The sequence below is a fragment of the Tachysurus vachellii genome, chromosome 13 (genome assembly GCF_030014155.1).
Source record: "Tachysurus vachellii isolate PV-2020 chromosome 13, HZAU_Pvac_v1, whole genome shotgun sequence".
Taxonomy (NCBI): Eukaryota; Metazoa; Chordata; class Actinopteri; order Siluriformes; family Bagridae; genus Tachysurus; species Tachysurus vachellii.
Window position 1 is genome coordinate 14,173,297 of NC_083472.1, and position 72,089 is coordinate 14,245,385.

General features: G+C 37.3%; 3 protein-coding genes across 8 annotated transcripts in view; 2 read left to right on the forward strand and 1 right to left on the reverse strand.

Annotated features, from left to right (window-relative positions):
- Nucleotides 1-10,140: 10,140 nt before the first annotated feature.
- On the reverse strand, nt 10,141-11,318 carry adrb2a (adrenoceptor beta 2, surface a). The gene has a single exon (XM_060885453.1). It carries the CDS (start codon nt 11,316-11,318, stop codon nt 10,233-10,235), a length of 1,086 nt encoding a protein of 361 aa, XP_060741436.1. The 3' UTR covers nt 10,141-10,232.
- Nucleotides 11,319-24,741: 13,423 nt separating this feature from the next.
- il12ba (interleukin 12Ba) lies at nt 24,742-42,988 on the forward strand. 5 transcript variants are annotated; one of them, XM_060885554.1, is made up of 12 exons: nt 24,742-24,768; nt 31,129-31,199; nt 33,719-33,804; nt 34,536-34,597; nt 37,038-37,134; nt 37,330-37,599; nt 37,777-37,879; nt 38,122-38,300; nt 38,509-38,675; nt 38,866-38,975; nt 39,118-39,182; nt 40,021-41,102. In XM_060885554.1, exons 4-12 carry the CDS (start codon nt 34,589-34,591, stop codon nt 40,110-40,112), a joined length of 1,092 nt encoding a protein of 363 aa, XP_060741537.1. In that variant the 5' UTR covers nt 24,742-24,768; nt 31,129-31,199; nt 33,719-33,804; nt 34,536-34,588; the 3' UTR covers nt 40,113-41,102. The 5 variants fall into 5 exon arrangements, with proteins under 5 accessions (XP_060741537.1, XP_060741538.1, XP_060741539.1 ...); XM_060885555.1 differs by lacking the exons at nt 24,742-24,768; nt 31,129-31,199; nt 33,719-33,804; nt 34,536-34,597 and adding an exon at nt 35,713-36,382; XM_060885557.1 differs by lacking the exons at nt 24,742-24,768; nt 31,129-31,199; nt 33,719-33,804; nt 34,536-34,597; nt 40,021-41,102 and adding exons at nt 39,946-39,997; nt 42,928-42,988 and having other exon boundaries at nt 36,567-37,134.
- Nucleotides 42,989-49,380: 6,392 nt separating this feature from the next.
- The window catches only part of rnf145a (ring finger protein 145a), a 34,744-nt gene continuing 12,035 nt past the window's right edge, over nt 49,381-72,089 (forward strand). For both annotated transcript variants that reach the window (XR_009649398.1, XM_060885497.1), the window contains exons 1-8: nt 49,381-49,608; nt 59,348-59,550; nt 65,412-65,520; nt 66,782-66,873; nt 68,764-68,999; nt 70,723-70,898; nt 71,083-71,223; nt 71,922-72,089. The exon at nt 71,922-72,089 is cut by the window's right edge and continues 15 nt beyond it. Coding sequence is in view for 1 of the 2 variants with exons in the window: in XM_060885497.1 (XP_060741480.1) it covers nt 59,367-59,550; nt 65,412-65,520; nt 66,782-66,873; nt 68,764-68,999; nt 70,723-70,898; nt 71,083-71,223; nt 71,922-72,089 (1,106 nt within the window). In the remaining variant the exon portion in view is untranslated. The remainder of the gene's footprint in view (nt 49,609-59,347; nt 59,551-65,411; nt 65,521-66,781; nt 66,874-68,763; nt 69,000-70,722; nt 70,899-71,082; nt 71,224-71,921) is intronic.

Sequence of the window (72,089 nt, forward strand, 5' to 3'; positions counted from 1 at the left end):
ACATCATCATGAAGGTTTGTAGTTGCATGATTTACTGTACTTTAATAGCGTCTGGGGATCATATACATAAACACTGATGTCTCTGGTGTCCATGCACTTTGAAATGTAGCTCTAAACACGTAAATATTACTATTTTGTATCTGGAGTGCCCGCTGCAAGCTGCACCCTCATCTTGGAACTATCCTCACATATGCCTACAATAAAATCTGATTAATTTTACTTTAGGAAAATTACTCCCAGTTTAGAGCTGTCAGATCTCACATAGCACCAACTCAGAATATAGTAATTCTGCATGTTTGTTCTGCCTGACAGGTCCAGTGTTAACTGCATTGCATCATTTGAACCTTTTTTGTTTTCTTCTTGTGGGTCTGCAATAACAGCAGGATTATTGTTAGCTGGTCTACAAATAAGCCACTGGACGCATCTCAAAAAACCGTTAATGTATCCTGATATAGCGAAACCAAATGGCTTTAGGGTGTTTTCACACCTAGTTCGTTTGAGCCCTCCAAACGCTCTCGGAGCGGTTCAGTGTGTATACGTGAACAAACCATGTGATCTGAGACCCCTTAAAAGGACCCAGAAGCGAACCGTACTCAGACCACCTCCGGAGGTGGTCTGAGTACGGTTCGTTTGTGGTTCGATTTGTGTGAGACATGTGAAAGCAATGAGGTCCCGGTCCACTTTGCGTTTCGTTTCGCCAAATGTCCCTGGAGGCTTGCCATACCTGCAGCCGTGTTCCGTCACTGTGACTGCTGAAAACACAAAACTTTTCGCCATGGCAGGTCACGGAGTCATGTGGTCTTATGAAGAAAGCTGTGCACTTATTGATATTTGGAAAGAGGATGGCATTAAACGCCAACTATTCTCAACACATAAAAACATAAAAGTATTTCTTCTGTTTTCTCAAAAACTGAAGGAAAGGGGGTACAAAAGAACAGCACTACAATGTCGTGTAAAAGTGAAAAAACTACGACAGAAGTACATGAGCACCCGTGATGAAATGCGTCGAAGTGGGGAGTCTGCTGAAATCAAGGATTCCTGTCCATTGCTGCACAGAATTCTGGGTTCTGAGTTCTTATGAAGTTGAGGTGTGAACACAAAAGGGTCTGAGATCACTCCAATACTAAAGAGGACCAAAAAGAGAACTGGGTTCTCTTTTGAGTCCACTATATTATGAACACCAAACGGACTGAGGTCACATTCGGCTAGTTCCTTTTCTGGTTCACTTTAAGTGAACTGGGTTTGGTTCTTTTAAAACGAACTATATGTGAAAACACCCATAATGTTGAACGTGTTCTTTGCATTCTTGCAGCAACCGCATCACATGATGTCATCACATCTAACACACAACTTGTCGTGCGCATTTCCACACATGCACAAGAAATAAATTTAGATACACAATATCCTACTGCAAGGGGGCACGGTGGCTTAGTGGTTAGCACGTTCGCCTCACACCTCCAGGGTCGGGGTTCGATTCCCGCCTCCACCTTGTGTGTGTGGAGTTTGCATGTTCTCCCCGTGCCTCGGGGGTTTCTTCCGGGTACTCCGGTTTCCTCCCCCCGGTCCAAAGACATGCATGGTAGGTTGATTGGCATCTCTGGAAAATTGTCCCTAGTGTGTGATTGCGTGAGTGAATGAGTGTGTGTGTGTGTCCTGCGATGGGTTGGCACTCCGTCCAGGGTGTATCCTGCCTTGATGCCCGATGACGCCTGAGATAGGCACAGGCTCCCCGTGACCCGAGGTAGTTCGGATAAGCGGTAGAAGATGAATGAATGAATGAATGAATATCCTACTGCCTGTTTATTTTGAGTGACAGATGTATCTTTTAATCAGCAGTAAGGCTTCCATTTGCAAACTATACCTATCTTTTCCAGTTTGTCTGAATATTGTGTTTTCTGATTTGTTATTTTGTTTTTTTATTTGTTATTTTGTTTTGCACTTCCTGGCCACCATTTGCATTACAACATATTCAAGTCCAACTCCTTTGAAAGTTTTGGTTGCATTTATGGCAGCACTTGAATAGGACAGAACTGTAAAAATCCTTAACCGAGAAACCAATATAGTGCTATTTCACATCCATATAGGCATAGGCATATACAGGGCTTCCTGCAGCTCTGACCACAGTCAGAAGGTGTTACCGGTTTACAGATTCAGAATACTCAAAAATAACGTGTGGGGTGCGCTCCCCTAGTGGGGGAAAAAGACATGACAGCTGGGGCGCAATGAATGGCAGGATTTTATTTATTTTTTGTGCCAATCTTCATTTACTAAATATACATAAAATTAATGAAACATAAATTAAACATTATTTAATATAAAGTTCATACACTCAAAGCAACCACAAACAAACAAATGGCTCATTAATCATGTAAAGTAAAACAACATCAGTTAGGGTACCAGGAGGAAAAAGTGGAACCGTAGTTCAAGACTAATGGTTTAATGTTGGCAAAATTATTGCAGTGGAACAAGATAAACAAACATTCACATAGAGGCAGTGGTGTATGTAGTGGGCATAACATCAATTGATAAATTTGTGACATGAACCGCATTACCATTAATACCAAAAAAGTAGCATAGATGTTTAAGTGACTGTTCTCTGCATTTGCCCCAATGTCATCCCATCCCATTTTCCTTATTTTTTCAGATTTGCAGGAACTCATATCAATAAACATGGTAGTGTACCCTACCTTGACATTAACTTTGGAAATAAGATCCCAGAAAATAAACATCCGCATAGTTAAGATGCTAGACATTTCTCCCAGACATACTGTTTGATTTCAGTGTAGTACATTTAACTAAGAAAATCTGATGACCTCATGAGTACAATAAAACACAATTCTCCAAAAACTCATTAAGATTTACAAGGGGTTTCCGATGTGTTGCCGCCAAATTATAGATTAAATTTGTCCAATATAAAATAATGGAGTAGAACCTGCACAGATCAAACAAACCGAAAACCGTCCTTTCAGAAATATGAGTCATTTATTATTATAATTACAAAATAAATTTAGATGTGATTGAATAGGCCAAGGGGGGGGCACGGTGGCTTAATGGTTACCACGTTCGCCTCACACCTCCAGGGTCGGGGGTTCGATTCCCGCCTCCGCCTTGTGTGTGTGTGGAGTTTGCATGTTCTCCCCGTGCCTCGGGGGTTTCCTCCGGGTACTCCGGTTTCCTCCCCCGGTCCAAAGACATGCATGGTAGGTTGATTGGCATCTCTGGAAAATTGTCCGTAGTGTGTGATTGCATGAGTGAATGAGAGTGTGTGTGTGCCCTGCGATGGGTTGGCACTCCATCCAGGGTGTATCCTGCCTTGATGCCCGATGACGCCTGAGATAGGCACAGGCTCCCCGTGACCCGAGGTAGTTCGGATAAGCGGTAGAAAATGAATGAATGAATGAATGAATGAATAGGCCAACTTAATCTATGACAGATACATTTGTGATGGAATTAATTGGATATAACATATTGTCTACTTTTCATTCAGATGCATTTCAAGGTATTGATTTCTGGTAGAGGTTTTCAGCATTTGTAAAGCAGGATTTTATGCTTTTCCATCAGTTAAACAAATTAGTTAATATACAGCTAATGTGATCAAAGAAACAGTCCCTCTGTAACTAATTTGATATTCTCAAACAAAAGATGGGCAAAGTTAATGCAAGTCATTCATTATTAAACATGCAGATGGGGACTTTTATTGATTTTTTTAAAGGATTTCTCTAGAATCTCTCATGGCTCCTGAAATGAATGTGAGTGATTAATGCAGTGTTTCAGCTGCTTTAGAATGGTTTGAAAAGCACCTGCCACACAGCCTACTCTCTCTTCTAAAGCAAAAAATAAGACACAAAATTACTTTAATGCCAAAATCATTACCTAGGGGAGAGAAGGTTTTGCTTGTTGTTTTTTGTTTTTCTTTGTGTATTCATCAAACACTTACCTAACATTTAAGATTTATTTGTTTGTTTACTGTATGTTCCACCACATACAGTCCTGCTCACCATTATTGGCACCCATGAAATTTATGTACATATTGTGGAATATCTACTGAAGGAAATTTATCAGGTGAAACAACATATTACTACAGATAGCTTGTGTCTGATACAAAACAGCAAATGATAAAGAACATTTAAAAAGATAAACATTATGAGGAAAACATAGAAAAACATAATGCTTGCCGTGTCAGTGGTATTGGCACCCTTTGCTGCAAATCAGTATCGAAACCCAATTTGGCTCACCTGTTGCAAATCACAAATGAGGATCACCTGTGATGAATTGCCTCCATCCATGTGACATGAATTAGCCAATGAATGATCATTTTGGTGTTTTAAAAAGCCACCTGTTTTTCCTGTTATTCACCAGAAATGCTATTATTTGGAAGCACAAGACCTCCAAAGGATATAAGGCCATCTCCAAAGACCTTGGTATCCCTGTTTCAACAGTGCGTAATGTTATTAAAAAGTTTTCCAGGCATGGAACTGTCAAGAACCTCCCTGGACGTGGGGGGAAGAGAAAAATTGATGACCGAAGTCTTTGAAGGTTGGTGGGAATGGTGGAAAAAACACCACGCCAAACATCTGAAGACCAACCTGGAGCAGTCTGGTGCAATTGTTTCAACAAGTACCATACGCCGTACACTAAACAAAGCGGGACTTTATGGGTGGAGGCCAAGGAAGACCCCATTGCTGAAGAAAAGACATAAAAGGAACGATTGATCTTCACGAAAGAAAACCTGGACAAACCTCAAGCCTTCTGGGACAATTTTTTTTATGGACAGATGAAACAAAAGTGGAGCTTTTTGGTAATGCACACAAACAGTATTTTTACAGATGGTGCAATGAAGCCTTTAAGGAAAAGAACACCATACTGTACCAACAGTCAAGCATGGTGGAGGATCCATAATGCTGTGGGGTTGCTTTGCTGCATCTGGTACTAGAGGCCTTGACCGTATCACAGGCATCATGATTATTATCAAGAAGATTATCAAGCAATTCTAGAGCGAAATGTCTTGCCCAGTGTAAGGAAACTTGGTTTGAGGTGAGGATCATGGGTCCTCCAGCAAGATAAAGACCCAAAGCACACCTCCAAAAGCATGCAGGGATGGTTGAAAGGGAAAAAATGGACTGTTTTAAAATGGCCAGCAATGAGTCCTGATCTCAATCCAATTGAAAATCTTTGGGGGAGCTGAAATCTGCCACTGGAGAAAGGAACCCTGCAAATGTTCAAGAGCTTGAGCGTATTGCAAAGTAAGTGTGGGAGAAAATACCACCCAAGAAGTGCAAGAAGCTTATAGATGGATATAAGAAACTTTTGGAGGCTGTCATCGCTGCCAAAGGGTGTGCAACCAAATATTAAAGAGGGGTGCCAATATTAGTGCACATGCTGGTTTTCTGTTTTTTCCTTTTGGAATTACAATATCTATGTTGAAATAACAATTGTCTTTGTTAAATTACTTTGGACTTCCAATTAAAAGATCCTGCTGATATAAATTTGGTACATTTCCATTTATTTCTGAAGACATTCACTCAGTTATGCAAAACATGAAGGGGTGCCAATAATGGTGAGCAGGACTGTAATTTACAAATCCTATTCCTGTGCATCTTTAAATACTGCTTTTAAGTACAATGTTTTTTCATATGAGAGAGGCCACTGCAAACCAGGATAAAATGGTTTCTAAAAAAAAATGAACAAATGAAACTGTGCAGAAAACTAAACTATTTGTTACAAATAAAACAGTGTATCTAATATGGGAAGAAAACAGTCAGCTGATTCTGAATATAATTTTCTTTTGGATATTCAGGGTGGGTACAAGGCACCGCTGATGCCTTGCTGATTTAACCCTAGGGCAGGGGAATAGTTTTTACTATTTTGGCCTGAAATCGTCCCTCAGGGCCTAGCTCTGCTCACAGACATTGTGGTGCCTTGGTGAGGTTTGTCTCTCTTTTTTTTCCTTGAAGGATTGGTGGCTGATCTACTTTCAATTTTCAAAAGAACTGTATTGACATGACCACAGATAAAGTATTGTCAAGATACAGTATTTCTATTAGAATAATAAATAAATAAAAATATTTTATTCCAGGATATATATTTAAATTATTTTAATTAAGAGTTTAGAAATAATTTACATTTACATTTGTTATTAAAAATTCTAAGTGGTCTTTCTCAGCTATATTTATGTAGCAGTAAGAGAAAAGAAGGAGCTCCTAATTGAAACCATTAGGGTGGAAGCCATGAGAGCATTAGAATGGGAGGTATGGCTAAGCTGTGTTTACTTATTGACTTGGAACTGAGGACAGGTTAATGGATCAATTACACACATGTACACTAGCACACAAACACACACACTTGCCAGTTACTCATTATGTGGGTGTTACCAGTTATTATCACAATGACCAAGTCTAAATATATACTTTTAAGACCTTTTCTCAGGCTTAAAGGTATTTTGTGCTCCTTGTTTTAAGATTGTTTGCTTTAAGGATGTCAGGGCTTCTGTCAGTCTGAATGCTGGCTGTCAGGGATTATGTACCTAAAACAACATGAGCAACTGTGTTAGGATCTACAAAATATTTAGAAGAACTGTACAAACAACTGCACACTGAACCTAACACTACTGATGCATTTTAGGTGAAGTGCAAAAAGGTGCATTCTGAAATGAATTACTATAAAATCATACTTGATAGTTTTCTGTATTGTGAAAAATATTAGTAATATATGAAAGTTGTGTCTATTGTAATCACTTCACAGTGTATAATAGACACAAATTCAGCTCTCAGAGGATCTTTTGCATTATTAAATGAATACTGAAGACCAGTAATTGTCTGCTTTAAACATAAATCTACAAAATCCTGTAGAAATTCTGTTCAGGGCCTTATTGTCTTATGATGCCTACTTTTAGATGCTTTGGTGGGCCATAGTTTTGATACGGAAATAGATATGATTCAGGTAGGGCACCTATTCTTGTCTAGAAGAAATGGGCTACATGTTGACAAAGAATGTACTTTTGATACAGAAAACGAGCAACGTGTCCCTGGTATTCATAATGCCACTTAAAAATGTATAATTATTATTAGGAATTATAGTAATAGGACACTGATTTTCTAGTAAATTCTCAGTCTTTCCTTCAGACATACTGTATGGCAAATTCTCAGTATTTATTTTTTTTTTCAGAAAATCACCCAGTGAGGGTGTTTTCTTGGCACAGCCCCAACATCTGTGGCAAGAATCCAAGGCGACTCATTAAGTGATTTCCAGAAGGATATACTGAGAACTAAAAATGTTTAAAAAGCAAAAATTTGTTCTCTGTGCTGTAAAAAAAACAAGAGCATGTCTCCATTATCATAATTAGCTTCAGTAAGTTTTAATGCAATTAATTAATTACATTTATTTGATTTAAGTACATTATTTATGTCTCAATCCACACAAAAAAGGTACTCCATTACACTACACATACATTATCATTTATTGTTTATTAAAAATACCATAACATGATGTAATTCTTGTATATAAGAAATCATTTGACACTATTTTAGAACATCATAAGCTTGAAAAAATTGCAATACATCTTTTGCAAAAGTAGCTAAAAAACACTAGTAGTAGTACACATTAACCTGGCAAGGACTTACACATGCCAGAAAATGTCAAAAGATCTAAAAGTCAAACGAGCACATATGTAACCATATCTGTGTTAGGAATCTAAACTAGAAAATAGAAATCTCAGTGCAGATGACTTTCTTACTGCGCGCATGTCTTTTTATTTTCTTAAAAATTGGCTGATACATAGTGCTTTTACATACTGCCAATAGAAAAGAATATAATATATATATTCATATATCTAACAATCACCTATGGCTATTGATTTTTTAATAAAGCTGATCTTATATAATTACATACGTAATTGTCATTTAGAATATCTGTCTGATAAGAGGAAATTAAATGCTGTGATGGTCATACTGATATTTCAGTCATACTGGTATTTAAATTGTGTATTATTAGTAATCAAAACAGAAGTAGAAAATTGTATAATATTCAGGAGATGGCACAACACATACCAAGGGTGTCATGAACAATCTGCAAAGAGCAAGGATGGCAGTACATTTCAAAAACAACCAAATAATAAAGACCCTTTGTGTATGTCTTCCTAGGACACTCTGCTCTATTGGGGTGATAAAGAAAAGTAATGGGCATTAAAGGAACTGGCAATGAATGTGTTTGCTTTGCAAATTCTACAAAAACAAGTAATATCTTCAAAAAGCGAGAGAAAATTTTATTTGGTGTATGCATGTGCTATTAAAACCAATGCTAGTCCGAAACAGTCTCAGATTAAAAGGTATGGCAGTGGAATGTTTGCTTTTGCTTCAGAATGTTGTTTGAGTAGACCACCAGCTTAAATCAACCATAAGGGTGGAGTACAAGTTGTCTGATTTATTCTCTGCAGTAACCTTGCTGTGTGCATTAACTAAGTACAGTTTGAGCTGTTTATTAAGCCCGCCTCTTGTTTTCAATACATCCAATATATTTCATTAAAATATTGTGATTGCACATAATTTTAACACATTTTTTTATTCTGAATTACATATCAGTGAAGATAAGGTAGAACTTTCAAATATAAATTATCATCACACAAACAACCAAGAAAAGAGCACAAACAGATAATTATACAGTATTCAACATATTTGGAAAGAGCAACGTTCACAGTTTCAACCACTTGCTGGCTTTGCAGCAACAAATCTAGCCATGTGCACAGTTTAATTCACAAATAGCATTTTAAATGGATCTAAATATACTCATACACACCTTCTCTCTCTCGTGCGCTATTTTTCATCAATTTTTCTGTGCCCTGCATGCATTAAATCTGTGAACACCTGCAGATAAGGATTTAAGTTACTGTACAGACTGTGTTTTAGCAGTCACATTACACACAGATAAGCAGTAGCACTCTATCTATCTAGCTAGCTAGCCATTCTGACTTAACTGTTTATGTCCTTTTGTAAATGTAACATCTCTCTAGGGACTGCAGGTGGAAATTAGCATTTTTTTGCTATAAACTGGCACATGACATCTCTTCTTTCTTAGACTAATGTTCTCTGTGCATTGCCCCTGATTAAGTATAAATAAACTCATTCATTGTTTCATTCATTATGTACCTAGGATCAATACGTACAGCACTGTTTAAATGCTTTACCTTCATTTTGTAGTACATGTAATTACTGACTATGAGGTTAAGGAAAACCACATATGAATACACACTGTTTATTTATACAGAATTTTCAAATTTGAAGGTACCTAAGCTAATTAGAAAATTGGTCAATTAGTTTAAGTTCCATATCAACTTTAGCTTAATTGCTAGACAGATAAGAAAATCTAGGTACAGATATTAGACAGATTTGCATTTGGAGTCTGTTACTGCTAGAGGGCTCAGGTTTCATTTCCAATAAACTATACAGCTGTAAATTTACTGTACATTTTATCCTACATAGACATAACATTTAGCTATGTGTGTCATATTTAATTGCTGAACACAACTGAGGATATATAATACTCTTAAATGTGGCCTTATCTGAATAAAGTGAATAATTAAGTAATATTTAATTAAATCATGCTCTTTCACTTTAACCTCATAGTAATTCATTTATGTGCATGGATAGACAGGGAGAAGAAAAGACAATTTATTACTGACCACTGACAAAATGCTTTGTGTATTTCGTAACCAAGATGGTATGATAGTATAGTATGAGCAATAACATTTTCACAGCTTTCAGTATGATAAGAGAATTAAGTGTAATGGTCAAAACCAAGATAAATAAATCAAGATGATAACCGGTTCCATTTTTTTTTTTTTTTAATCCTTAAATAAACCTCTTTACTTATTTTTTTTATTTTTGCTCACATTGGGTATTGGACAATATATTTTTCCATTTTCTTTTATAAAAGTACAGTTACAGTTATTTTATAGCTTTTTGTAAAGAAGGACTTATTATAGAGTTAGGAAAAGACAAAAAATGTAGGTAGAAAAATGAGGTAGAAAAGACAAAAAATGTCTTAAGATATATATAAAAATATGAAAAATATGTATACTGTACCCTGAAAGCTGTCTCCATCCCTGGCCACGTGAGATACCATGTGGTACAACAGTTTGTGCTCCATTTCTCTGCCATTACAATGACACTTGAATGTGTTTGGACATTATGGAAATGAATAATGTGAGATTTCTTATTACAAATCAATTAGAGTGGTTCTTATCTGCATTCTTCCTTCTCAGAGCCACCTTCAACTGGGTCACTGTCCTCTGAGCTACACTTGCTCCTTCCTTGGTGCTCACTCTGCCAGCTCTGTCCACTATATTTGTTTCCATTGCATGGTTGCAGGTTGGGATAATGAGACCTCTTCATGCACAGGATCTGCCTAAATGCATATCGAAACTCTGGACTCCTGCAGTAGATCAGGGGGTTGAAGGCTGAGTTTGCATAACCGATCCAGTTTAATATTCTAAATAGTATCTTGATGTTGTCCAATTCATGGACACTTACCACCACATTAAGAACAAAGAAAGGAAGCCAACACAATGTAAATATTCCCATAATAATACCTAGGGTTTTTAGAGCCTTGTGTTCCTTCAAGCATAACCTAGGCTTTTTGATGGCCCTAATTTCTCTTCCAAATTCTGTGTCACTGAATTCCTGCTGACATCCACTTTGGTGGAAACGGCCTTCACTCTTGACTATTTTTTTTCTCTGTTTCCTAGCCTCTTGAAAGACACGACTGTAGACAAACACCATGATCACAAGAGGGATATAGAAGGAGATAACAGAAGAGATAATAGCATAGCTTCGGTTGGTATGAAACTCGCAGCAAAGGGTGTTGTTTATGCACCGTGTTGCCTCTTCAGTGCTGGAAATCCACCACTTCAAATGGATGGGCAGATACGAGATAAGGCCTCCAATGATCCACACTATCAGTACCACAATGCAAGCCTTGCACTTGGTCAGCATGGAATGGTAGCGAAAAGGGGAGGTGATGGCAAGGTAGCGATCCAGGGCAATGACACAGAGTGTCTCAATGCTAGCTGTTACACAAAGCACATCAGTGGCTGTCCAGAACTCACACCAGAATCTTCCAAAATGCCACGTGTTGAGGATGATGTAAATGGCACCAAAGGGTACCACCACAAGTCCCATGACCAAGTCAGCACAGGCTAGTGACATGATAAAGCAATTAGTAACATTCTGGAGCCTCTGGAAACGGGCAATGGCTGTGATCACTAACATGTTGCCAAGAACAATAGCCAAGACCAGCAGAGACATGGCTAAGCCAAGCAACACCATTTGCAGCTCAGTATTAATAGTGGACACAGTGTTATTGTTCAGTGTGGCAGAATAATTCAGTGATGCAGGAGGCTGTTGGCTTCCCATGATCTAAGAGAAAGAAAGAAAGAAAGAAAGAAAGAAAGAAAGAAAGAAAGAAAGAAAGAAAGAAAGAAGGGGAGCATATTACAAAAAAAACAAATAAAAATAAGGATCATCAAGATTAAATATAAAAGTTAAAATTTCACAGACCTTTTTTAAATAGATGTTCTAGTCTGTCTCCTTCCATAAAAAAATAGTCCTAAGTCCAAAGTCCTAAGATTCCTGCTCATTTGATATTTCTTCTATGTGCACTCGCTTTCACTCATACAAAAGCAAGTTGGTCCTGCTTAATCTTTTCCCACCCTCTCACAAACACTCTGGGGGCTGTACTCTGCTGAATATGGCTCCTAGGCTATTTGCACAGCACCCTTGTAATGCTCTGTGATGACATCATAGTTGTATGAAGCCAATGAGATGCCATTTAGCACATTTTGCTTATTATGCAAAACTTCCCTTTTAAATTCATCTTTGACTTTCTGCTGGGCAATTTTATATAGACTTTTCAGATTAGTTTTGTTTTTGTATCACTTTTTGTATCACTTTTGTATCACATTTTAAATTAATGGCTTCCAATAATTTGAATAATCATCTGAAATACCAATAAATGCCACGGTCCATAAAAAGAGTAAATCAATCAATCATCCAGGCAATCAATAAATCAATCAATTATTCTTTTATACATTCTAATTATATACGTTCTTTTATACATTCTAATTATATATTCTATATTCTAATAAAATATTTTCTCCACTATACCCCAATTTTATGTAAGAAGTATGAAGATTAATGGTAATTAAGATGAATATTACTGTCACGTAGTATGGGAATAAAACAGACCCAAACGCAGGACAGCTAAACAAAAACAGGATTTATTAACTAAAAGAACACTAAACAGGAGAAAGACAAAATCAGACAAAGACAACAGTAGATTCCACGCTGCACAAGGCAACGCGGCTCAACTAAATACTAATAATAATCATGACACATGAGGGACAGGTGTGCAGAGGCGGGGAGGAAAAGACAAGGGCAGGGCAGGCACGTGAACAAAGAACGTAAACACTAAACACATGGCCAAAGTCCGGGCTGAGTCCTGACAACTACAGAGGCCCTCCTTTACATTCATTTTCAGTACATTTATTTAAAAACAGTTGGATTATTTGAAATGTTTGTAAAATATAATATGTAGTATACAATGGTACGCTACTAGAAAATTTCAGTATTTTGGAGGAAAACAAATTAGAATAGACAATTAACCCTGTTTTAACTTTCATAAACTATAAGTTTATTGACATCATCAGTCAAAGCCACTAGCTACTTTGCTGAGCTAGCTGCTGGCCATGTGCCTAAACTTATCACAATTCTTCATATAGGTACACTGAATTTTTTAATTTGATGGACAGTCATTACTAACATTTTGCATTAAATGTGTCATTACTTTGACAAATAATGAGTACATCATTAGCTTTTTTAATTTAGGAGTTAACAGTTAAATTTTTCCATTATCATTTACATTTCTGAATATCAGATTCAATCACTGTGATCTGTGAGTTTCAGGGCAGACTTTTCCATTAAGATTTTTCATTTTTCATATTATGCTTTAAACTATGCTAAGATACGCATTAGACTAAACACAAGCATCCCCTGGGAAGCATTCAAGGAAAACCCTTGAAGTTTTCAAGGAAAAAGTATATTTCATGGAGCTCAGGTAGTATAAGGGGCCTCTTCTCAACTCAACAAGCTCCAACAAATATCATTCAAAGTAGTATAGAGATAAAAGTTAATCGAAGTGGTAAGTTTTTGGTAATTGATGAGGCCTCCGTTCTTTTGGTTTCAAAGACTGATTAAACTTAAGCAAAGATTTTCTTGCAGCTGCATGCATGTTGTCTGTGCATGCAGCTGTGCATGCTGGCTGTGCATCATACCAGCGCCATGCTTGCTTTAACCACTGAAGCATATGTGTTAGAGTTATTGTACGCCTCATTACTGCCTTTTGTATGTGGATGGGACCATTAGAAAAGTGTGTTTATTAGCTCCTTATCTCTGTTCCAGACTAAAATCCATTTTCACACTTGGTCAGGTTGTCTAAAGACAGCAGACTCAACATGGAAAAATAGAAGACAGAAGACAAATAGACAGGGTCAATAGTCAGTGACAGAGAGACAGATGACATATTTTGTGTTAGTATTTTGTTTAGTAGCAGAATTTGCATTGTCTTATTATTAAAGCTTGCTTTGCTGTAAAATTTCTAGGTAATTTGATTGTGGATGTAAAATAAAATAACAGGACTTGGAAAACAGTGAGCAAGAGCACCTCTATTCTTGGACTCTCTCTTACCTTGTCATTCTCACTCTGACATGTACATTTATCCCAGATAAATGCATAACATATCAGCAGACAGACTGGATGACTTCCAGAGCACAGGCTGTGTTCTATTGTTTATTATTTATCACTATTTGCCTTACTTGCTAGTTCAGCCATTTATCCATTCATTCATCTTCAGTAACTATTATTTAGTGATAAGTGTCCTGGGGTACCTAGAATCTATAATGGAAACAGTAGACAAAAGGCAGGCAAGAATACACCCTAGATCTTGGACACTGGTCCAGTGCAAGGCAAAAAGCACAAATTTACACAATCCACCCACATGGACACAAGTCCCTGGAGCATGTGCCACCAATTAATGGTATTCAAAATGAATCGAAATCTAATTTCTACTATAACAAATTACATGTCTCCTGTGCTTGAATTCACATTCACATTTCCTGTACTGACAAATATTTATGCGATAGCTTATGATGGGTGGACTGGCATCCAATAAATGTTTTATTCCCCTAAATGCACACAGTGTTTCTGAGATAGGTAAAGAATCCCTGATTAGTATAAAGTGGTTAAAGGAACAAACATTATTATATATGGCTAATGGACGTCTATGGCAACTTATGCAGTCTTTTATATGCTGTTCATGTAATTAATCTGAGTAATTCATCAAGGTTAAAAGGTCCTTTCTAGCATTTTACTGCTAGCCTAATTATTATTAAGCTAAAGCAGGATAATTCAGTTGATCTTTACACTTATAGCACCTGATGATAACCTGACTTGATTCCCCTTACAAGGATGGAGAGCTGCATAGATAAGGTAGCATCTGCCAGATATGTAAGCAAGCTTGCCTTGTTTGAGGGTGTAACATCTCAGTCCACACATCCCTCCACCAGAGGGAGCCATCAAATGAGTTCTGAGTTCACTTCCAATTTGTAAGACATTTAAGCCATGTTCACATTAACCACGTTTGTGAAGTATTGTCAGTTCTTCTGAATATCGAGTCTTTGTCAGTTCATCAAAGAATATATATATATATATATAGTTGTGATCAAAATTTGCATGTCATGGGAGAATCTGCAAGATGCATACCATTTTTTAATATCCCAGTCTTCTTGGCAAAATACCTCCAGTTCATTTACATTTTTTTGGTTGTCTTGCACAAACACGTCTGAGATCTCCCCAAAGTAACTCAATGATACTGAGGTCAGAAGACTGTGATGACAACTCCAGAACCTTCACCTTTTTCTGCTGTAGCCATTGGAGGGTCAACCTTGCCTTGTGCTTTGGATCATTTTCATGTTGGAATGTCCAAAAGCATCCCATGCACAGCTTTTGTGCTGTATAATGCAAATTGTCTGCCAGTATTTTCTGATAAAATGCTGCATTCATTTTACCATCAATTTGTACTACCTGCCCTGCTCCACTGGCGCTGACAGCCCCAAAACATAATAGATTTACTATTATGCTTTACAGTGGGGATGGTGAACTTTTTATTGAAGGCCTTTTTTATACTTCTCCACTTCAACATTTTGAATATAAAGTTCAGTTTTGGTCTCTTCACTCATAAATGACGCTGTGAGTCTTGTCTAGGTGCTGTCTAGCGTACTGAAGACGGGCCTTTTTGTGGCATGGGCATGTCATTTGTGTTCAAGTACCTCCTTATTGTGCTCCTTGAAAAATCAACACCACTTTTTTTCCAGAACAGCCTGTATTTATCTCTAAGCTGTTTGTGGGTTTTTCTTTGTGTCCCAAACAATTCTTCTGGCAGTAGTGGGTAAAATCTTTCTTGGACTACCTGACTGTGGCTTAGTATCAACAGAACCTCTTATTTTCCACCTCATTATTAGAGTTTGAACAGTACTGACTGGCATTTTGGTGTTGATATATCTTTTTACATCCTTTTCCTGCTTATAAAGTTCAACTACCTTGTTATGCAAGTCCATTGGCAGTTCTTTTGTCTTCCCCATGGTGCAGTATCCTTATGCAGTATTCTTTCAGGGTATGCAAATTTTCTTCCCAATATTAAATGAATTGAGACATGGTAGAGAGTCTAGAGTTTCCCTCAAGGATTTACATTTTATGCACTAAATTGGATGGCTAAATAGTAGTAAGTAGTAACACCAAAGCTGTACTACAATGCTATTTACTAGCATATGGATCTGATTTTGAAGGCATAATTATCTGCAGTTAATCTGCTTGTACTTGAATCCATTTTCTTCTAATAGTATAATATTATTAATATAAGTATAATATATTATTAACCATCTTTTCTGTTTAATTTGCTTTCACTCTGATGCATATCCCCTCTCTTTTCTGATTGGATGCTGACTTGATTAACAGAAATATTGTGTTGACTGTTAAGGACTTTTTTACAATAGTCCCTACATATTCACAGGCTCAAAAGCAATTGGACAAGAAACTGAATTTGCATTTGGTAGCTGTTCATGAATGTTCAATATGCAGTCCAAAGATATGTCAGTGCTAATGAAAAAGCCCATCATTACGCTGCAACAAAAGGCTTTTCAGAAAAATAGAAAAATACTATTTAGCCAATTAACAATAAATCTTAAAAAGAATAAATGTACTGGGCTGGAACAATTTTCATAGTAAGTCTGTATACCAAGACTACAGATCTATTTAGAACAAGCCTATATGATATTAATAAATGGATGATTAATCCTTAATTAATGTTTGAGATCAGGAAGGGTGTATTTTTCAGGTTTTATACCGCTGGGTTTTGAAGCAAAGTCTAGCCAGTCCGCCTCCTGTTATGTGTGTTGGGATTTAGGAGGAAATGGTATATAGTGTGTGTATGTTGTAAGTGGCATTGGTTTTCATTTGTTTGAACCGTTGTTCATGTGCAGGGTTGTGTGTGTAGGCGGAACCTTTGTTCGGGACGAGATTGATCGGAGGAATTTATTTATGTTGCGCATGTTCACTGCATGTACCCCTTTTTGGGTTAGCTGTTGGTTTGTCTCTGCATGTGTTCTGAGCAATAGCGTGGATTACATATTTTTTTTGTAAGTTTTTATTTTGAACACCGGTACTGGATTGTCAGAGTTTAGCAGAGTTGATAATGTTTTGCACCCTTGGTAAAGCGGAGCGAGGTATGTTTTCTTTTTGTTATAATGTGAATCTGGCTATGATGGCTTAAAGTTTATCACTTTGAAGTTTATGATTTTAATGGGTGTATGTCATTTGTTTATGTTTTGAATATATGTGTACTTTTCTTTCTTTAATTTAAGTTTCACGGTGTTGAGCGGTGGTGAACGGTGGATGCTTCATGTTAAAGAGTACGACTCGTAAACTGAAGACGTGTCCCAATAAATGATCTACACCCGTATAGAGACTCTCTGTTCATTTATCGATGCCAAGGGCTGCTACAGTGAAACTCGTCGCTACGCGTGGCTAAAGTAAAGGTCGTCGCTACACGTCGTGCCAGTTCAGTGAAAGCCATCCACTACGCTGTACTAGTGCCATTCAGCAAGGAGGATACAACCTGTTGTCCACCACACTATTGTTTTGGTCACTCAGCTGCAGAGACTTCGGAGGGCAAATGTTAATGTTGATAGGAGCTGCAAAGTGGAGTATACAAAAGGTTACTGTTAGTCAAGGTCATTGTCAGCTCATGAGGTTTAAAAACCCAATTTAGCAAATTGTCTGATTTTACATCATTTCTGTGTTGATTTCTGACATTTTCTGTTGTTCCTACTTGCTTACTTCTGCGTTTTCCTGATGTGTAAATGTCTGATGTGAGTGGTAATATATAGTTGTAAGGATACGTTAAGGTCACCACTTCTTAATTAGAGTTCCAACATAGACACTTTATGTTTCATAATATAAGCAAGTACAGAGCAACAAGATGTTGTGTGTTGACCAATCAGACAGTTCTTCCGAAGGGAAACAACTCAGATCCAGTTCTCGCGAACGAAATTTAACTGAGAAGGGCCAAGAGATGCATGAACAGCACGCAGCCAAAAATGAAAGGGCATTCCACAAAGCCTATGATCTTTCGAAGCAGACAGCAAAGGACATTAGAACGAGATTAGAACGAAAGCTCTCTGCTCAGCTGAAGAACTTGAAGGAGGCCAAAGGGACATAGGATCTAAACAAGCCATGGTGAAACAACATTACGAAGATTCAACGCAACCATAGTACTACGTCAAACATTGTTAAGAAAATGGATGCATGTGTCACTTTGACTGCGGATATTTGTGATCTTGTCAGTAGAAGATTAGAGAACATAGAAGAAGTTTTCAATGATCAACTTGAAAAGGAGAGAGTGAGAATGGTACTTAATAAGGATGAGTACGAGTCTGTCTTTGGGAAAACAGATACTGAAACGGTAATCTCAGAGTTAAGATCAGACCACTCAAATGCCACCTCCTGGTCTTCCAACAAACATGCAGATGCTGAAGCAGACCTGGCTGCCAAACAAGAACAAGCAAGGGTTATGCAGTTGCTACATGCACAACAAGCAAGAGTTGATCAACTGGAGAGTGAATGGAAACTCAAAGAAACACGAATGCTAGCAGAGATCAAGAAAGGTGAAGCTGAAACAAAATCAAAACTTGAGCAGGAAAAAACTAAGTTACAGCAGCTACAAGCAGACGTTGAAGTAAAGGTAGCAGCAGCTTGTGTAAGAGCATACAATAATTTTGGTGGCATTAAAGGGGGAGAAACTAATCTTAAGTTCCTGTCTGATTACCAAACCTATCAACCTCCATCTTCGTTAGACCCACAAGCTATACCATTCCTGCCACGTCCTACATCACCATCTATGTCAGCAACTCAGGAAGAGGTCAATCTGGCCCAAGGCAATTGCAAGCTCATTCACTCTGAGCAGATTACCAGTCCCAGAGCCAACAGAATTCACTGGCGATCCTTTAGAGTTTATGGATTGGAAGATATCCTTTAATGCCCTCATTGGCCATAAGGCACTCCCCGCTAATGAAAAATTGCTCTATCTTAAGAGTTATCTTGCAGGTGAAGCACGCAAAGCAGTAGAGGGATTCTTCTACCAAAACTCGGAAGAAGCATATAGGAGTGCCTGGACAGTTCTTGAAGATCGGTATGGAAGTTCATTTATAGTACAAAGAGCTTTCAGAGACAAACTTCTGAAGTGGCCAAAGATAGCAGCAAATGACCCGATTGCACTGAGAGAGTTTGCTGATTTCCTTCAGGGATGTGCTGCAGCTGTACCCTATGTTAAAGGATTGGCGATTTTGAATGATTGTGAAGAAAATCACAAGCTTCTTAAGAAATTGCCTGAATGGGTGGTGCGCAGGTGGAGTCGTATAGTCGTGGATAAATTAGATAGTTTTGGTGAATATCCAAGTTTTGCCGACTTCACAAGATTCCTGGAAAAGGAAGCTCGAGTAGTATGTAATTCAGTAGCTTCTCCTTTCCTAGTTAACACCAAACCCACATATGAGAGGGTGCCAAAGAGAGCCAAAGCACTTAACACAAGCACTTGCGTAAGAAATCCTACTCCAGTGTCACCTGAAAAGCTAAAGCCACCTTGCTTAAGTTGTAAAGATGAAACACATGGCGTTGCAAGATGTCCAACCTTTGCAGCAAAGACTGCAGATGAGAAAAGGGGCTTCATTTATGAGCAACATCTTTGTTTTGGATGCCTAAGAAAAGGGCACATAACCAAAGAGTGTAAAAGGCGCCACACCTGCAGCACATGTGGTAAACGTCATCCAACCTGTCTACACATAGAGAGAAACATAAAACCTGAGCATACTGCAAGTAAAAATCCCACAGCTTCAGGACATGGTGCAAGTGAAGAAACTCACAAGGTTATCATTGCAAGATTGCGATGTAGGATTGTTAATTGGCTACGACTGTCCATCAGCACTAGTTCCCTTGGAGGTCATCATAGGTCGTGAAACCGAGCCATTCGCTCAAAGAACTGCACTCCATCGGCAGGTTCCTGGACCTTGCAGGCAACTGCATCGTCTCTTCTTTAAACCTGCCTGTTCTGATTGCTAACATCCTCAACCTTTTCCCTCTGTTCCCAGACTTAATCTTCTACTTCTTCTTCTCCATGACCTTCTCCACTTTTTCCCTCTTTTGTTGGACCATCCCAAGCTTCTTCTTCTTAATGACCTTTTCAACTTTCTCCATCTTTACTTGGACCTTCTGCTCCTCCTGCTTCTATGCAAGAGGATGGATAGGCACATCTGGCATGTTAAAGAAATGCCAGGTCTCAAACGTGATACTGACTTGGAACCCACTGTCCAACAGTGCATGATATAGCTTACCACTGATCTTCAACAGTCAAGGCAGGGCCCACTAATCTTTTGCATAGACCACTTTGCTTGTGCTGGCATTGCTGTTTTTAGAAAAACACGTTGAATCTCCATAATGACTGTTTGTTGGATCATTGGACCTGGAGAATGCTGTGGTGGTAAATGGTAATGAAGTTGTTGGGCAGAGCTCACTGTGCTGTTGTGACCTACACTTATGATGACTAGCTGGTGTAAATATTGTACTTATTTCTTAAATTTGTCTTATTTCTTAAATCTAAGCTTCGTCTTGGATTCTAGCATTACTGTGTAAGCAGACAGCGTGGGTCTTTCCTACCTTATCAAACACACAAACACAAACACTTTCAGACAATTTCAAAGCTACATATGTGTAAACATCACCCTTTGATCCAAATTCACGGTTTAAAAACAAGCAACAAGATTGCGGCTTGGGTGTCTAGGGGCCTTGAAACGCTAACTGGTCTCTTCACTCAGCTGAGCAAATTGTGAAAATGTGCAAAACATACCTGAATATCAGAAGTTGGCACTCACAATCCTTTGGAGCACTGCAGTGTATCCATCCACAAAATGCCATCCGCATAGCCAGAGGAGCGCTAAACCTCATGGTGACTAAGCAAGCTATCTGGTGGCCGATCTGCTCTCACCAAAGCTTCCATTTCAGGTGTCAGAGCTTGCCTCTTCTCATGTCTCTCAAATAGCAGTGAATGTCAATATCCAATCACATACTTAATGTCTGTAAAAGCCTCAGTGCCTCTCATTCAGTTGAAAGTATATTCAAACTGACATCTAAACACTCAATGGTGACTCCACTATGACAAATAAAAATGCACATATATGTGGCTATTAAACTATTGTAACTCACGGTTAGCAGTTATTAGTCTGGGCAAACTTCTTAGCATGGGCAAACTTCTCCTGTGCTCTTTTCTGCTCTGTTCAAGCAAAGACGCTTTTCACTCTTTCTTTACTCAATCATAATACCTCACCTATATGATAGGTGGGTCACATTAACTAAACTACCACATTTTGCCCAATTCAACATGTAACAAACTTTAATGTTTGTAGCATCACTTAAAGGGCCATACAACACATATAATTTACTTACATATATTCTAATTACAAACTCTTCTAGTAAAGAAAATAAATAACATGCAGAAAATAATCCTTAGATCATTCCCTTTACTTAATGTTCCCATGCCATAAAAAAAGGAAATAGGAAACAAGAAAAAGCTGGGAAAATATTATAAATCCAATCCATAATAAATTTACTTTCCAATTGTAACACACAGGGCACTGAGGGAGAGATCAGAAAATATAGCTCTTTTTTGTGTGCACCACCATTAATTCTGAGCCCCTGCCAAGCAGCTTTCATGCTCAGTGTTTGTAGCCATGAGAAAGAACCACAAGCAAGCACCTCTCCTTTCTAGGTGGCGTAGTTCTTCTCAGCGGGGGTCAGCTTTCGGGTAATGCTTTCGGCACCAAGTCTGGTTTGCTCTTCTTCATTAAATCTGACAGGGACAGCCTATAGAGGAGAAGTTGGTCAGAAAACATTGGTAGTAACCCACCGGACACAAAATGCATGTAATAGCTTCTTCGTCGTTGGGTGATGGGGCCACAGAACACTGTCAATTTTAAGATGAGCAAAATGTTTAGGAACTGTCAAATAGAAATCCATGATTTTTTCCTAAGCTTTTATCTTCAGCATATTCTAGGTCATGCTAGAGCTCATGTCTTCTAATAAAAATGTGTCAATGCATGCAGATGAATGGTGCTTTGATAGTCCAATGAAATGAAAATTGAGTATTTTGTTAACAAATACAAATGGTGTTTTAAGCTAACTAGGATAACTATTAGGGTTGTAAAACAAAAAAGAGATCTGCAGTGAAGGACTCACCAGGTTTTTGAGTGATGGCACTTCCTGACATATCTACAAATACATGACTTTAAAGACTTGATTGAATAACATACAACACTGTACATTATACATACTTTACAATACATTTATTTGCATAGAACATCACAGCTGCAAGGAAAATAAATGAAAATTGAAATTAGGGCTATTTGTGTCACCTTTATGTCACACACGTGTAACACTGAACCCACTGAACACCTTAAATATATGTAGAAGGGAAACGTGTGGTTTAACATTTTGTAACAGCCTCACTGGTGGGTCTACACAGACCCTGGAACAGACAAACACATGAAAGAGAGAGAGATGACAAATAAGTATACCTGACTGTAAAGAATTGTAGCATAGTATGCCATTTTTAGATTAAAGTTTAGCCTAATCTAGAATCATCATCACTGGGGAAAATCTAAACTGCAGCATAAGGCTCACAATAAATACAGGTTGGACAGACATAAACTATATAAATCTATATTTGCTCATAATAATTTTTAATCTTCCTGCGTTTATATGTCTAAGTTGACATTTAGAAGACTAGGAAGCTTAAAATGTGATAACCTTAATAAGTTATGAATAAGTCGTTTTGAGAGCATACCTACTCTAAGTAAATAGGCATTAGTGAACAGCTTAGTATTGTATTTAATGAAATTGTGTTGGCAAAATGTATTGACATTGAATGATGCAATCTTAATAATCATGAGATCTCTTGAAGACCCAGCTCTTCTGAGACTGTCTTTGCTATAATATTCTAACAGACTAATCAAATAACATATTTAGTCTCAACCTGTCAGCACTATTCCCACACTTCCGGGTTGGCCGCCATCAGATATTTTACTTCTGGGGCCATGGCCACTTTAGGTATCAGGCACTATATAAGGCTTCCACATGGTTCCTTGCCAGATGATCTCCTTAGTTTGCCTAATGCACCTGTGATTCATCACACCTTGTTTCTGCTCAGCCTGGTTTGTTCTGGTTTCGGTTTTTGCTTGTTCCGCATTGTTCTGACTATCTGTGTACTGGATTATTGGACTGTTTTTTCACTCTGTGTTTTTGCCGGCCTTGTATTACCCTGCCTACCTGTTACTGGATCATGGACTGTTGTTTACTCTGTGCTTTTGCCTGCCCTGCTTAACCCTGCCTTCTTTTGTATCAGATTAGAGACAGTCCATTACTCTGTTTTGGCCTGGCCTGCATTGATCTGCCTGCCTGTGTTAGGATCACTGTCTGCCCCGTTCATTATAGACTTTTATTGTTACATTGGCATCCTGCATTTGAGTCCTCCTTCCGTCCTAGCCTGACACCAACCCTCTCCAAGTACCATGTCATGCCTTCAATTTTTTTGAATTGTTGGTGTCCAAAGGTGGGCAGAAGAAGTCAGGACCAGGAAGAGATAAAAGAGTGCGATAAGCTACAGAGGAAGGAGAGATGAAGCAGAGGTTATGATGGGTAAGGGAGAGATATGGTTAATTGGTCATAGGTAAGATATTGAGAGTGATTGTGAAGGATACCAGGTGATGAACATTGATGTAAAGTGGAGAAGCAGTCATGTCTGTAGCTGGGGTAAGATGGGTAAAAAAAAAAACCTGATCCAGGACTTTTCCTCCCTTGTGTGTGAAGAACGAATCCAGAAGTTTCAGGAGACAAGAAGACTGATGCTTGTCAGAGGAAAAGTTGAAATTGCCAAGCACTGATAGATGGGTGCTGTCTAAAGGGAAAGCAATGAGCAGTGTGTCCATTTCTTTCAGGAGGTTTTCTAGGTGACCAGGAGGGCGGTAAATGACAATGTTGACGAGGTAACTGAAACTGCATAAAAATTTAAAAGAAGAGATGGTTAAATGAAACAAGGGGAGAGGTGTGAAATAATGTCTCCTTAACATCACCGCTGTCTGTTTCTCATGGTGAGTGAGAGAAAGCATAAGGCAGAGGATAGAACAGCCATTTTTGAGTAGGTTTGTGCAACAACTTTGTAAGATTTTGAAGTTAAATTATTATTTAATGTTTGGGCTATATTAATGGGCTTTGTTCAGCACGTTTTACTGCACACAGAGGCACCAGACAGGACTGTCCCTTATCACCCCTCTTTGCAATAGCCATGGAATCTCTGTCTGAAGCTAGTACAACTGAGTCTGTAAAATAAGCTTTCTATATTACAAAATCCATAACTCCTCTCATTAATATCATTAATGTATATACTTCTTTTTCTGGATATAAAATCTATCTAAAGAAATAGGCTAGCAGAGGTCATGCCTCTGGGTCATCTCAGATCATAAGAGGATCTTCACTGCTTAATTACTGCCAGAGATGATGGATGCCAGCTTCAGGTTTTGGTGTGAGGGGGCATAGTCAGGCTTAAACTGGTAATAGGAAAGGTACTTCAATATCCCTGTGAACATACATCAGCTTCATCATGCCTTTCACAATTACTTGCCTTGAAATAGACTTTGGTGAATTGAAGTGTAGTTCCATCCTTAATCCATCAAAATTCATGGTATGTACCCCCTTGAAAACCCATCTTCAACATTTCCCTGATTAGCGTCATCATTCCAACATGTTTCAAGATCACTACGTTCATCCCCAGGCAAATAAGTCTTTAGTGTCCTGCCTCAATGACTATTGTCTCATTACACTCACACCTATGTCATGAGGTGCTTCAATACCCTGCTGCAACCCTTACTGGACCCCATGTACTTTGTGTTTTGTTTACAGATGATGCCATTGAGACCATTCTCCATGTGTACTCACCTGGACAAAAAGGACACATATCTACAAATTGCTGCTTATAGAATTAAATTCAGCATTCAGCACATTCATTCCTTAGCTGGGTCTTAACACCTCCCTCTGCAACTGGATGACTTACATGGATTATATCCTGGTATTTATAAACACCTTTAATAATTGAGGAACCTGCTTTAAAAAGAGGAGCAAAGTTTAAAACTCATAGCAGAAATGTTTTAGACAGTTTTAGACAGACAGAATTGTATCAGCATGTGGAACGTTGCATGGATCTAGTTGACAGCAATGACAGTCCTAAAAGAGAAGAAATCAGCTACACTTGGTGAAATAAGAAGAATATTGAGCCTTCTGAGTTATCAGTAGTTCATTAATGATTCCTTTTTTAACCCCACCCATTTTATGACCTTTTGAAATTTAGATCAACCGCAAAAATCAGAATCAAGGATACAAAGAATGGAACAGGAACATCAATAATAAGGGTATGCTCGCTAACAAGTTGATTAATAGAGCTGCTGAGTAAGTAGTAGTAGTGCTTCTCAGGAGAATTATCATCAGCACAGTGGGAAGGTAATTAGAAAACATATTAGCTATTATGGCCCTTTTTAGGACGCACAACTAGACATTACAGTGCACACATAGGTATATTATGTATGTCATGTAAAAAGGAATGTACACCCTCATTTAATTCGATGGTTTTATTTATCATTGCCTATATAACAAAGTGTGGTCTTCACTAATAAATCAGTAACATGTATATACACGTTTAGCAAAAGTATTTTTAGATTCATTGATGTCCAAAGTTATTTGTTCATGCACAGATCCAACCATAGCATCACAATGGGGTTGAGGTCTCAACTTTCTTCTTTAGTCATTAAAAGGTTGATTTTCTGGTGTGCTTGAAATCATGGCCCTGTTGCATGACTCAATTTCAGCCTAGCTTAAGCTGCTTGTCAGATGGCCTTACATTTGTCCCATATTCTGGTACAAAGTGGAGTTCATCAGTGTCTTCATGAAAACTTCCCATAGTCTTGTGACTGCAAAAGTAGTCAGCCATCCATCACCATGCTTTACAGTTTGTATAACATGTTTGTGTTGATTTGCTATTATTTTCACCAAACATGATGCTGTGCCTTGGTCTCATCAGTCTAAAGATTACACTCTATAAAGAAAGCTCATGAATTTACTTAGTTCAAATGCATACACCAGGTCCAAATGAACAAAGTAACATTCACACAATGAGCATGTGTTTTCAAAGCAATGAATAAAATCCAACATGCACCTTAAGTGAGACTTAAGTTCACAAATGTACTTGTTTTGTAACATATATTACTGCTGTCCATTGGAACCACATTGTATCTGGGTCATGTCAATGCTACGTGAATTGATCATGCTCACAGTTCATATTTTATTAAATTAATTAGAAACTGGTTTAGATTTAGTATAAGAAATTAAATCCTGTTTTGTTGAAAAACATTTTTTAACTTATTTAAGTAATATATTAATTGTAATTGTCTACAAGGAGGTAAATGCAGGTAAGGCATCTTAAAAGTTCCAAAACCATCAGGATTTGCTCATCACTTTGAGTAAACAAACACAAAGTGATTACCAAACAGTGTAAGAAGGGTTAGAAAAAACACAAAGATTAAGGGACAAGGTAAAATCAGAAAAAACATTGTTGCCATTCTCAAAATGGAGCTGAGCATATAACTTCCATAATTGAGGTAAAAAGGAGTTGTGACTGTATGTACATGGCGATTGAAAACAAGTGTGTGATTAGAATGAAGGTGACTGTGAATGTGGTAGTGCATAAATTCTGCATGTGTCCTGGATGACTGATTGTGGAAGTGGGAGGTGTGTATTTATTTACTTGCACCTGGTTTCTGAATTCTGAACAAATACTCCATCTTTTTCAGGATTATCCATTACCCACAAAATAAAGAGGAATCCTGTTGGTTAGTTGTTCTGAGATATTCCAGTACAGAGTGTACAGACACTGTTTCAGAAAGAGGAGCATTCTTGAACTCATAAGTCAAATTTACATTGAGAACATTCACCCCAGGAAAGAAATGAAATTGAAAAGAGCATTTTACATGTGTAAACAATGTTCTAGGGAACACTTAGCAATGACATGGAATGTCTTAAGTCCTATTTGGACGGGATTAGTTTTACGCGGGGACGTGGAGTAATGCAATTTTACCTCAGGACGTCTGTAATATTAATTGGCCAATTCACACGGGACAAGACATCTCAGTAAAACTAGCAGAAGTGGGAGGGGTAACTCGCTTTATGCACCACAGTAACCTCCTTGTCGTCATGTGCGTATGACGTTGCTTCCTGTTATCACGTGCGCAAACAGACAACATGGCGCCTCCATGCTTGCAAAACGCGCCAAAAACTACTTTTAAACAGGAAATGACGGAATTTTACCGTACATATTTACAGCGGATCTATTCAGACGGGATTAGTATTACCTGAGGTAATTTTTCCGGACCTTTTTACAGAAGGTAAAAGTCGCCGTAATCTTTACTGACATTGTCTGTAATGATTACCGAGATGGCACATTCGGATGGGACTAAAATCACCGAGAAGCTCTGGTAATAATTACTTTACCCCCACGTCCCCACGTAAAACTAATCCCGTCCGAATAGGGCTTTAGTCTTGATTGCAACCAGCCTGTTACATTGCAGGATGCACTTATATTAGCACTTACAAGGCATATACTGTAGGGGTAAAATCGATCTAATCCAACTGTTGGTGATCATGAGAGGGATGACATTAATAACTATCATACAAAAAATGAAAGTGAAAACATTCCTGAACCCAACTGAACATTAAAGTACATACAGGGGTACACTGTTATGCCTTGTAACTTGAAGCCAGTAATATTAGCTTTATGCCAGTATCATCCGTATCATCCCCATGTCAGGATCTTGCAATCTCCCTGGACAATTGCTGATCTCTCCTTGGTCACTGAAAACAACCTTGGGGTAACCACAAACAATCAACTGACCTTTTTCTTTCTCATTGCATCTAGCTATTTAAGAGACAACATACAACCTGGCCAACTGCTCATAGAACACCAAACTTCTAAGATCAAATTATTGTTTATTATAATGTAAAATATACCTTAGATTTTCTTATTATTTTGCTGGCAAATGAATAAACCTACCACTGGAACTGTCTGGCCATTCCATGTGTTAGTTTCACAAATGATGATAGGGCACAATTGGGGGCACAGGACACAATCACGATTCACTACTAGAAAAAGAATAAAGATGAAGGATAAAGGTTTTTAAATAAGTCTCTAGCAGAGAGATGCACATCAAGACCATCAAAACCACTTTTCTTGCAGAGGTCAACTCCAGATGCAGATCGATGATTCAGTCTGTGTCAGTAGACTGGCAGGAGATCAGAGTGCAGCTATCAGGCTGTTTATAATTAAACTCCCAGTTGACCGGAACAACACTTAAGCCTTCAGTACATTCTGAAGTCTAATCTCATGGTCTTTGCAGGCAGTAAGTCCCCAAACAGTCCCCTATGGCATACTTCCTATATCTATAATAACACAGAATGCTAAAACAATTTGTTCATAATGTTCAGAGATTTGAAGATCTTTCTTTTTTTAGATGAATCTGAAATATCAGTCTGGTTCACAGCAAAATACAAACTGGGTGATAACTACACTGTAAATTCTGGTAAAATTATAGTAAAAACTGGCAGCTGTGGTTGCCAGAACTAAAAAGAATATGGCAACATTTATTAGACAATTTGTAAAACTGGTAAGTGTAAAAATACTATAAATTATCACACACCTCTATATGTTGCAGTAAATGGAATGTTGTTTATTTTCAGATGATTTTTTTTTTTTTTTTTTACCATTTTTTCATTACCATTCATTGGTTTCTCTTAATTAAGGAAGAATAAATACAGCACTGCACTCCATCCAGGGTGTATCCTGCCTTGATGCCCGATGACGCCTGAGATAGGCACAGGCTCCCCGTGACCCGAGGTAGTTCGGATAAGCGGTAGAAAATGAATGAATGAATAAATACAGCACTCTACATTCTAATAAACAAATGCATTCTACCTTTAAAATGAAGAACAGAAATGTGTCCCTGGTGTGGAAAGGAGAGACAATAATGACAATAATAACAAAACTAAAATTTGATCACCTGGTTCAAACTGGCATTATTTGGCCTCATCTTTTTTCTGCAGTCCAGACTTTGGACACAAGTTCATTTTGCATACATGAACATTTACTACTAAAGCCACTAGACCAGTTGATTAAAAATACACAATGACATCAGAATATTTATGTCCTATATTATTAATTGGACATTTTACTTTCCAGTGAAATTTGTTCTGACATAAATGAAAAAATCTATATGGAGAAAAAGATTGACCGTGTCTTATGCATTATTCTGTCTTAATCGGTGGCATATCTGTATGATATTTTTTTTGCTGATACAAAATAGATTTGGCACACATTAAACTGTAAACAGTATTGTTAAAGTGTCTAATTCTACAGTACAAAAGCAGTAAGGGCCATCTTGTCATGCTGTACCTGCATGCACCATAAGAGGGTGATCATTCACCAGCAGAGTCATCAGTAAAGACCCTAACATATCTCACCAAGGGTATACTACATTAGTTATAAGAAAATAATAGGAAAATTGACAATTCTGGATCTCCTCACTCTGAACAACTTACAAAAAAAATAAATAAAATTCATGATGCATCAAAATTTGCACAATGTACTAAAAGGTGACTGGTTCACCATTGTCCTACATGGATATCCTAAAGATTGTGTGTGATTGCATGTCATCACACATACCCTGAGGATGATCTCACTATAAGCAGTTTATGCCCACATTTCTATCATCCTTCAATTAATTATTACAGATTTGAGGCAAAAAAAAACCCTGAAAGCAAAAAACCTTGTTGCTTGAACCCTTAGTATTCATGACTTTATAGCATATAATTAAAGAAGCGCTACGACTCTTAATCACAGTATTCTGTGTCACAGAATAAAAGATGATGGGTTTCCTTTTGAGTCTGGTTTCTTTCTCGTGTCTTCTCAGGGAGTTTTTCCTTGCAACCCATGTTTCTGATTTGCTCATTATGAATCTGAATCTACAGAAGATCTGTATTTCATTTTGACAATTTGAGGTATGACGTTCAAATATCTGATTCTTCCTCACAGGGCATCTGAAGTGACAAGACATCTCTGTGAATGCATCCAAAAGTTGTAGGAATCTCTAAATTCAATATCCTTTATATTTGGACATGAAGGAAGGCTGTAAAGTTGAGTTTTGTGCACAATTAGTACTTATTTGCTCAGTTTTGGTCACTTGCACATGAGGCTGATTCAATAGTGTGTGCCCGACCTCTGAGTAGATCATGTTATATCCATCAACCCATGCATGCTAGAGACAGTTAGCCTTTTTAATGCAGAGGATTCTGATGATTGCCATTTCCAGGAGGGCAGACAAATAAAATGCATCTTTCTGTTGTTAGCGAAGCCATTCACAAGTGCAGGGCAGTAGTATCAAACCTCTGGTCAACCCATATACAGTAAATTATTTGGCCATCTTAGTCATTTTGGCCCAATTCTCAATATGTAGTTAGTTGGGATTCGTTGTTTGTTTTCTACACCATGCCAGGCCCCCCATTTGAACCCCTCTTGAGTGAAGTGGCTACATAGAGTAGATATAATTTTGTCTCACCTGAGACCAAACTGGTAAATGCTCACATCTCTCAATAATATTACATTAATCAACACTGCCTAATTGTATGACAATGTAGCATTTGTTTTTAACTTTCTTCATTTACTTTTGCTTTTAACAGTAAGTGAAATAGCTGCTTTCAACTTTTAACTCTGAATCCACAGATGGATAACACTGCAAATTTTATGTTTTCATGAAGACAAACTCCAAAGCGCTGCACTGCGGCGATTCATTTATGGCATAACGAGCAACTGAGTCATTTATAGCTGCAAAATGTTTAGCACACATTTACATGCTATTCTAGAGTTTTCATCTATACAGAAAAAGAATTACTAAATTGTTATTGTATAGAGGTTAATCTTTCAAGGCATTCAAATTATATTTGTCATAGAGCTTCACATTTCATGTGCAATTAGAATCAATTAGGGTATCTATTTCCATAAGAGGAAATTTTACAATAAGAGACATTTACTTTGAACTTTTATTCATTGATATATAGTGGGACAAAATTTACTATACACTTCAAATGCTTGGGATAACATTCAACACTCTTCTCAAAATACTTTGCTGGATTTTCTCCCCATTCCTTCTGACAGAAATGGTATAACTCAGTCAGGGTTGTGGGCCTTATTCAGTTCTTGCTCAGGACATGCTTTCTCAGTTCAATATATTTCCTAGGATTCAGGTCAGGTTCTGTGACGGGCACTCAAATATATTCATTTTGTTGTCTTTAAGCCATTTTACCATGTTACCATATTTTATCCATATTACAGCTTTGGAGGTCAACGTTGGATCATTTTCCTCCTGGAAGACCCAGTTGTAACGTTCCATCTCATGTCTTTCGGTGATCCTTCAGTATTTATATATAATTCTCACACCTAATGATGTCACCTGATCTATCTTTTGAAGTGTACCAGTCCATTTTTCAACAAATCACCGACATGCTGCCACCCCAAGCCTCACAATATTTTCTCTATGCTAAGTGTTAACCATTTTGGCAAAACAGTAAAATTTTTGTTTAATCTTGCCAAAAACCCTCCCCTACAAGTTTAGGTTTATGTCCTGGTTTGTCACCTGCAAACAGTCTAGCTTTTGTTATGCTTGGATTTAGGTAGTGGCTTCTTCATTGTGTGTAAACCTTGCAGGATAGGGGAACATAGGATGTATGTACCTTAGTACCTGATGCAAGCTGTTGGGAAATTGCCCCGAAAGAGGAACCAGGCTTGAGTAGGTCAACAGTTTTTTGTTGTTGTTAACTGGATTTTCCCATTGTATGCTCCTAAATATGCCAATCAGAAGCTTCTAGCAGTAATTACATTTTTACATTTAAAATCTTTGGCTCTTTATAGAGACAGGCAGGATACACAAGAAGAAAAGCAAGAAACAAAAGATATTTAAAATCACACAACTGAATATCTTTAGCCCAGGTATATACACTTTTGATGTCAATTGTTCATCGGAATTTTTACTATTTTAAAATGCCTAGGATATAGTTGAGGTCATGGTACATGATCCAGTGAAGGGAAATCTTACTGCTACACCATACAAACAGAGTTGTCCACAAACTTTATATATGTTTGGCCACATAATGTATCTATCAAAAATGCGTAACTGCCAACACAATACTGCATCAGATTTTCTTCCCCTTGCCCTTTGAAAAGTATTCCAAATAAAAATCCCACAACAAATCCCCTGACTCACTGACATATAGTTTTCAGAAATGAAATTAGTGAGTGGACAGCTGTAAAATAACAGACATCCCCTTAGGCTGCCATAGAGTTCCACTCTCAGCAAAAGGCTAAATTAGTTTAGATAAAGGTAGACAAAATAGATACAATTATTTTATAGATATACCACATGTGGCCCTTTAATATCAGTATGTGCCTTTACACATTTAATTATTATGGCAGTACTGTCAAACTTTAAGAGATTTGCTTGGTAAGTTTGTGACTAAGACAGCCCTCTGGTCAGACGTGAGTGAGACTGTGAGAAAACCTTCTTTATCTTAGGTAGGGGTAATTACCTGAGAGGTAATTCTGAGAGTATATCTCCCATCATTGCATTGCCCTTTCACTTTGTCACGTTGTCAACCATTTCATATTACAGTTTCATTCATGAAAACCACAAATAAACACAACTGTGACCATCCTCTCATAATTCCATGGTGTTCATGTAAAAGACAAGAAACTGTTTAAAAGCATGGAAGACCTATGAATACCATATAGCAATCTTTTTGTTTCAGTTGGATGACTGAATTTGAGTCAAGTCTCCAATGACAGCAGGGGTCAGCATACGCAGACTGGTGCACATCTACACTCCTCATACACTCCTCACTCCTGCAAATGCCTCATATGCAGCAAGCTGTGATGAACAGTCATCTAGTCATCACAGTCAGTCGGCCCTGAGTCACTTACAACCTTAGACTTGCCCATTATTCCTGGTTCTTACACATCAACTACACAAACTGCCTATTCACATGCTTCCTAATATATCCTACCCCACATACCATGGTAACAAGATAATAAATATAATTAATTTTACTTCATTGGTTTTAAATTTATTGCTGATCTTTGTATACTGTATTTGCAGAGGCACTTGTTTGTTATATTGTAGATCATTTAGAAGTTCAATTATTCCCATCAGTTATGTTTTTTTTTCTCTGTAACCTCACCTCACTGTCATTAGGGTAAGACATAGGGTTAACCCTGGGTTATGGCTTTTTTGTTTAATCAAAAATCAAAAGTCCTTGGTATGATTATTGACTCCAGTCCTTAATTTAAATGTCATGTACATAATATTATTAAGATTCCTTTCTTTCATCTAAGAAATATTGCTAAGATAAGAAATATGTCACTTCACAATACAGAAAACAAATAGTTCATGTTTTTGTACTGGCTGCATGTTCCAAGTCCAGAATGCAGTAGCTAGAGTCCTCATTTTAACCAGAAAATATGACATGATCCCTGTCCTATCCACACTACACTGGGTCCCAGTAAAATTTGTCAATGATCATAAAATATCACTTCTCACCTAAAAAGCATTGAATGGTGGTGTGCTGTAGTCTCTGGGAAAACTTTAGTTTTTCCTGCTCTACCATGCCTGTTTGGAAAAATAAAAAGTAGGTTCTTTCTTGGTGCCTCAAACTGTGAGGGAAGCACAGTACAACACATAATGAACTGCCTAATCAAGTGTTCACAATAAACATAAATTTGATTTATAAAATAAAAAATATACTAAGAATAGATTTTCAATAATAAAATTCCAGTCCAGAAAAATCCAGGTTCTAAGTATTATCTTGGTTTAGAGACTGAAAGATCTGCAGGAAGAAACTCCTTCTCATCCTTCCTTTGTTTACCACAACAGGGAGAAGAGACTATTGTTCAGATGGCACTTTCACTATCTTCCTGGACTTGGCCCAACACTGCTCGCTGTATACTGTATAGATTGAGGTCAGGGCACTCAGTGAAAATGGTGTATGCTTCCTATCAGGATTGGCTCAATGATCCAGATGTTGTGATATGAACACCCGGGAATCTGAAACTGTCCACTCTTTCCACTGAAAACCTTCTTAATCAGATTGTAGCTGTCCTGCTTTGTGCTGAGGTCCTCTATAAACTCCCTTTTCTTTTTTGATATTCACGAGGAGGTTGTTCTCCTGGCACTAGTTCTCCAGGCTTTTATTCTCTTCCAAGTCACCCTTCTGATTTTTGTTAGTCCCCACCATAACAGCGTCATCAGCAAGCTTGACAATGGTGGTACAGTGGGAGTGGCCACATAGGCCACAAAATTGTTGGTATCCCTCTATTAAAAAAGAAAAACCCTTAATGAAAAATGATGATACCCTTAACTTAATATTTTGTTGTAAAAACTTTTGAGGCAATCACTGCAATCAAGCAAGTTTTGTACCTCTAAATGACATTTAGAGGTACAAATTTGTACTTCTGCACCTGTCCACAGGCCCACTCCTTGTGAGCAAACTGCTACAGCTGTCTCAGGTTTGAAGGGTTCCTTTACCAGACTGCATGTTTCAGCTCTTTCCATAGATGTTCCATAGGATCTAGATCAGAGCTCACAGAAGTCCACTTCAGAATAGTCTAATGTTTTGTTCTTTTTAGTTTTTAGCTGTGTAGCATTGACCATTGTGGGTTTTTCAAAAATTATTTCCACGTGTGTACTGTAGGTGTCTGCTGAGTAAAGCAAAGGGCTCAGGACACAACTTTGGGAGGACTAAAAATGTTGAAGGTAAGGGAAATTTAGAAATGTCTGCCACATACTGTATTCTTATACATTTATACCTTCCATAGCTTTATTTATTGATTCTACATATATTAACATATTTATCTGCACTTGTTATTTTGCACATTTTTCTATTTGCACTTCTGGTAAATGCTTTAGTGTTCGGGACTCAGACACAGTCTCAGCTTTTTATGAATAACTTTTCTTAGGTAAAGGAGTAGATCTGGAGGGTTCATGGGCATAGAGTGTTTGGTGAACTGGGATGTTTGGATGCTGTCGGCTTACCACCCTCACAAGTCGCTCAGGTTTGCAGACTGTGGAGTGGTGGGACGATTTACATCCCAGGAAACCGTCATGTGTTACACCTTCTGGCTCTAGCCTTTTAGTCATGCTGTCATAGCTAGTCTTGCGGAAGTCCCTGTCTGCACTTTGTACATAATTTACATTGTCCATAACCTGAACACAGTTATACCTAACAATCTTTCACTCTCTCTGTTGAGCTATATATGCCAATCCCAGTGTTCCTAGTTCCTAGCCCGATCGTCACTTCTTATGGAGCGATTTCATCAATCCTAATGTTCTACCACTGGCTAGAGTCTCGTCGCCTGTTTGTCACCTTGCCAGCGATTGATCTGCATAGTCAGCCAGTGTCTCATGGGATTGTTGTGAATGAAGCTGCCCAGAGACTGTCATGCCTTCTTTTGAACCAATGCTGTGTCAGTCAGCTATATGATCTAGTATTTATCAGTAATCAGGTCTGCGCTGAACTCAGATTTCACGATGACCCATTAGTTCCTCAGGAGCTTTCGGTTGCACTATTATAAACTATTGTAGAAAGGGCATTATTTACATTTACACTATTTACTGTAGGGTGTCACCCAAATGAGGATGGGTTCCCTTCTGAGCCTGGTTCCCCTCAAGGTTTCTTCCTTCATGTCATCTCAGGGAGTTTTTCCTTGCTGCTGTCGCCTCTGGCTTGCTCATTATGGATAGGGATAGATATATAATATTTTAAATTTTAAGTTAATCTTTTTTAAATTAATTTTAAACTTTAATTGTATATATTCACTTATTTATTTTATTCGTATTTTTCTTCTTTTTTATTGTTATATATTTATTTCTATTTCTGTCTCCTCTGTTTCTATACTCCTTTAAAGCTGCTTTGAGACAATGGGAAATTGTTAAAAGCTCTATACAAATAAATTGAATTGAATTGAATTAACAGCATTTTGTTGCTATGTATTTGTAATATGCAATGTCAAATATCGATTGATAAATCAATCTAACAATCAATCCCTCATCTATCTATCTATCTATCTATCTATCTATCTATCTATCTATCTATCTATCTATCAAAAAACTTACCTCAGTAGGTAAAACCAAAGTTTTTTATTTTGTATGGGAGGAATGCATTATCAAATTAGTTCTGGATTTATTTGACTTTGGGAGATCCAGAGAAATCAAGATCTGTCATTGTATTATTTTTTTTTTCATGAAAATGCACTTTTGCTCAATTTAAACACATGAGAGTGTGAGAGAAGGGGGTGGCCCGAGAAGCAAGGGAAGGCTTGCTCTCTATTGTTGAAGTGGAAGTGAGACCAAATGATCTTGACAGAAGCAGTCCTTCTGTTTGAACAACCTTGGAGTCTCATTAGTTCCCCTAGGACTTTTCTTGGTGGGGAAATTCTGTATTTGTGACATTTGTTTAACTATAAAAGTTTTGGCCTGCACTTAACTATAAAGAAAAGTAGTATTTTGCCTGGCTCTGGTCTATTGTAGCTTTGAGAGGAGGTGAGTAGAGACATGCTTATCTAAGACCAGTCTCTAGAATTAATGTAATATTCTATGGTCAAAATATACTACCAAGAAGTTTTTTTTTCATTACATTATATTTGATATAATGAAAGATTTTAGAATTCTTCACAAATAATAAATAAATAAATAAATAAATAAATAAATAAATAAATAAATAAAAGCAGAGATGTTACTAAGCTGTCTCATACATACATATAGCTATATTTTAGCTATGTCTTTAGCAATTATTTAAGCTATAACTATGTATCTATTATGTTTGTCTTCATTCTATCATGTCTACCATGATGTTATGAGCCATGTATTTGTGTTGCTTATAATTTATCCACCAAGTGATGTTTAGGGTGTGATAGTGAAAATTGGAATGAAGATGGACAGTGGACAATCTTGGATATGTACTTTTGTATTTCATGTGAATACATCTTAATCAAGCAAAAAAATTTACTTAACTAGATTTTTAAAATACATTTACATAAAAAACACAATTTTTTTTATTATTGTTTGAATAGTCAAGTTGATTATTGTTGTTGATTATAAATGTGTTCCACAAAACCTGACTGGAGTTATAACTACGAAACATCAAGAAAAATCATTTATTACTTATTGCACAATGGCTCATGTTTTGTTCACAAAGATGAATTTTCTTGTGCTTGGAGTCCTGGTAGTTCTTCCCCATGCTGCTGTAAGATCCATCAAAGTGGCAGAAAGTTATTGGACTCTTAAAGCAAATGGTTTGTATGCAGTTAAATATACTTCTGTATAAATAATAATATCTAATTGTGTTCTATATTTTTTTCATTTTAATTTGTTTAGTGTTTCATTGTGTTAATCCATTAACCAAGTGTTGAAATATGGAGAATATTTCATTAGGAGAATCCACTTTCTATTTCTTATCATGTTCCTCCTGCCACCACATTCTATACTAGAATTGGTGGTGGATGAAGATATGGATAAATATGGAACTACAGTGCTGGTTCCAATAGTGTGTGGTGAGGCTTTTGAGGGACAGAAGATCATATGGAAGCGAGAGAACAGAGAGGAGCTCCCACTCCAGGGAAACAGAGTTTTTGTGGTGGTGGAGGAACGACAGGGAGGAACATACACCTGTTACAGCACAGAAGGCAAATACCTGAACCACACACTTGTATTAGTGCAGTGGAGGTACAGGAAGATAATTAAAGGCACACCTGAGAGAGGTACAGTAGACAAACAATAGAATCATTAGAATTATTGTACGGGAGCAGTGTAATTACTGTAAAGTTTTGATTGATTAAGATGCTCAGAGATTCCAAGAAGCTTTTCCAAGAAACATTAAGATTAAAATAAGATTACCTTTAACTATATTGTTTCTTTTTTTTTTTTTTGATGGCAAGGTTATATCCACTGCTCAACAAACAACTACAGTGGATTTTTTCAGTGCTTCTGGACCTGGGATGAATCAAGAGCTGGAAAAGTTGCATTTATTAAAATAATACGGCAAGTATTTTTGGCACAAATGTTATATACTGTTATAGTCAGTGCGATATTAATGTTCTTACATCCTGATCTCAATTTAGCATTGACCTCAGTCAACTCATTTGGTTTTGTAGCAAACAGTAGTTCGTTGCTTCAGAGTAGAGAAACGTCTTCCCAGTTGGGATTATGCCTTTGTGACAAATATGGGTGTATACTGTTAACAAAGATCAACAATGTGTTCCATTCATTTATTTCTATTACAGCTCTCACACTGCAGGAAACATTAGCTGCAGTCTGGACTCTAATGTAGGCAGCATCACATGCCAAGATCATGCATACTGTCCCTATGCTGAGGAGATAGATCACATCAACTTGACTGTTTATTTCCGAAGCAACTACGTCATTGAGACCTATTATCTGCAGTTTCGAATCTCAGATATAGGTAATGATTTAAAAAGTTGTGAGTCAAGTGGTATGTCAATTGTCCTGTTTAAGCCAAACACTTCACTAACAACTAAATTTTGTCATCATTATACAAATGCATAGAGTATGTATACAATACGGTTAACTGATTTTGCCAGTGCATGGTCATGCATTTTTCTGGTGAAAGAGAGTATTTTGGTCATATTTACGTGTGTCTTTGTCTGTAGTGAGGCCAGACATGGTTCGTTTCAATATGAAGAGAAATATTCTGGAGCTTCAGTACCCAGAGAGCTGGAGCACACCGTTCTCCTACTTTCCCCTTACATTTCAGGTGAAAGAGATTCGCTGCCACAGGAAAAGGATTTGTGACTGTTCTTACCAAAGATCATCAAATGTATGGCCACCTATTTCCATACTACATCAGGAAAATTGAGTATCTATTTCAAGTGTACAGTATTTTCAGGCAGCAGTTGTAATTAGTCCGTTGTCAGCAGGGGCACAACTTTCTAGTTTATATATGTATACATAAATATATAATTATTTGTATTTTTTTTTAATAAGTGATAAATTATGTTTGTGCTCAGGTTGACCTGACACAAGAGCAGCTATGGCCATTAAAAAAGGGAGTGACAGTGTGTGTAAGAGCACAGGATAGCCTGACTAACTCCTCTTGGGGAAAATGGAACCAGTTCAAGTGAGTAATTTTCTCAAGTAAATTATTGTTTTTTTTTTTTGTTTTTTTTTTTATACAATCCTTCATTTAATACATTGTAATAGTTTGTTGTGCTATTATTGTGTGGATTTTGTAATGGAACTCTTATCTTTTTTATATGCAGAAAAGAGAAACACAAGAGAAAAGAGAAAGGATGGCATGAAAAAAGCATGAAAAGTAAAGTGAATGGTATGTTAGGAATATACATGAAATAATAATTAATTAAACATTCAATGTGTCCTATAAATTCCCCCCATATACACTATTTATTGTTCTAACTGTACAGTACTTTTATAATAATAAATAGATAGGTCTTAATAATCTCTTAGATAGCCATAAGTAAAATTACAATCACAAAACTAAAAAATAAGTAATATACTTATTGAATTTAGTGTATAATCAGTGTATTATGCTTTTATTCATGCATTCAGCTTCTATAACCATTTAACCTGGACTAGACTGTGGTAGACCTGCAATCTATTCTAGGGACACCATGTTGGACATCAGTCCATCACATAAGTCACTACACATATACACATCTGCACACTCAATGACACCAAAGGCAATGTGTATTTGGCTGTTTACCTAGTGATATGTTTTTGTGAATTAAGAGGAACTCTACATGAGAAAAACACGTGACAATTGCACATATATAATCCGAGCTTAGGGTTAAATGTTAATATATTAAAATAATGTTGAATGTTTATATATGATAGATAGATGGATAGATGGATAAATGGATGAATGGATAGATGGATAGATGGATGAATAGATAGATAGATAGATAGATAGATAGATAGATAGATAGATAGATAGATAGATAGATAGATAGATAGATAGATAGATAGATAGATACATACATACATACATACATACATACATACATATATACATACATACATAAAAATGCTTTTTCTTTAATGATCTTATTAGGTTATTCTTTGTTTTTAAGGCCTAAATATGTAAGCAGTGACTTTGCAGTGAGACTCCAAAATGAGACTCAAGTAAGTCTTTTATTGTACTGCAGATGGTACAAGACAGCTCAAGACACACAGGGTTACTGCCACAGATCTTGGTGTAGCATGGAGAAATGGATGGGGTCATGAAACAGAACTCTAAACTCTGACATAAAGAAACATATCTATTAATAAATATCACTTGTTTAGGGTTATGGAGAAAAATAAATATCAGCAGCTCCAATGTATGAAGCAATTACTAAGGCAATATTCATTATTTGATGTTCAATATTCATATATTTCATTCAACATGTCATTGTATGACCCCTATCTCACAACTGTGAACTGTAACTAATATGGATACTAAGGAAGTCTATACATTAGTGTATAGTGGTTGTAGAGATGGAAGATTATTGTTGGTAATGGTTTTGTTGATTAAATTTAATGAGTTGTGCAGCTAAATATTAAAGGCCACAACTCCGGAAACCTCTATTAGAAAACCTGTTGTGTTCTTAGCACAATATTTTTACAGGTTTTTCACCTATTAAATATTATTGTAATTTTTTTTAACCTGTGTAAATAGAATGAATTCTTAACAATAGAATAGCATATCCCTCCAGCATAATAGAAGTTAGCAAAAAGAAACCAACATTAATATATTATGGTAATGGCACATTAAATAAGCGTTCTTGTTCTGTCATGCTTATAGTGCTTTGTATCAGTTTTCTTGGCTGTATTTCTAGTTTTTTCATTTGCCTGTCATATTCTGTTTATGTATCACCTCACCTACTTCCTGTCCTGGACCATGTTAAGCCAAATGTTCTGTTGGATTTGTTTGTTGTATTACAACTTTAATAAAAGCACTATCCATAATGGCAGCTGCCTTTGCCCATGCCAGACAGCATACTTTGCCTGTAGCATGGAGGCATTGAGAATGTTTGATTGGCAACAAGTGCTATTTAATCTGCCTATGGCTTCACAATGTCTTGACACCTGTTTCCACTGAGATCCATGACTCCTCCAGCCAGGGAAGTTGTGGCCTAATGGTTAGAGAGTCTGACTTCTAACCCTAAGGTTGTGCGTTCGAGTCTCGGGCTGGCCACGACTGAGGTGCCCTTGAGCAAGGCACCGAACCCAACCCAACCCCCCTCACCCCCCCACCCCACCCCACCCCAGCCCACCCCAACTGCTCCCCGGGCCCACAGCATAAATGGCTGCCCACTGCTCTGGGCGTGTGTGTTCACAGTGTGTTCACTGCTGTATGTGTGCACTTTGGATGGGTTAAATGCAGAGAACAAATTCTGAGTATGGGTCACCATACTTAGCTGTATGTCACGTCACTTTCACTTTCATATGAATAAAGAATGCCTTGAATTTAACCAAAAGCCAAAGGCTGTACTTCCATAATTATCATCCCTATGATTGTGCTAAGACACCATTGTGCCGTGATATCTTACTTTTTTAAACTAAAATTTGGTATCACATATTGATAACATCTTGATTTATTCAACATCCTGGAAACTCCATGCAAACCATATAAAACAAGTATTAATCTCAACCCCTCTAGATCACTGTAGATCAAGGATATAATATTCCTTTTGAGAAAAGGGTACACAAGGTCCATCCTTAAAAGCCGTAACCAAGTTAAACACTTTGTTGTGGTAGGTGCCTACAAAACTGGAGCGAGTGTCATGCTTTCACAGATGTCCATAGAAACCCAAGCTGTACCCAGTGACATTGTTAGAAAAAAAAACTCACTCCTACTGATAAGGGCATCTGTCAAATATAAATGTCTAACAGGTTTCATATAGGCAGTGTCATAAGGCATCACTAGATTGGTATGTATTTGTCTGCATTCATTTCTTGGGCAGAGTGCATCTGAACTACATCTTTGTCTAGTGAAACCACCAGTGACTTTTTCTAATGTGGATTCTGCAAGAGGTGTCTACTAAGCAAGCAGTGTGGTCCCAAAAATGTGATTGTTTTTGTAACCCTGAAGCAATTTGTTGCTCGAATGCCAGAGGAGATGCTGGAGTGAGTTCAGTGCCACCGTCCCACATCATTGGACAAGGCACTTTAGTTGGCGCTAAATGCCACTTGATAGACGCAGTCAATTCACTCGAGAGTGGTTTCCCAAACCCGGGTCCCCCTCGTTTTTTATCTCCTCGACTTGAAGATTACCATACCATAAGTCACCCCAGATTGAGCTGGGACGTACTGCTTACCGGTGAATGACCAAGAGGGTACATACTGTGCTTTGGTGAGGTGTATGCAGAGGGATTTTATAAATACCCCATAGTGGCCACCACTAAAACACTAATTTCAGGGGTTAAAAACATAGTATCAAGGTTGCAGTCAGTCCCCACCCCACCCAGCCACTGATTTTGAGACAAACTGTCCAGCATTTTTAATATGAAAGTGTGTGGGATGTGCACAGTGTTGGCTGGTAAGTTGTTGGCATCAGGAGGACATCGGCGGGCAAGAGCATTTATGAGAGAAAACTCTCTTGGACACGTTCAACCAAGTAAAAGTAATTGATAGTCAGCAAATACAGCCAAATGGTGCAATCGCCTTACTTTATTTTTTGATTATTAAAAACAGCTTATATCAAGTGACACAGGACATTCAGATTAAAGATAAGATGACACAGTTGTTGGGCCAAAGAGCTGTTGAGAATTTTTAGTCCAGGCAGCTCGTCGTAATCCAATGGTTGAGCACTTAGGACAGGATAAAACACTAAACGGTCTTATGGCCCATTTCTACTGGCTAGGCAATCACAGTGATGTTCGCAGGTGGTGTGCAGCATGATGGGAATGCCACTTTTCCATGTTATCTCCTGCTTTGAATCTCAAAAGTCAGCGGTGGGGACATGATTGAGAGACGTTTTGTGAATGGAGAGACGAGCTGAGGGACAAAAATGAGTGGTAAGGATCACACTCCTGTGCTTGATTATAGTAATGATTTGTTCTCTGTTACAGTGAGTGATGCAGAGATGTTGCAGAGATAAAAGTGGGAGGATAAGAGCCAGAGAGTGGGAGCAGAACACACAGTGTGGTACCACATGTGTGTGTGGTTTAAAAGTTGAAAATTGAACGTTAAAATAAAGCATATTCGAGTTCATATTGAGTTGAATATTAAAAATATGAGCAACTCCTACATTATATATTCAGGATTCCATTTCTTATTTACTTGTACATCTAACAGAAGAGATCTCTCAACACTATCATTATTGATTCCATAACCCTTAAATCAAGAGAGTAAGGATTATTCCCTTCCCAAAGATAAAATCTCTTTCCCTCAGACATAGACACTATCAGTATCACTTCTTTCTCTCTTTTTTCTTTTGTAAAATCTTCAAGGCACTGTCTACAATCAACTGTCTCACTTTTACAGAACAATCTGCAATATCCTAAGTACTCTGGCTTCAAAGCAGCAAATTTCAGAGAAACTGCCCTTGAGGCTATCACTAAGAAGTTCTATGCAACTAAATTAGCCAAGCTGTTATCAGTCCTAAATCTTTAACTAGTCCTAAATCTCTAAATCAGTCAACCACAAGACTTGTTCATCTTAATAGTCTTGGAAGTTGTAGCAAAACATGCCAATGCCAATAGCTTACTTCCTACCTGGAGGGTTGGTCGTAAAATGTACCATATGGGGAAACCACATCTACTCCATGATGATTATCCACTGTTGTCCCACAAGGCTCAGTACTGGGACCTCTCCTGTTATCCCTTTTATCACTTCCTCAACCTCTTAGAGATGTCATGCCCTTACATGGGCTTTCATATGTGTATGACATTTGAATATAACTCTCATTTATCCCTAGGGCTTCTAGTTTCTGCTCAGATTTTAGTATGTCTTGACAATATCTGCCACTAAATATGCTACAGTATGTTCAAAGCTTTTGTACATCTAGATGTTTCAAGGAATTAAAGCTAAATTTCTTTTGTCACATATTTGTCTTTTGATAAATCTCTTTTTGATAAATGTCTTCAGTGTAAAGCACAAAAAATGTACTTGCTATTCCAGTACTTTCAGTGGGGACTGTAGATGTATAGATATGCACAGTGTTTCAGAATACTAACAGTTCTTATCCACAGGTTTGGTAGTTGGCTAGGTGGTGAGAGAATTTGGAAAATCGAGCAGGAATGTGAAAAATTATAAATTCATTATTTGGACTGAAAAAATATTTTCCTAAAGTAATGCAAACACAGATATGAACAATAAGTGTAGTTTTTTCTTTGAATACTTGCCAGCGAAGAAGGAAGAAACAAAAATGTTTAACTTTATTGTGGAATTTAAAAAGAAATAGTGTAAATTTCACATTGTTCTTAAATGATCATTGGTATGTATAAAAAAAAAAAACAATTACATTTGATAGAATATTGAAAGGGTTTTGTTTAAGTGTTGATAACCAGGCTTCCCTTTCAAGGGAACCTGACCCTGCATCATGGCTTAACGCTATGTACAGTAAACATCCGAAACACCCTCAAGATCCCTTTACCTAAGAAAAGCTATTCATAGAAATCTAGACTAAACAAATGTGTTTTCAGCCTGGACTCGTGTGTCTGAGTCCAGAACACTAATTGGAAGGCTGTTCTATAAATGTATATCTGTGGGGCTCTGTAAGAAAAAGTTCTGCCCCCTGCTGCACTCTTTACTACTTGAAGTACTACCAAATAGCCCGCACCTTTTGATCGAAGTAGTTGTGACGGATCATAAAAAAACAAAGGATCTCTCAGGTACTGTGGCACATGACCATTAAGTGCCTTATAGGTTAGTAATAGTATTTTATAATCAATGTGAATTTTGACTGGGAACCAATGCAATGTGGATAAGATAGGGGTGATGTGTTCATATCTTCTGGTTCTAGTTAGGACTCAAGCTGCTGTGTTCTGGACTAACTGGAGCTTAAATGCATAAATTAGTGTTTCTGCATCATGTAATAACATCATATTTCTTATCTTAGCAATACTTCTATGATGAAAGAAGATTACCCTTGTGATATTTTTTATGTGAGCTTCAAATGAGAGACCAGTGTCAATAATCACACCAAGGTCTTTTACTGCTGCACATGATGAAATAGAAAGACCATCCAGAGTTACTCTGTGATCAGAAAGCTTACTTTTGGATACCTGTGGTCCAAGTAAAAGCACTACTGTCTTGCCAGAGTTAAGCAGAAGGAAGTTAGTAAGCATCCACTGTATGCTGTCCTTCACACAATCTTAAGTCTTATTAAGCTGGTGTCTTACATTTAACTGAAACATATAGCTGTGTGTTATCAGTATAACAGTGGAAGCTAATACCATGTTTACAAATAATTGCACCAAGGGGTAGCATATATAGCTAACACAGAACCTTGCGGAATACTGAACATTACCGTAATATGTTTTGAGTAATCACCATTTGGATCTACAAAATTATAGCAATCAGTCAAATAAGACTTGAGCAAGGAGAGGGCTGTCCCTTTAACACCAACAAAGTGTTCTAGCCTATCAAGTAAAATAGCATGGTCAATGGTATCAAAGGCTGCACTGAGATCAGTGCAACACCAGCAGAGACACAACCCTGATCAGAGGCCAGTATCTTTAACCAGTGCTGTCTCTGTGCTATGCAACTGCTGTGCTGTGCTATTTTGGAGATATAGGGGATGTTTGATATTGGCCTATAGTTAGACAGCTGGCCTGGATCAAGGTCAGGTTATTTAATTAGAGGTTTGATAAGAGCTAGCTTAAAAGATTTCAGCACATAGCCAGTGCTAAGGGAAGAATTTATTATTTTAAAGAAACACATGGAAAATGGATAATGGGTGACCCGAGGTAGTTCAGATAAGCGGTAGAAGATGAATGAATGAATAATACTTGATACTGCTTAATTATTAATAGTGGTAGCAGGAGAAAAATCTCCTTCTGAATGTGAGCAAGACAAAGGAGTTGATAGTGACCAGTACTGTATGAAGCAGGAGAAAAACTACCAGCCACTCATAATCAATGGTAGGCCACTGCTGCATCTTTGGTTTCATGGAGACGTTACTCAGCGACAGAGTTCCGGATGCCGCCATTCAGCTAGGCGGGCTCACCTGATTTTGTGCTGACAGAAATGTAGCTCTGTGTGGTAAGGTTTGCGGTGGTGTTTTTAACACGGAATGGTGTAAGAACTGTGGGCTTATTTCTAGTTACTGCTCATCACTAGTTGATTTTGGGACTGTTAGATGCAGGCCATTTTATTTACCAAGGGAATTCACCATGGTTTTCAATGTCAGAGTGAACATTTTTCCCCAGCGCTAATGGTAAAGAGGCTCTATTATTGCCCCTTTTCCACCAAGGCAGTTTGAGTGCTGGTTCGGAGCCAGAGCCTAATTTGAAACCAGTTCTTTGTTTTTCGACACCCAAAGCACCGACTCTGAACCAGGAAAAGTGGGTCTTATGTAGCACCAAAACATTGCTGGTCTAGACTTAAGAACCGCTTATGTCAGGGACTGGGGTGGGGTTACTGTTAGTGCCTTTGATAATGTACAAAAATTATACAAATTACATATAGCTGCACGTACATGTTGGATTTGCTGCGTTTGGATGCCAATGTAGCTTCGCAAAGCCATGAGCATTAACAGTAAAGCAACATCCGCCATTGTTGATGTTGTGTTTGTGTTTGCCGCTGCTGCGCTAACATTGCTGGGAAAGATGAGACGTATACAGTTACGTAACACTTGTCTCTGTGATGGCTCTCCATGGAAAGGCAAACCGGTTCTTAGAAGGCTTGCCAGTGGTACCAGATATGAACGAGCACCAGCACTAGCTCAGAACCAGCACCCGGTTCTTTCTGGTGGAAAAGGGGCATAAGAGCACACAGTCACACATTCAACTGTGTAGACTACACTGAACTGCACCAAATAAGCACACTCACCCAATTTACATCCATGTCTACAGCACCACCTATATCAAACTGTTTCATGCTGATTTGCACACTGTTTTTGCTATCATTACACTCATTACAATACCTCATATAACTGTTGCTATTCTATTAAGTGTTCATTCCTGTATTTTTCACATGTACTGTAGAATATACAGTGCATATACTAGTGTTTTGTAGTGTTTTGTATTGTTTGTTTGCATAGACCCATAGGTTGCACAGATCCACTTTATTTGACTAAGACTACAGTAACTTACTATAAGTCTTTAGCTTTGTGTTGCTCAATGTAGCTCTATTTTTGTTCTCTATAACTCTATATAAAATTAAAACTATATCCAGTTTGTAAATAAAATGAAGAACATTAAAGAAGACTCTTCTTTTTGTCAGTAATCACAGAAGTTGAAATCACCAACCCAGCCGATCTCCACAAGTCCCAGGACAAGGCATTACTACCTGCTGCATTACTACCCCCACATCACTGCCTGTGCCTGTCACCACAATACCACCACACCCTCTATGATTAAAAATCCTGACATCAGCAGGTTATTTTCAATATTAAATATAGATTTTTGCCAAATTAAATCATAGATACATACTAAAGACAATACTGTCCACAAACAAAAACCAGCTTCTTTTTCAAAGTTTTCTTTTTGGTCAAAATAAAATTACAAATTCTAAAGGGAAACTAGGGGGATTGGATGACTCTAGGGGAATTCATGAGGTACAGACTGAAGGAGAGTGTGAGGACTGCATACTGATAGTGTGAATGGCACCACCTGACTTCCCACAATCAGGCATCAGGAAAATAGATAGCATCATGAGGAACGAGGGTTATCTGAAAATATGAAGCAAAACCTCCAGACAACAGCCAGAATGTGGCTTGCAGTTGGACAATGATCCTAAGCATATGTCCAAAGATCTGCTAAAATGGCCAGTAAATAGAAAGGAAACAGTAGCAAGCAGTACCTAAGTGCGGTAACAAAACAGTAGTCTGTCCACCTTTGTACAGCAATTCATATGAACCTACATATCGTCGCTGTCAGGCGTAATCCTCGTATCTCCAAAACTGTCATTTTTCAGGAAATTAAAAAAACGCCCTACCTTATCTGCAGTGCACAGGGTTTATTCCGCGTTGCAGTGGATTGTCTTGCACTAAATTCCTGTCCTCAGACAAGCACCAAAACTAGCGGGGGTCAAGAATTTTTTTTCTTTGAGCCCAGTGTTTTGAAGACATTTACCTCAGAAGATGTGTTGATTCGTTTCGACTCTTCTTGAGGAGAAATATGCCGTGAAGCTCTCCCGCGGAGTGAGGAAGAGGTGGACAGTTGAAGTGTCCAATGGAGTTGTGAGATTTGTGCTCAAGCTATTTTCAAGACATTAGATTGGTTAATAACTTGTAAAAATAACAGACCCACGTGGGGACTGACCAATAGCTTCGATATGTGAAAAAATATGAAATTGACCAAATTTGGACATACAAGGTTTCCGCCCGACAGCAACGATATGGAGAGTAGTCATTATTTGTGAATGTTGACAACACTGAATTGTATTGGATGGATTTGTGTGTTCAGGTTCAAAAAAATTGTACGGTCGTGGCGTACAGTAAGAACAACAGGGTTACAACACGTTTTACACCTGATTTAAAAGCAATTAGGAGGTTTGGTTTTCCCACACTCATATTTTAAGCTTATTATTTGACCAAACAGTGCTATGGAAATTCCTGTGGCAATGTAGAGTACATGTTTTAGTTTGTGTGGTGGTGTTTACTGTGGACTTTCTCAGAGCACACGACTAATTTGGGGTTCTTACTAAAAAAAATCTAATAAATTCATAGATAAATTTCACAATTTAGATTTTCCTTAGAAATCTTGCTATAGGGTCTGAGCACATTATTTTTACGATTGAAATATGCACGAGATATAAACTTTCCTATGTTTAAATACAGTGGTACCCCGCTTATCGACCGGGTCGGACAACGACCTTTTCGCTTAGTGAACAGTTTTTCGACCGAAATTTGCACCCGCTGAACGACCAAATCACCACTTATCGACCTCGACCCACGTGGCGTGAGGGGAAGGATCTTCCCAGTCTCGCCTCAGCCTTGTGGAGAGAGCATCTATCGTAAATTAAACTTCACTTTGTGAACAATATTAGTGTTATTTAGCGGTCAATATAACAATTTTGTGCCTGTATATTGTATATACAATACTTTGTTTAAAGTGTACAATATTATTTATGTACCTGTATTATTTTATGTATTATTTACTATTAATACTGCTAAAAACGGGGCAAAAATTATTAATTATTGGGTATCGGTGTAGGTCGGGAACGGATTAATTGGGTATCCATTATTTCTTATGGGATAATTACATTCGCTCTTCGACCTTTTCGCATTTCGACCGGATTTAAGGAACGGATTAAGATCGATAAGCGGGGTACCATTGTATTAACTTACATGGACACGTCCCGTATTTCCTCTCTCTGTCGCTCGCTCTCCAGCGCCCCCTACCACCGTGTAATCCGCGTTCGCAGGAGTGCGCATGCTCAGTTGCGTCGCCAATTCCTCTACTCCTCTCTATAATGGCTGCGGGATGAAGCGAGCAGAGTCGAGGTCTTCATGTCTCTTCTAGCTATGGATGTCGCTTTCTTGAGCCCGCTACACGATATATTGCCCTTCAAGCATGCCTGACATTCGACCGGAGAAACCTCGCGAATCTTAGTCTAAAGGAGTTGCGGTGGTTATTAGTTCTGTAAGTGGATTATTTTTTTCGGTTCTGCAAAAACGGTTGATTCAGCAGGGACTAGCAGTGCTCCCATGTTTGGCTTTGTTATACGACTAGGTTACTAGAGTTCATATGAGCATCTACACACAAGACGCGTTAGAACGTTAACACCGGTGTTGGTCTGAACGTTATTAGCGCATTGTTTAGCAGTTTTACTCGCACTTAAACAGGATTTTGGTGATACTAAGGTCGTACTTTGTATTAGACGTTTTTTTTTTTAGCATCTCTCGCTAGGTCTAAGCTGTAAATGTCACTACAGAGAGTTTGTCTTTCTGACCGTGTAGAAAGCTACAGAATGCTTTTAGCCCATTGTACTATGGTTTGTTTTTATTTATGCCAGGATTGCAGGCTGTTTATTTAAAAATACTGCAACAGGCGTATTCTGCTTCAGATTTCTATAGAATTGGACGGTTGAATTTTTAATGAGTACGAGGTTACTAGAGTTCATTGGCATTTTCTGATTATGTAGCCCAAAGGCAACAGGTAAAGAACAATAATACTTCGGCGAAATCGCTAGCAATAAAGCACAATACAGTGTGGAATGAACACTAGCCACGTTGATTTGTGTTTATATGAACATGGCTGGACACACTGAAGGTGGTACCAGTTGCACTGTTAATCAAGACTCATCACACATGTAGCATTGTTTACATTATAGCTACAGTGTTTGTGTAAGACTGGTCAACTATAAAGGCCACTGCTGGGTAGGTTAAGGTTTCACATCCCAGCAAAGGTGCTTGACCATTTTTTATGATGTCTGTAATGTACACATGAAATGTAAGTGACTAAAAAACAAAGGAATGAAACTTTCATTGACTAATTTACTTGGCGGTGTCAGGAAAGCAGTCCATGCCTTGTTGGTGTGATATGGCCATGCACGCACGGAGCAGAGAAGCATCTCTGTTCAAATTGTGAAACCAATAATGATTTTATGCACAGTGACATTAAACACACTCTTTTTCATTATAAACTTGCTCCTGCCATCATGAGCCCCATCTAAAATTCCAACAACTCCATACATTCAAAATTGATTGCTAATCTAAAAAAAAACATTTTAGAAGATTTCACAAAACACCTTTCAGAAGGTTTAATTGCTACGGGACAGGTTCTTAAAATTCAATCACTGTAACAAGTATAATATGGAAAAAAGTGTTAGTACTCTCATATGATCTCGGGTAGTACATAAGTATAAGATTTGGGATGAAACAAGGTATTTATTTTGTTAGTGGAGGTAGTTGGATTGGGAAATTTGTACTTTTATTTTATTTTATTTCTGAGCTACGGTAGTGCTTGTTTGTCTGAATGTGAATGTAAAATTACTAACACAAAATCATTTGTCATTATTCTAATATTAAATTGTAAAAATAAATAAATAAAACAAAAAGGGGGAGATATTGAGTTTCTTTCTCAATCCTATTTGTAAGTCAAGCAAAATGCATGTTTTTCTACCACTGACTTGGGGATCCATGTTACACTTACATCTTTAAAGTATGTGCCAGCTTAGCATTGGTTGATCATTATCCACGATACTGTCGGATACTCTCAGCCCTTTATCAGCAAGGGTGCCACTGTAAAGTCGATAAGCACAGAAACATGACATGTTAACATACATACCAAATACGATCTTGTTAGTCTAAATGGACTATTTTTATTCAATGATAGGTTGCTATTATATTGTGCTACCACACATGCACTTTCATAGGTTTAGTTAGGTAGGACTACCCTTTGGGGATACAGGGTTTTTTTGTTATTCAATTTCAGATGGTGATCATGATCACTTATTTTTGGTGTCAGTATCGCATCCTGGCAGCCCTTTGGTAATATATTACACATATTGATAATGGATATACTAGTAGGCTTACTGTACAATGTTTAACTCCTAATTTGTTATTTACAGAATAAAAACTGTCAAATTTATGAATTAGGCAATGCATATGCAAGTATTCTAATATAATGGTAATATAATATAAATTCTAATATAATGGTCTGTTGGCTAACTTTCTAACAAATCTGGCTACTTGTTTGCACAATATAATAAGTCTAAGGGTGGCTAACTTTGATGTGCCCCTTTTCAGCCTAAGATCACATTTATGGCAATTTTTTTTATATATCACTAAATCATATTAGGCCCATTTCCTGTCTTATATTTTGATCTGTTTTCACAACCGTATGATTCATAGGCGAATTGTGTTGGAAGTACTATTTGTTTTCATTTTACATTTTATCATTGTTTATTCATACTTTGAGCCTATTCACTGCTTTGTTTTTTCACCACGGTGAATCATTTGTATTACAAATGATGTAAAAGAAAATATGAAAATGAAAATATGGTATGAAAAGCATTATATTTTTTATTGGGATAATCCCCTATTATAAGGAAAAGCTGGAAACCTTACATACAGCTTTATTCTGCAGGTGCCTGTTAGATCATCGTCATATAGGGTAATGTTTGCAAAAGTCTACTTTAGCCGACTGCTGTTTAGGAGATGCTTCACTCCTTGATGGCTTTCTAACACTTTTACACTCCATTCATATTTAAGTGTGTGGTATTTTTTAATTGGATTAATTTTTTTATCAGAGGGACCTATGACATTTGACTGGCATATTTTGGTAGAGATTATCCACTAAAGAAAGAATGAAAGTTGGGCATTTGGAAAATCAAATCCTAAGGGTATCTTTTAGGGACCATCTGCAGAACCAAAAAGTGAGCAGCAAACAGAAGTCCAAGAGGAATTAGGCAGGTCCAAATGGCAAGAGACAGCATAATAGAACTGGGTCAGGATCAGGTACTGACATCATATCAGATTGCAGTTGTGAATACATAGTTCAACAGGTGTCCTGAAGGCAGGCGGACAGACGCATCACAAGGTTTTTATTAAGAGATTTGGCCAAAACCAAATTAAGCGGGTTACACATCCGAGTCAGGTTACTGGCAAGTGGATATAAACTAGATAATGTAAATAAGAGAATGATAAACAGTCATGGGCCATGAGAGTCATGAGAGTTAGTTAGTGGGTGGAAGTGGGCTCATTGCACAAGCAATTCTGCATTCTTTTTAGCAATTCTCCTGAATTTCTGGGTCGTGTTTTACACCTGGGTTGGTAATATTTTAATGTTGTTGTTATGTGACTTTTACCAGATAATAAATAAATATATATATATATATATATATATATAAGAGATAGATAGATAGATAGATAGATAGATAGATAGATATAGATATATTATATATATATATTTTATAGATAGATAGATATATTATATATATATATATATATATATATATATATATATATATATATGGAATTTATTTGCTTATTTGTCTTCTATATGTGTTGCTTTGCAGAAACCTATAACTGTGTGTAATTAGCATAACAGTGCAAGATAGTATCGTATAAAAGATGTAAATAGCTGCAAAGGTCAAGCAAAACAAATAAGTATAGACAACCCTCATTGAAGGAGAGTAGCAGGTCATTAACCACCACCGTCCCCATGCTGGGATGAGGCTTATACAGCCTCACATATTATTTCTGATAGATTTTATGAGTGTTATTTTTGTGTAGATATAGGTAGTACTCAGGCACGATCATATTAATTGTAATAGAGGTTTTAGTTGCTTCAGATCTTTGAACATATGTGTGGCTAATGGATCTGGTAAACAAGTTAATGATATTGATGCACAAATTAGCTTGGTCTCTTAAAGGGGCATTTGAAACTGATAGGGATATATTTTCATCTACATGGTCATTTATCAGAATGTCAAATTAATAGACACTACTTTAGCATTTTGATGGGGTTCATGGTTGTCTTATTCATAGTTAACTCTGATACAGTAGAAGAATCTTAGATTATTTTTATACTATTAGGTTGGAGAACTATGTTGATCTAGCAGCACTAAAATTGTAGCACAACCTTGATAATAATGATCGTCACCTAAGCATTCATTTTGAGGTGACGGACTGGCATCCTAGTTTAATTTAGTTAACGCTGTGATTTATATACATTTTGTGTTATTTAATCCAAATGTTAAATCAGCAGTGTGAACACTGTCATAGGTGAGTCCTATGACATTCTATTCAACCCTTGCTGAGTGTGTAATGGACTGTTCTCAGATGGTCTTGTGGTGGATTATCAAAATAAATATACAACAGTCTCCAACAGTTAATGGTTTGTCTACCGAAACAACCAGATTTGCAATGCAATCTGGATATTCATAAAGAAATTGTATATAATAGGTAGTGGGATTGTCTGGGTAAGGTTGTTTACGTTATGTAATGTTAGAATAAAGAATTATAATGCATCAAATTCATGTCCATGTTTTCATGCCCGATGTATATAACTGTCTGGATGGACTAGATTAGATTAATGCTAAATACTTATTTGGTTTAATCCACATATTAATTAAACACAGTACCTTTTAAAGTCCTAGTAATTATTATTTTAATTTACCATAAGTGCTTTAGATGTAAGAGATCTAATATTCGACAGTCCTTGATTCAGTTCAAAGCTGGTGGTATTGCAATTGATATTTTTGAGTCAAGGAGATTTTATTGTCATTTCAACCGTATATAGCTGTTGCACTACACTGTGAAATGAGACATTATTCCAGGACCAGGGTGCTACATAAAACAAAGACAGAGCTAAGGACTTAAATAAGTCAGTCCTAGATACATAAAGTGCATCTGTGCAACCTGGTGCAAACAGAGCAGGACAAAAGACAAGAAGACAAGTGCAGGACAAAATACAGTGCAAACAAACAACACAAGACAATAAAAGACAATACATGAAGGTGGTGCCAAACAGTCTACATACTGTATATTCTGTAGTGCATATGCAGAAATACTGGAATGAACACTTAGTAGCAGCAGTTATATGAGGTATTGTAATGTATTGTGCAAAACAGCAATCGACTGACAGCATGTGCAAAGAGGAAAAACAGTGTGCAGAACCGCATGTAAAATGTTTGATATGGGTGGTGCTGTATACATGGATGTATATTGGAAAAGTGTGTGTTTAGTGTAGGTCAGTGCAGTCCATACAGTTGTGTGTGTGTTGTGCTAGGTACAGTTCAGTTCAGTTTTTGAGTATTCTGGCTTGTGGAAAGAAACTGTTATACAGTCTTGTCATGAGAGCCTGAATGATTCGGCACCTTTTTCCATATGGCAGTAGGGTGGTGTGTGCATGAGGGGTGTGTGGGGTCATCCACAATGCTGTTTGCTTTGCTGATGCAGCGTGTGGTGTAAATGTCTGTGATATGGGGAGGAGAGACTCCAGTGATCTTCTCAGCTGTCCGCACTATCTGCGATCCAAGATGGTGCAGTTCCTAAACCAGACAGATTTTATCTATATTATTATTATTATTATTATTATTATTATTATTATTATTATTAGAAAATCAAAGATTAAAAATCAGTTGCTTCCAATCAGAGTTTAAACCAAAGAAGTTTTTATGATGTATAATTTGAAGTATGAGAATTAGGGCTGGGCGATATGGCCGAAAACTGTATCACGATCTCAGTGTTTCATATTGGTCGATTTCGATAATTGTTGAACTTTTTTATGACCCATTTAAACATTTTTTTTAAGCTAAACCTTCCTCTCATCCTAATCCTTTCAGTTATTAAGACAGAAATGTCAACAACCAGGAAAACTCAAATAATTAAAATGTAAACATAAGTTTAAAGTCACAATGAACACTTAACAATTATCTCTTAACTTTTAAGGTGCAAAATGAAAGAAAATGTAAGAAATGCTTAATAAAGTGTAGTAAAATAGTGCAAAGTGTTAAATATAAACATAAAGAAACCTGAGAATTTAGTGCAAGTTTAGTGCTAGGAAGTTCACTAGCTGTTCACTGTCTGGTGAATAAAGTGTTTTAAAATATGTGCAGTGTTTTGTAAACACAAAACTGAGGTAGAGTGAGATACATCTGTAATATAAAAAACAAACAGCTATCGAATATTTTAGTAATCGAGTATTCAACAAAAAAATTTCATCTGAGTAATCTGATGAAATGTATTTTTGCTTAATTAAAGAGCAATATTAAATATACAAGAGAAAATAAGACGGGTCTCTTAAAATGAATAACTAATTGGTTTCCTTTTTTAGAAAAATGAACTTTTATTTTTTAAATGCATAGTATGCAATGCATACAACAATATTTTCTATCAAAAATAAACATTTAGATACCCATTGTTTCTCTGTCTGTACTTTTACTGTGAACAATGACAAAGTTGACTGAGAAGAATTAAGTTCATTTAAGTGTCATACATTCTGGGTTTTAAATGAACCCTTTTCTGAGATTCAAAAACAAAAAAATAAATTATTTTCAGATTACTTTTTTAAAGTATCAATACTAAGGCATACATTAAAATAAATAATAATAATAATAATACAAAAATACTGCCTTTAAGTCATGCAACTTAACTTTCAGAACTAAAAGATTCAAAATCTACAGCTCAGGCATAACATACGCCTTTAATTTGGAATGCTTTGTGGTCGGCAAAAATACGGTGGCCGAGAAGTGCAAAACAAATTAACAAATCCGAAAACACATTAACAAATGTGAAAACAAATTAACAAATCCGAAAACACATTAACAAATGTGAAAACACATTAACAAATCTGAAAACACATTAACAAATCCGACAACCCGGAAGAGGTTGGTATAGTTTGTGAATGGAAACTTACCGATCATCGGACAAGACACCTTTCATTCACCTGTATATCTTGAATGACAGGTGTCTTGTCCAATGATTGGTAAGTTTCCATTCACAAATTATACCTACCTCTTCCGGGTTGTCTGAATCGGTGCAAATCAGAATATAAAAGTCAACGTGTGTGCTTTAAAAGTCTTTAAAGGAGCATGTGATTGCAACAAAAAAGGTATCAACATGCTTAGAATTGAGGCTTGCTCTGCGCTTTGAAGAAATGTTTCCAGCTGCTGAAAACAGACGCTCTGATAGTGTCCCAAAACTTGGACATTTTCTGTCGTTTTCTCTTGTTTGTTTCTTTTCTTTGCTCATTTACGTTGTTATCGCGCCCTTACATTTTGCAGCCCGCACGAGCCCTCAAATCAAAAGACCGCTAACTCCTCACGTCTCCTTCCGCTTTTACGTAAGCGCGTTGTCACACACACACACACACAAAATAATTGCACAAGAACGTGACGTGAGCTTTAAAATGAATTAAAAGAGGCTTTGAGGCAGAGGAATTTGCCTCGGATTATTTTTGTAATCGAGTTACTCGAGGAATCGTTTCAGCCCTAGTTATAATATCCAAAAAACTGCCATACTGGCGCGCTGACTTTTCCTCTTTTAGTTACAATTTTCTCGCTCGCTGCGGCTCATTTTCTGCTTATCAGTCGCCGGTTACTGAAGAGGAATCTAGCAGACCAGCATGAGACAACGATATGGCGCAACCAAACATGATACTGTTACATTATTGGCTGTTTGAGTGTCACTCCCCAAGTTGCTAAGTTACCAGAGAGTGAGTGCCTTTGTTAATGCAACCAAACTTGCTTCGCAACCTCTGTTTTCTTCCGACGAAGAATAAAAAGTATCAAACGTCTTATCAAGCACATTTTTTTTCTATCGCGATGCATATCGTTATCGTTTTTATCACCCAGCCCAAATGAGAATTGGAGCAGGCAGATACAGTACAATTCACAAAAATACAGTTTACAAAATCAAATTCAAGAATATGTACAAACTAGTCTTACCTTTATAGGGCAGTAGTTGTTGAACAAGTAAAAAGTTTTGTTTACCTCCTAATTTCCAATGTAACACTTGATTGTCTGTATGGATGGACAGTATGTCCTATACTATAGTGCCTGAAGCACTAATATCGTTTTTTGAACATGTAGCTATAATTCCTTGAAAGACAGAAACAAAATGGAACAAATTGTATGGGATAATATGTATTTGCAAGTTTAGCTGACGCCACAGCTATTTACCTCTGTAAGGCAGGTGAGAAATAGTGATTTAGGGTGTCGGACTGTGTGGGAAGCCTGGTGTTCTTTCGTTACTTGATAGCCTAATGTTCCCTATCAGTCTTTCAAGTTGTGTTACACGGAGTTAAAGACATACATTCATACTAAGTACAGATGTAACCAAAGAGAGTATAATGTTCTTGTGTGCCCTTAGGTAATGTGACAACATCCATATAAATAATGGACAATGTGATACTACTTATGCTCCCTATTACTACATCCAAAAGCAAGGCATTTAAAAAAAAAAAAAACTCACACTAAATTTTGCCAGATATACTGAACTAGCAAGAGAGCATAAAGATCCACAAATGACAGTTTTGAAGCTGTTGGGATTCACAGAGAATCCCAGTGTCTGATTGTATGACAATGCAGTGTGTATTTTTGCATGCATCAGAGAAATCTTGAAGTCATTTATTTAAAATGTAAATGCCATGACTCCTGATCTACCTTGGCAAATCTTTCCACAGTACAAGGGACTAAGGAGTGTATGTGTTTACAATACTGGTATGGCTAAAGGTCCTTTATTTAAAACCCACCATAAACAATCCAAAACTACTGTTTGGTTGACACAGGGATTGTACTGTCTCCTGAACTCTCCTGTTGTGTACTTTGCTCCAAACCAGCAGCTATGACGTGAGCTACAGGGTTATACAGTATGCACTGATATGTAGTTTTGGTTTCACTTCTTGCCTATGCAAGAATGCCTATGCTCTATATGGTTATTTTAATTTTCTTTTAGGGTGGAGAAATACACTACTGAACAAAATTTTAAGACATTGGAGGGAAACATTTAAAAGTATGGGCATTTCGCACTGGTGCATTGTAACCAGGTTGTAAGTACTGCTTTAAAATGCCAAAAGAAGAAACAGGAACAAGAGACAAAAAATAGACAATTTATTAAAAAACTGCATTTAAACTCAAACAGGCTGTTCATCAGCTCATCCAAAGTTTAAGACCATAGCCCAAAAAACCAACAACAGAACTAAAAGTGTCTAAAAAGGTCTTAGTAGTAAGTAGCTCCAGTACTTTGTTGATCACTTCAAATACTCATTCCGGCATGCTTCATGTGACCGTTTCCAGGATGCTGGTGGAAATGTTGCTCCATGTGGTGAAGATGGCTTCACGAAGGGCATCTATGGTCTGGAACTGATCCATTTTTGTAAACTTCCCTTGCCATCCATTCCCAAACATTTTCACTGGGGATTTAGATCAGGGGAATAGACAGGAATAGACAGAAAGAAAAGAGCGCCATTATTCTCCTGGAAGAAGTCTTTCATCAGCTGGGCTTTGTAATCTGCAGCGTTGTCCTGTTGAAATACCCAGTCATTACCAAACAGACAAAGGAACTCAACCTGTTTGAGTTTAAATGCAGTTTTTAATAAATTGCTTAATCTCTATTTATTATTTATTTGTTTAGGAGTGTATATTGGTCTAGCAACAATTAAATTGTTTCTATAGCTGAGAAGGCTCCACTTCTATGCTGTTTGGAATAATACCAATTTAGTCTGAGGAAATTTATGCTAAAATGTTAGTAGTCTGTTTTAAACATGTGATAATTGTGCCTGGTAGCTAGGAATGCTGTGCTTATTCTTACCTGTTTTCTGAATGTTGGATTAATTTTTGGGAATAAAGGACTACATATTAAAATCTGTTGGACACTTTTGTTGTTACATGTGGTTGTTTGGTTAAAAAAATATATATATTTTTTGTGTTTAGTGGGAAAGCAAGCTGTACAATGGCAGTGAAGGAACGTGTAGAGGCTGTGCTGAATGTGGGCCTGCGGGTTCCCAGCATCATGCTTCTGGAGGTGCTATACCGTTGGGATGTGAGCTCCTTCTTCCAGAAGATCCAAAGGAGCAGTATGAGCAACAACCCCCTCTTCCAGTATAAGTACCTAGCCCTCTACCTCCACTATGTTGGTGAGTCCAGTTTCGTAAATTTATAATACCTTATTTGAAATTATTTTTATATAAACTATAGCATTGTCAATAAATCAAATGCTGCTAAAATACTTTAAATAAATACTTTAAACAGTATTTAAACAGACAGAAAGAGAGACACTATGACAAACAACTATCTAGAATTGCTTGGCACCAGACAGATGTGAAGCTTATAGAATAGAGCATTCTCCAAAAGTCTCCAATATTGTCCATTATTTGGCAGAATCAAACAAACAACAATAAAAAACAGTGTTTTAAATGGCTAAAATGAACAGGCTCATAAGGAAATCAGACTCCTATTACCACTCTATCTAATGAATGTGGCTGATTTTGCCCAAGGTCTGTGGATAATGGAGGTGAGATGAAGACAGTGATGACAGAACAGAGGGGGGAAACTTAAATAGAATGGTGGGGTTCAAACTTTATATAAGGGGGTAATGCTTCAAATCAGGTCATGATATTATTTTTGGTGTGATGTGATCTGTTTTTGGCCTTCCATCCTCCTTTTCTCTCCATGCTTGTATGTATCTCTCATCCCTTGTCTCTCTTCCTGTGTTATTCCTTCTTTCTCTGTATGTCTATCTCTCTTGTAGTTAGTGTTTTCAGCCTCATGTCCTGAAATTTAAAAATGTCCGCATTGACATGTTATCAACTACCAAACACATACATAGTTCACTTTAACAGACACTGGACTCATTTATCAATCACACTTGTATATGTGTGTCACTTATTTACATTTAGAGACACCAATAAAAGTAATTTAAAAAATGCCACAGAAAGCTCAAAAACAATGTCTAAACAATAAAACAGAGTTTTCTAATTTTGTGGTATTCTTGATCACATCAGCAATAGGCACAGAATATCTCTTAATATTATAAGGATGCCATTCTTTTTGTTTCAATTGAATGAGTAGATTTATTTTTTGAATCTTCAATCTTTTTTTTGGTTTTAGATTGATTTCCTTGAAGTCATTAAAGCAAGGGCATCCAATCTTATCCACAGAGGGCCGGTGTGGGTGCAGGTTTTTATACCAATCAAGCAGAAGCCACACCTGATTCCATCTGTTTAATCAGTTGTTCTTGGTTTTTAGTAGACTCTGGCATGGCTTCTGCTTGGTTGGAATGAAAACATGCACCATACCGGCCCTTTCCGGATAAGATTGGACACGGCTGTATTAAAGTGTAACAAATGAATTCCCAAAGCTCTTCAAATTAGTATTTGAAATAAATGTGTATTTGAAATAAATAAATTGTTCAATCAACATCATAATGCATTTATAAAATAGCAATAACAAATACCAATTACAGTATAAAGTGAGTTTCAACTTTTAGTCGCAAGTGTAAACTTGTACAAATTCATGAGCTCTTGTGGGAAACACAAATGTTTTGCTGAACAAACCGGATTTTTGTGAATACCGCATTTCTTGTGAAAATACACATTCACAGAAACATTTATTTGTATCCAGCTTGATTAATGAGGCTCTATGTGTACTGTATGTGCATAAATTACTGTGCGTGGCACTAAAGAGAATTTTCCCCTTAATTGTATGAATCTCCTTGCCTTTCTGAATTGCCCGTTATGGTGTTATTTATTTATTATCTTTGTTTACACTACATTTTGTTTTCTTCACATTTGCAAGCTCACATTTGATCTCACAGAGTAAACCAGATGAATTCATTCAGTGTAATATAGTGCATTATTTGCCTTTCAGTTATGAAAGCAGACCAATAGGATATTTCACGTAACCTTCTACTAATTTTAATAAAAGTAGTGAAAGTGGTCCTTTCACAAGCCATGAGCTGAAAACATTGATATAAAAGTGGATTATAAAGTTTATAGACTATAAGAAAGGACTGATAGTGATGGAATTGCATTTAAGGCTTGTACTATCAGTTCACCTTTGGCCAAAACCAAGGGTACACTGATATTTAGACAAACCAGCTGTGTTACTTTGAAAGTCCTCTAATTATGCACTTAGATTTGGTGATTATCACATTTGATGGTAGCAGAATGAAATTACAGGCATAGAGGACAAATATAGAAACATTATAGAACATCTTTTGTGAGCGAAACCACTGGCAGTCCCTGCTTCCTCTGCTTGTGTTTTAATATTAATGATCTCTTGTGCAGGCAGGTTGCTCATATTTCATGGTTCTGCTTTTGTACATTCAGTTTTCTTAAAGCTTTATTTTGTGCATTTTTTTTTTGTTTTGTTTTGTTTTGCAGCAAAGTTTCTTTGTATTTTATTTTTATCTAGGGAATAAAAATAAAATGTAGGGAATGAAATGATCCAGAAAAATTTGATGACAAATTATCAATAATTAACATTTTAATGATCATTTTGTCTAAATCTAGCAGGTTTCTTAGTCTGTTACATCCATTTTTTCCCCTAATACATTATGGTTTAATTAGAGCATTTTGTCCGGTGTCCATTCTCTTACTGACAACATAAGTATATGTCTATGAGCTTGTGTATGTGCGCACAAGTGTGCATGATTAAGTATTAAATACTTAAGTATTTGGAGTGTAGAAATATGGATCCTGTGAAAATGGAGTTATAATTTATAAATGGCTTTAATTATTAAACCTTTTTGCATTTTTTTTTTTGTTAAATCCCTTGAATTATAGCTGACATTTTACACTTCAATCACATCTTTAATTGCGTGATTGCGTTATGGTGGTGTATAGAAACAAAATACTATAATTCTGACTTAAGAGTCAGCTTTATTGCCAGGTACCGTGTTTAAATGCATATACGGAATTTGACTTGGTGTACTGGTGCATAATACCTAAGCATAAAAATAAGAGTTTATAAAAGAAAAAATATGAATTTATTTAGGTAAGTGCTTATTTAGAGCCTGCTTAGGTCAAACTACATTTGCAAATAGGTTTTAATAAATTGTATTTACCTCTACTGATGTCTTCATTATTTAAACTGGAAAGGTGATTGACAGGCAGTATGTTTAAATACTGAATTTTAATTTATCTTCATAAAACAAACTTTTATTTTTTTTTTTTTTACTTTACAAAGCATTCACACATCAAAAATATGTTACTTGAGTCAAGAATAATGTATTTTTGAAGTCTCCTGAACTAAACGTCTCATGGCCTTAGGGATGTTTTTTCAGCATATAATTGTTGTCTCATAAGGAAATTTTACTTCTTCTTCTTCGTCGTCTTCTCCTTTTTTTTTAAATTTTTTTTTAAATAATATATATATATATATTTATATATATATATATATATATGTGTGTATATATATATATATATATATTATATATATATATATATATATATATATATATATATATATATATATATATATATATATTTATAGCCTTGTTTTTGGGTGTATTTCTGTTACACTCACACCTGCACATGGACTTTAACATACAGCTCATGTTGCTTCCTTGATAGTTAAAATGCTCATCATTTCTTGATCTGCTAAATTTTGCCATATTGCAAATAGCTGTTTGTGTTTTGTCCATTTGTGTAAAAAAAACAAAACAAAAAAACAAGCAGAGACAGTGATTGGATAGCAAAATCTTCAAAGTTTTCACTGAGACCAACAGGGAGTATTTATACTGCAGAAAGGTGTAGTATGCTGTGTTATCTATTGATAAACAAAAGACGTCAGCTGAAACAGATGTGGTGGTTGACTGGCAGTATGGCGAGTTTATTATGCAAAGGCTTCTCTAAATTAGGAACTAAGAAGCTGGAGTTCTGTGTTCTGAACATGTTTATCAAAACAGAACAAAAATAATGTACATTTTAAAAAAGATTTAATATTTAAAGGGGTGGTAAAACACGTTTTTTCGAAGGCTTGATTGTGTTTGTTGGGTGCACTCTAACATGTGTTCATGCTTCGTTTTTTAAAAAAATGCATTATTTTTCATATATTTTACCTTTATTCTACACTGCTCTGTCCCTCCTTGTAAAACGGTCTGATGGCTTCCGGTTTCTATGAAGCCAGTCCCTCAAAAATAGCAATGGGCTTAGATTGGTTAGCTGGCCCAGTGTGTTGTGATTTGCTAACCGCCTAGTGCACGTTTTTCAGAAACGTCACGCCCCTCCACGAAGCTTTCCTCCGTAAAATGTGCAGCACAGAGAGGGAGATTTGGGTAATAATTATGAGGGACCGAGTTAAAAATAAATTTTAACCATTGATCCCTAACTTCCCCGTCCCTAGGAAGGCTAAACAAAGTGGACCTGCAATCCGGATGAAAATAACAGCGTTTCGTCGGCATCGCGGCAACGACACTCCAGCCTACTGACTATACCACAACAACTCTTCTCCACAGCCCCCCCCCCCCCCATTTAATATTCACGGAGGAGGGGTTTATGTTAATATCGGGGTTAGTGACGTCAGCAACCCTGGAGGAATGTCGTGTAGTCCTTACCGGCCGTTTGCTGTAGTCCTTAGAAATGGATTTCTTTAAAAGCAAATATCTCCCTTTGCTTAAAACTTTGAACGTTGTAACTTTGCAGATGTTGTTTATGCTCAAACAGGAACATTACACACTAGCTAAAGTTAGAAAAGTGAAATCGTGTTTTACCACCCCTTTAAATTCTTTCTAAATTGGTACCCCTATGAGAATGGGAAAAGTATTAGTGATCAATGGTTCATGAACGTAAAAGAAAATTTGCTTGTCTTACTATAGTCTTGTATAGTTGATTGGAGAATTTGCTTCCTTCATCTAGTTGGTAGTATTTTCAAACTAACTGGCTGCATTTCCTTTAAGTCTGACTCACAGTTTTTCTTTACTGACTTCTACTAGTTGGCAGCTTCATGCAGCAGTGACTAGTGAGTGCATTAGCTGTCTTATCTATGCAACCTTTATACAGTCATGTGACAATTGTGTTGCGCTTACCAAATTTAAATATATAGTCATTTTCCCTCCAAAAACTAGACATTTAAAAAAATGTGGGGAAAAATAAGTATACACAAGATTAGTTAATTATCATATTAGAGTGACTACCTATATAAAAGCAGACCCTTTGGCTGGATGGAGTTCTGGAGCCACACATATATATCTACATCGTGCCAAGAAGAAAGGACATCTGCCATGATCTCAGGGAATCAACTGTTGCTGCTCATTAGTCTGGGAAGTGTTATAAGGCCATCTCCCACAATTTGAAATTCATCATTCAACAGGGACAAGATTTGTTTACAAATGGATTGTCCCTTCTCTCCAAAAGGAATATGGTAGCATGACTTAGGTTTGCAGAATAAAGTCATGTTTGTGGTTCTGGAACTTCTGGAACTATCACTTTTGAGGTGATAATTTGGGTTTGTTTTGCATCCACAAAACCTGGGAAAATTGTAGACAAAAAATGTGACAATGATGAAGTGTTCAGTAGCATTGGTTTTTACTCCCTGATAAATGAGAACTTGAATCGAAAAACTGTACTTTTCTTTTACTTATGATCCTATATACATAGAAACTGTTAGTATCTCAAAAATATTTGTAAATGGGATACTGTGTGCCGTTAAAATTCATAAACACTAGATTAGACAGTTTGTGAATAATTTTACACTTTTGCTTGCTTATTTGCCATGTGTATGCATTTGCACTGATCTTTGTTCATCTGGATTTGATCATTATCTTTGTTTCCTTTTCCATTTCCTGCTCTGCTTATGACCTTTCTTCTGTCTTGACATCTGTAATGTGCTAGTCTGCTTCCACAGTCATTTTGGATAAATTGCTTTCGTCTTCCAGTATTCTGCCAACTCTCCACTGGGTGGGGAAAAAGCTCATTTGTGAGCTTGTATATAGGGATTGTATGCTTACATTTGACTAATTTGACATTTGACATTTTCTAACATAGCTCTTTTTCAGGTTATATTCTTAGTCTGGTTTTGCTGACCCTGCCTCGTCAGCGTCTTGTTCAGCTCTACCTGTATGTCCTCACTGCACTATTGCTTTTCGCTGGACACCAGATTTCAAGGTAGGCTTCCGGAACATGCATTTTATACAATATATGTATGATAATTGTATATGATGACAATTCCAGGACAGCCATGATGAGGGTTAACAGGTTTCTACTAAGACGTTTGAAATCAGCTGTGTTATCTTTATAAACTGCAGCTCATGTACTACTGGATGAATGGAAATTAACCAGCTTGGCACAACTGGCTTGCATCACTGTGGTCAACAAGTTAGAGATGCGTACCGTCTAACCACAATAAGGGCTAATTATGCTCCCTTGACTCTTTGCCTCACATAGCTGTGGCATCATTGAGGTTTGAACTGAACAATAGACTGATTGCTTATTATAGCCCATAGTAAACAATAGTCCTTAATACAAGCTTGTATACCCTTATAGTCTAATTGCTTTCCACATGGTTGTGACCATGAAAACGTGAATTTGCAAAACGTGAAGTGGTCACATTTTGTGCAGCCTGAACTTAAATGGACTTCCATAGTATTTGTCGTAAATCTGTATAAAATAGACCATAATGTATGTGTGTGATGGGGCACCAATTTAATTGTAAAATGAATGCAATGCTATTTACATATACAAGGCAAACGCTGTACAAGAAATTACTGTGAATTTCAAAGATCAAGTCTAACCTTGAGCACAATGTACTGGAACAGAACCTGCCCTGAAAAAAGTGCCTACTGAATATTAACGAATGAATTATGGATAAAACTCACTGATCTGAGCATAAAGCTTATCAATACATCATAAAGCGGGATCAACAAAGCCTGTTCTGAATACCAGGAAATTCTAGTTAATAGAAAGACTGATTTATAGAGCATGTTGAAGGCTAATGATGTGAGTATTGTAGTGATCACAGACTTTTGTTTGTTTATTTTCATTTTTGAAATGTTTATGCTAAACCAATTGTGACACAGCAATTACAGGCAAATTGTAACTAATCCCTCTGCCTCTGTTTAGTGAATTCCCAGAGCTAAACATAGCTTGGTGTAAATTTGTCTAAGACTGGAACGATGTTACTGTCTGTCAGAGAATCTGACTAAAAGCTTTAAGTAAGCTTTAGCTGACACTTTTATAAGAGAAGCTTGTGTAGTCTGAGAAATGTACTCAGCAAAAATGTCCTTGGTTTAGTCATATGATTAAAGAAGTGATGCTTGGTGGTGTTTTTGCTTATGAAGTGCATGTTTTCAGTTCCCGGAATAGCTGTCCAGAGACGTATGTTTTCTGTTTCAAGTCTGTGTCCTATGGTTTTTTTTCTTTATTTCAGGGACTATGTACGCGGTGAGCTGGAGTCTGGGTATGAGGGCCCACTCTACTTGGAGCCTCTGTCTATGAACCGGTTCACCACAGCCCTTATCTGTAAGTTGCTTTAAAAATCTTTTTGTTCTCTTCACATTGAGGTCTTCCTCACACATCCTGAATCTAAGGGTGTTTTCACACCTAGTTCGTTTGAGCCCTCCAAACGCTCTCGGAGCGGTTCAGTGTGTATATGTGAACAAACCATGTGATCTGAGACCCCTTAAAAGGACCCAGAAGCGAACCGGAGGAGGTGGTCTGAGTACGGTTCGTTTGTGGGTTCATTTGTGGTTTGATTTGTGTGTGACATGTGAAAGCAATGAGGTCCCGGTCCGCTTTGCCTTTCGTTTCGCCAAATGTCCCTGGAGGCTTGCCATACCTGCAGCCGTGTTCCGTCACTGTGACTGCTGAAAACACAAAACTTTTCGTCATGGCAGGTCGCGGAGTCGTGTGGTCTTATGAAGAAAGCTGTGCACTTATTGATATTTGGAAAGAGGATGGCATTAAACGGCAACTATTCTCAACACATAAAAACATAAAAGTATTTCTTCTGTTTTCTCAAAAACTGAAGGAAAGGGGGTACAAAAGAACAGCACTACAATGTCGCGTAAAAGTGAAAAAACTACGACAGAAGTACATGAGCACCCGTTTTTTGAATACCCAAAATCCATTGCTGCACAGAATTCTGGGTTCTGAGTTCTTATGAAGTTGAGGTGTGAACACAAAAGGGTCTGAGATCACTTCAGTACTAAAGAGGACCAAAAAGAGAACTGGTGCCCCTTTTCCACCAAAAAGAACCAGGTGCTGGTTCAGAGCTAGTGCTGGTGCTGGTTCAAAGTTGGTTCCACTGGCGAACCTTCTAAGAACCGGTTTGCCTTTCCACTGGCGTCACTGTATACGTGTCACGTGTCTCAGCAACTTTAGCGCAGCAGCGGCAAACACAAACACATCAGCAATGGCGGATGTTGCTTTACTGTTAATGCTCATGGCTTTTTGAACCTAAATTAGCATCCAAATGCGGCGAATCCAAAGTGTACGTGCAGCTCCATGTAATCTGTATAAACGGAGGTTGTTATCGAGAAAGTACATAACGTTATTTTATCATTAACACAGAGAAAAGTTAGCCTTAGCATGTAGCTACCTACTATCATGTGTGCTGATAATGTATCATATCGCGGTAAAGTAAAAGTGTATTAAACATTAGTATACTTAAGATACATTATCAAATGCGCTAACATTAGCCCCGCCCACAGCCCCTGACACAAGCGGTTTTTAAGTCTAGACCAGCAACGTTTTGGTGCTACTTAAGAACCACTTTTCCTGGTTCAGACCCGGTGCTTTGGCTGTCAAAACAGAAAGAACTGGTTCTAAATTAGGCTCTGGCTCCGAACCAGCACTCGAACTGCCTCGGTGGAAAAGGGGCATGGGTTCTCTTTTGAGTCCACTATATTGTGAACACCAAACGGACTGGGGTCACATTCGGCTAGTTCCTTTTCTGGTTCACTTTAAGTGAACTGGGTTTGGTTCTTTTAAAACGAACTATATGTGAAAACACCCTTAGTGTGCATTCCATGATGAGCTCACTGTTTCAAACCACATGGGGTTTTTTTTAAGCAATGTTCAGCTGAAGATTTAACTGGCATCAGCTGAGCTCATTCTCTGTTCTCACTCTTGTACCCAAAACCTCCCAGTTCTATGTTTTTAATTGGTATTTCTAGCTTTCAACACTTGACTTGACCTTTCTGTCTCTCTCTCCATTGTGCCATCAGTAGTCATCTTAAGGTTTTTGATGCCTAATTTTCTAATTCCACTTAATTAATCTCTATATAGTGAGGCTACATATTATACATCTCAATAGACCAACAACCATATGATCATTGTTATTGGTGTATTTAATGACAGTTTGGTGATTTCATCATTCCTTTGCTTTTTCTGAATGTTGCATTTGTGCAGGCCAGCTGGTGGTGTGTACCCTGTGCTCATGCGTCATGCAGACCAAGCGGATCTGGCTCTTTTCAGCCCATCTACTCCCCCTGGTGGCCAGATTGTGTCTCGTACCTCTGGAGACCATTGTGTTTGTTAACCGCTTCGCCATGATTTTCACTGGACTTGAGGTCATCTACTTCCTAGCCTCTAACCTGCTAGTGCCCTTCAATCTTGCCAAGACTGCATACAGGGAACTGGCTCAGGTCAGTGAGCACATATACACTCATAACCTAACAGGACATCAGAAAAGCTCCAGTCACTGCACAATAAGTCTCAAGTATAAAATTTAGTCAAAAAACCATTTCGTCTCATTAAACCATTTCAATCAGACCTGCATTTCTTGCCAACCATAACACTGAAGATATGCACATGTACAGTGAGGGAAAAATTATTTGATCCCTTGCTTGATTTTGTAAGTTTTCCCACTGACACAAAAACTATTAGTCTATCATTTTAATGGTAGGTTAATGTTAACAGTGAGAGACATAATAACAAAAAAATCCAGAAAAATGCATTTCAAAAAAGTTATAAATCGATTTGCATTTTGCATGAGTGAAATAAGTATTTATTTCAATCAACTAGATTTCTGGCTCCTAGCTTGTTACCATGGCCAAGACCACAGACCACATCTGTCCACAGATGTCAGGGACAGGACTGTAGACCTGCACAAGGCTGGAATGGGCTACAAGACCATCATCAAACAGCTTAGTGAGAAGGTGACAACAGGAAGAAACACAAAATAACACACCAGACCCCTCGGTCTGGGGCTCCATGCAAGATCTCACCTCGTGGAGTTTTAATGATCATGAGAACGGTAAGGAATCAGCCCAGAACTACATCTTGCCAGTGATTTCACACCAGCTGGGACTATAGTTACCAAGAAAACTATTGGTAACACATTACTGAAAGGACTGAAATCCTGCAGCACCCACAAGGTCCCTCTGCTCAAGAAAGCGCATGTACGGACCTGTCCGAAGTTTGCCAATGATTCAGAAGAGAACTGGGTGAAAGTTTTGTTGTCAGATAAGATGAAAACCAAGCTCTTTGGCATCAACTCAACTTTCCATGTTTGGAGGAGGAGGAATGCTGCCTAATACCCCAAGAACACCATGGAGGTGGAAACATTATGCTTTGGGGTGTTTTTCGCCAGGAAATTGAAAATGAGTCGTGGATTGGTATTCCACCATGACAAAGACCCAAATCACATGGCCAAGGCAACAAAGGAGTAGCTCAAAAAGAAGCACATTAAGGTCCTGGAGTGGCCTAGCTAGTCTCCAGACCTAAATCCCATAGAAAATATGTGGAGGGAGCTGAAGGTTCAAGTTGCCAAACGTCAGACTTAACTAAACGTTGCTAAACGTCATCTTAAAAGGATCTGTAGAGGAGTGGGACAAAATCCCTCCTGAGATGTGCGCAAACCTCTCACTTCTGTGATTGAAAACAAGGGTTTTGCCATCAAGTACTAAGTCATGATTTGCAAAGGGGTCAAATACTTATTTCACTCGTTGAAATGCAAATAAATTTATAACTTTTTTGAAATGCATTTTTCTGGATTTTTTTTGTTGTTATTCTGTCTCTTACGGTTAAAATAAACCCTTAAAACATTAAAATTCTAGACTAATCATTTCTTTGATTTCACAGTTAGTAAGGGAGAAACTAATGCTACATATTCTGTGATATTTTTATTCAGGAAAGCCATGAATAATATGAAAAATGGTTTATAAATGAACATTATAAAAGAATTCGCAGCTTGCACTTACATGTAGCATTAATTTAGGAAACCAATTGTTAACAATTGTTTATACAAATAGACACCATATGATATTGACTATTAATAATAAAGAAAAATTAATTGTTAATTCATTTATTATCAAAAAAGCAATAATGACTGCCCGTAATATATGTAGGCTTTTCTTTGCGTTCCAGGTTGTGGAGGTGTATGGGCTTCTGGCCCTCGGGATGTCCCTGTGGAATCAGCTTGTTCTGCCTGTGCTGTTTATGTGCTTCTGGCTAGTTCTGTTTGCTCTGCAGATTTACACCTATTTCAGCACCCGAGACCAGCCTACTTCCAGGGAAAGGTTGCTTTTCCTTTTTCTCACCAGGTAAATGGTTGTTACAAAGCAATTGTCATTCAAAATCTTTCAATGTTTGTGGATACATCTTATAGAAAAATATAAACCAGTTTCAGTTTTCCAAAATGCTTAGTTAAATTTTAAGCTGATCAATTTTAGAGGCAGAATGACTTCAAACTTTGTTCAGGCATGCTTTTGTCTTTGTGTTTTATAGTATTGCAGAATGCTGTAGTACTCCATACTCTCTGCTGGGGCTGGTGTTTACGGTGTCATTTGTAGCTTTGGGTGTGCTCACTCTCTGCAAGTTCTATCTGCAGGGATACAGGGCCTTTATGAATGATAACACAATGCACAGGTATTATGTTTTTTTTTAATCATTCTTGTCTCAGACCCCTCAGCATCAGGATATGCTACCCAGTCCTGTCAGCATCATTTAACAAAGCCTAACTAATGCTGGACTAATGCAATTAGATTCTAACTGAATCTCATTTTATATTCTGTTAACAATATACAGTCACAGTTTTACAGAAATCCAGATGTACAGTTATATTTTCCTATAAGTGTATATAATACAAAACATGCAATATAGAATAGAATAACAGGTGTCAAATCATCAGTGGCTTATTGGTATAGTTTAGAGTTGTACTACTACTAATAATAATAATGTGACTTTCACTTCATCAATAAAACATCTCTGCTTCACCAGTGCATTAATCTCTAAACAATATTAAATGGAAAACGTTATTAAGCATACACCTGTATGGCACAATACAGACTACGGAGTGGAACATTTTCAACACCTGTAAACATTTAGGGCCCATATTGAATATGATAAGTTAATATTAATTACAAAAAATATTTTGAACTATTTTGATTGTAATTAAAATATTTTTTAAAACTTCATAAATATACCAATGAAGCATACATAATAGCACATCACTTGAAAGGAAAAATGGGGTTAGCAAACACACATATTTGCATGCACAGTACAGAGAATACACCAGAGACCTATACACCTCAATATCATTTTTTCTTTCTTTCTTTCTCTGTTAGGGGAATGACTGAGGGAATCACGCTGTTGATTCTTGCAGTTCAGACGGGTCTAATTGAGCTCCAGGTCATCCATCGAGCCTTCCTACTCAGTATCATTCTCTTCATTGTGGTTGCTTCCATTTTGCAGTCTATGCTGGAGATTGCTGACCCCATAGTGCTAGCACTAGG

What these genes read in the sequence shown, in the direction of transcription:
- adrb2a (XM_060885453.1), bottom strand. Translation starts at nt 11,318, where the DNA reads ATGGTGTTGCTTGGCTTAGCCATGTCTCTGCTGGTCTTGGCTATTGTT.
- il12ba (XM_060885553.1), top strand. Translation starts at nt 37,014, where the DNA reads ATGGCTCATGTTTTGTTCACAAAGATGAATTTTCTTGTGCTTGGAGTC. An exon ending in TTGGACTCTTAAAGCAAATG is followed by an intron (nt 37,135 to 37,329) that starts GTTTGTATGCAG and finishes ATTCTATACTAG; the next exon opens with AATTGGTGGTGGATGAAGAT. An exon ending in GCATTTATTAAAATAATACG is followed by an intron (nt 37,880 to 38,121) that starts GCAAGTATTTTT and finishes TTTCTATTACAG; the next exon opens with CTCTCACACTGCAGGAAACA.